The sequence below is a fragment of the Sceloporus undulatus genome, chromosome 8, assembly GCF_019175285.1.
Source record: "Sceloporus undulatus isolate JIND9_A2432 ecotype Alabama chromosome 8, SceUnd_v1.1, whole genome shotgun sequence".
Lineage (NCBI taxonomy): Eukaryota > Metazoa > Chordata > Lepidosauria > Squamata > Phrynosomatidae > Sceloporus > Sceloporus undulatus.
The window spans coordinates 9522115-9590576 of record NC_056529.1 but is presented as its reverse complement, the minus strand read 5'-3'; the positions used below and the strand labels follow the sequence as shown (position 1 = coordinate 9590576).

Sequence of the window (68462 nt, the reverse complement as noted above, 5' to 3'; positions counted from 1 at the left end):
ATAATAATAATAATAATAATAATAATAATAATAATAATAATAATAATAATATCCCGCCTCTTGAGGTCAATCGGTGTGGCTTGGATATCTTCTTGAAAATTCCTGAAAGTAAAAAGTGGCCAAAGCGGCCAAAATGTGCATCTTAATTCACAGGTTCAGTCCGGGATAATGGCGATGCCAGGAGACGTCATCTGAAAACAACCCCGCTGTTAGGAGATACTCCTGGATTTAACCCACATTTACCCTTGGGATTTGGGCACTTCCCTCCCATGCGATAAACTTCATACAGAAGTTAAAACCTGGCTAAACTATGAACAAAATGGTGCAACCTCACCCTGCTCTCATCCATGTCTGGTCTGTAGCGCATCAGTAAGGAACTACTCTTGGCTTGCTATGATCAAAAATGATAACTGAAAAGTATCCTTTCTTTCTTCTGCCATTCCATGAACTGTGCCACAAAAGATCCTGCAAGATCTTTGATTTAGATGCACTTTGCAGCCCAGTGCACAATGCCATGTTTACACATAAGATTTTGCTTTTAAGTGATCCTCTAAAAATGTGTGAAATTAATGTGTAAGACTGACTTTACCTATTGTACCCCCAGCTGAATATTAATTTGATGGTAAACCCAGGTTTTTGGCTGTGTAATGTCTAAAACAGATTAAATATTCTGAGCAGATTACTTGCCTATCCATCTGTGATGCACTTGGTAGAACAGCTCTACCATTTATTTACCAGCTTACTACCCCCATCTCTCTTTCCCTTTCCCCGTTTCTAGGCAATGGGAGGAATAGAAAACTGAATAGTGAAAAATGACAAATGAAATCATAACAGCGATCCTCATCCTAAGCATCACCTCAACCACAGTTGTACCTGGCATATTATGTCCTAGTTGTTATCCATTGAAATCTTAAAGTCCCATAAGATTTTTACTGCACCATTTCCAACAACTTTTTCAGTTCTGGGAAACACAAAACAACTGGCAGAAGAAAACAACTGTGGTTCCAGTGGGGACAAGTGCTCTGGGAGGAATGTCAAATGGGTTGGCCAAACATTTGAATGAAAATGCCATACACAGGCAATTGGAAAAAAGTTACACTAACTATTGAGACTAACTGAAAGAAAAACGTTAGCAGCATGAGCTTTTGTAGACTAAAGTCTACTTCCTCAGATGCACTCCACCAAATGCAACTGAGGAAGTAGACTGAAGTCTACAAAAGCTCATGCTGCCAACATCTTTCTTTCAGTTAGTCTGAAAGGTGCTACAAGAGATCTCTACATACTGATTTTACAGACTAGCACAGCTATATCTTTGAATTCTACCTATTTGGACTAAATTACATAACAATCATCACACAGATTGAGGTATAGCAATACATGGTGGATACTCGCACCATGTGTGGATGCGAGAGCTGGACAGTGAAGAAAGCGGATAAGAAGAAATTAAACGCATTTGAGATGTGGTGCTGGAGAACAGTGCTGAAGATAGCATGGGCAGCCAAAAAAGCAAACAAATGGGTCCTTGAACAGATCAAGCCTGAACTCTGCCTACAAACCAAGACAGTCAAACTGTGGCTGTCCTATTTTGACCACATCATGAGAAGACATGACTCACTGGAAAAAACAATACTCATGGAAAGGGTAGAAAGCAGTAGGAAGAAAGGAAGATCATAGGTCAGATGGATGGACTCCATGAGGGAAGTCAAAGGTCTGAATTTATAGGGCCTAAGCAGAGGAGTGGAGGACAGGGAGTCTTGAAGATGTCTTAGCCAGAGTCCCCATGAGTCAAGGACAACTCAAAGGCATTTAACAACAACAAGTAAGTTGGTTCACAGTTTTGACAGGCAATAACAATGAGGGAGCTCACAGGGATGAGTCTGCAGGCCTGAGCAAAGAAGCAGAGGACGGAGGGGGGCTTGGAGATGTCTCATCCACAGGGCTGCCATGAGTCGGAGTTGGCTCAAGGGCAGTTAACACCAAACTGTATGGGTTTCTAGGTGCTTGGATGGAATCCAAATCTTTGACAGTCTCACAGGGGTAGCTACAAGGTAGGAGGATGGCACTGTCCTCCCAAATAAGAACCCCCCCAAGGAAATTTTCCTTCGATCCACACATTTCTAGCACTGCAACCTAAAACTTCAGTGGTGCATTTAGGCATGCAGTTTAAAGAAATGAATAGTCAAAGTTGCCAAGGAATGCGAATGCAGTAAGTAGAAGAGTTGTAGGTGTCAATTCAGCGTCTTACTCTCTGCAATCCCAATCCAGAGTCTAAAGGAAATTTTCATTTTTTTTGGGGGGGGGCAGTTCTTTTTGTGGGTAATGCCCTCATTTTGTCCAATAGGGACAAACCCTGACGGTCCAAAATAATAATAACATCAATAATAATAATTATTATTATTAGGCCGCCTCTAAAAATACAATACAATACAATTCTAGTCAGTAACATCCATTAGATTTTAAAGTGGGAAAACGCTTCACTTAAAATATACCTCTCCCTCCCTCCCTCCTTCCCTCTCTCTCTCTGTCTTTCTTTTAGGCAGAGTTGTGTTTTGCCCTTGGAAGAAAAGGAAACAAACCAACCAACTTTCTGCCATGAATGAAAGTAGTTCATTCAAATCTGGGCTTGTATTAGCAAGGTTGCCATCCTCTTGCATCTCCCATTATTATTATTATTATTATTATCATCATCATCATCATCATCATCATCATCATCATCATCATCATTTATTTATATCACACCAGTACAAGGACTCAGGGACCCTTCCGGTTTAAAAAATAACCCAGATAGGAGATGATCATTGCATAACACTCACCAGTTGGCAACCCCCAATAAATGAAACTGCTGCCTGAGCACCTGAGCATCAGTTTGTGCCACACTGATAGTGTGATCATCTCCACAGTCAAGTATATGCATATATATATATATATATATATATATATAGACAGAGTAGGAGGAATATACACACACCCCTCCACATTTGTGGCTTTGGCTTTAGTGGATTTGATTATGTGTGGCTTTGATGCATACCTTCTCTCTAGGAATCTTTAGGTCCTCCAACGCAACTTTGCCAGAAATTGACCATAGAGAACCTAGAAGTTCCTAGAGAAACCCCTTCTCTGGGTATTTGGAGGTCTTCCAGAAGGATCCTAGGAGCAACTTCTGACAGATGTTGACCACAGAGTTGCACTGGGAGACCTGGAGGCTCCTAGAAGAGTGTTCTTTCAGGTCAGAAGAACAGTGTTGTGTTTTTGTTTCTATTAGAGGTTTCTCCTGTGCTGCCTCCTGCCTGAATGAAAACCAGTGCAAACTAATGCAAACTCCGAACGTCTTCATGAGAAGCAATACAGACAAATGCAAACTCCTAACGTCTGAAGGAACACTAACGCCAATGGATGCAAACTCTTCAGGCAGTACTGTAATAATGAAAACCAAGGCAAACGAAGGCAGGCTCCTAATTGATGAATGAAAACTAGTGCAAACTAATACAAATTCCATCTAGTGTCTGAATGGAAACCAACACAAAGTAATGCCAATTCCTGGCGACTTCATGAAAACCAAGGCAAACTCCTAACTGATGAATGGAAACGAATGCAAACTCCTGAGGTCTGAATGATACCAATTCCTAGGGCCCTGAATGAAGGCTAATAGTCCTCACTAATGTCCGAATGGAAACCAATGCCAACTTCTAGTGTCTTAATGCAACCTGATGCAGACTGAATGTTTGAAGGAAGCCTAATGCAAAGGAATGGGAGCTCCTGAAGTCTGCATGAAGACCCCCGACCCTCCAACCCCCCAATACCCCTGGGGAGGGCAGCCCTACCGACGATGATGGCGCAGGCGCTGAGCAGCCCGATCTCCTTCTTGAGGGCGACCCTCTCCTCCTCCTTGGCGACCCCTTTGGGGCCAGGGATGGCCAGAGGGGCCGGGCTCCTCTGGGGGGGATGCTGCTGCTGCTGTTGCTGCTGCTGCTGCTGGCTCTGCTGGGGATGCTGCTGAGCCGCGATGCTCTTGCGGAGGCTCTGCTGCTGGGTCTCCCCGGCCATGGCCAGCGCTCGCCTCCTCCTCCTCCTCCTCGGAGCTCCTGCTCCGCCGGAGAGCTGCCTCCTTCCTTCCTTCCCTGCCTCTCAGCCCTGCCCCCAGGAGACCCGACCAGCTGATCCTCCCCTGGCCTCCCCCCCTTTCCCCCTGGCAAGGGCTCCGATGCTCCACCATGCGTCCCCACTCCACCTCTAACCCGCTCCCACAGCGCTCTAACTGCCATTGGCTTCCTAAGTTGCATCCACACTGGAGATCTAACCCAGTTAGAAACCCCTTTAAATGCCATGCCCCCCTCTCCTCCCCCTCTTAGCTTCCTAAGTCTAGAGGTTGCGCATCCACACTGGAAAAATAACCGCTTTAGATGCTGTGTCCTACCCTCTCCTCCTCTCGGCTTCCTATGGCTGGAGGTTGCATCCACACTGGAGATCTAACCTGGTTTGACAACACTTTAACTGCCATGTCCCCCCCCCCCCTTCTCTTGACTTCCTAATCCTAGAGGCTGCATCCACACTGCAAGACTAACTCGCTTTGGCACTTGCTTTAACTGCCATGTTTCCTCCTCTTCCTGTGCTAGTGTTCTCTGAAGATGCCAGCCACTGCTGCTGGGGAAAGGTCCAGAACATGGCCTCAGAGCCCGAAAGCCCCACAAAAAGCCATACAAGCCAAACTGGGAAGGAGAGGCCAGGGACAGAACATGGCATGCGGTGGTTTGTGTTTCCTGGCCAGGACCAGGGTCCATCTCCTCTCCACTGCATTCCACTGGCTGCTCACTTGTCTTCCTTTTCTGGGTTGACTTGGCATCACTGCTGAAAGCAGCCTTCCAATCCAGATAGGTTACATTCCGTATCCGACCCCCCTGGCCATGTTGCCTAGGCATGACCTCCAGGTCGGGAAGCCTGGCCTAAAAGGAGAGGGCAAAGGGGAGTTGCTTCTCCTTCCAGTGATGGCTGGTGGTTTCCATGTCTGTGGGGCAATGCATCCCTTATGGATAGAGTTGGAAGAGATCCCAAGGGCTCTGATCCAGTCCAACCCCATTCTGCCATGCAGGAACTCTCAGTCAAAGCATCCCCTGTGACAGATGGCCATGCAGCCTCTGCTTTAAAGACCTCCAAAAAAAGGAGACTCCACCACCCTCTAAGGGAGTGTGTTCCACTGTGCAACAGCCCTTACCGGAGTTTATCAGACATGGGAAAATGGAAGTATTATCCAATGGCAATCCAAACACAGTCATGGGATTTAACGTTATTGTGTGATAGACCACCACACGCAAATTTGGGCAATGGCATACTATTTTGGGGCAATGGGAAGCCAGTTCGGACGCAATTCGCATTCATGTAAATTTGCTGAACTAGCGAATTCACATGAATGCGTTCTGGCCCCCACTTTCTTTTCATTCGAAATTAAGAGAAATTCCTCATGTGTGACAAACTCCACTGTCAGGAAGTTCCTCCTAATGTTGAGGTGGGATCTCTTTTCCTGGAGCTTGCATCCATTGCTCTGTGTCCTGTTCTCTGGAGCAGCAGAAAACAAGCTTGCTCCCTCCTCAACATGACATCCCTTCAAATATTTAAACAGGGCTATCATATCACCTCTTAACCTTCTCTTCTCCAGGCTAAACTGGATTAGGAGTTCTACTCCAAACTTGAAAGCTTTCCAACCTAACCCTACATAGGTTCAGCACATTGGATAGCTCCTGTAACTAAAACCCGGAATGGATTATCTATGATCCCACTGACATGGAAGCCACCAGCTGTCCCTGCCTCCTCCTCTTTTCTCTGGTTGCAGTTTATGGGAGATCATGTGAATAAGCGGGAAAGCAGGCAGAGAGGAAAAGAAAGAAGGCTAGGGTTGTTGGGGTGGCAGTGGACCTCCTGGGGGTCTATAAAATTGCTTAACTACCTGCTTACTTCTGATGCAAGGCCTGGCGCTGTCAAGGGTCCGATCAGAGAGAAGGGTTTTGGGGTTAAAATTCCTCTGTCTTTCATGGAAGAGAGCCACCTGCCCAGGAGAACTGGAAAAGTTAAGCCTAATCTCCCCTCCTGCACCCCTGGCTTCATGAATAGGCAGGGCCCCATGTGCCGTGCTTGCAGTAAATTCCTTTATTATTTGAAGAGAAATAAGCTTTTAAGGGGTTTAGCTCGATTACTAGGCAATGCCAGTAGCCCACCCCAAACAGGCTTGAATGTGGACTAGCAGTAGGTCACGCTAAAGAGGCGATTTAATATATTTCAGCGGGACTTTGCAGAGTTTTGAAATTGTTTAGGATTTAACTAGGGCGGCTGGGTGGCTGGGATTTGCTTTACTGTGCGGTTTTAATCCATTTTTCGCAGCCTTTAGATCAGCCTTTATTTAGTTTTCACCCGGGAGGAACCCTGGCAATCATTTCCAGGTCTCAGTAAACACCCGCCTAAAAAATTATTATTCAGTTGGTCCTCCATATCCACGGATTCTTTATCTTCAGGTCCAAGCATCCATGGCTTGAAAATGTTCAAAAATATCTACATTCCAAAAAGCAAACCTTGATTTTGCCATTTTATATAAGGGACACCATTTTACTATGCCACTGTATTGAATGGGACTTGAAGATCCACGGATTTTACTTAGTCTATAGTGCTTTTTTTACCCCTTCTTTTTTCCGCTTTTCTTCTTTATTAAAAAAAAAGCAGCATTCAAAAGGGACACACTCGTTCGGCAAGTAGCTCCCTGAAGTCAGCTCTCAGGAGCAACGACTTCCTTTGGGCAGTCAGCTCTGAACATACTGTGTTCCCCCTGAATGACGAAATGTTAGTAAGCAAAAAAGCCAAGCGTTCTTTGCAGCGAGGCGACTGCTTCGTAGCAACTGCACAGAGAAAGGAAGAGAGAGAGAGAGAGAGAGAGAGAGAGAGAGAGAACGCAGTGGCAATGCCCATGTGCTCCTTTGAGGGCCTGCTGCTGTCTCTGGCCTGGTTTTCTTTCATGCTTTCAAGTTAGCCTTGCCAGGTGAAATCAGGGACAGGGCACTTGTACATCGAGCGGCTGTGCAAAAGAAGGAATTTCGGCAGGTGTTGCTCGCATGATAATTCCAAAACAATTATTAAAGGCGTACCAGATGCAATGGTATGCACTGACCTTTATTGCTATGGCAATACCTGGCAGCCTTCTTGCAAGTATACAGAAATGTTAAAATATATAATAAATGTGAAGATGAAGGCTTTCACGACCGGCATCCATAGTTTTTTGTGGGATTTTCGGGCCATGTGGCCATGTTCTAGAAGAGTTTATTCCTGACGTTTCGCCAGCATCTGTGGCTGACATCTTCAGAGAATGCTCTGAATTCACTATCCTCTTTCCATATCTCCATTCCAGTTTGCTCTGTGTGCTGTGTTTGTTTGAATGACAGTCTTCAGCATGTGGTTGCACTCTGCATTCTTCTAAATAAAACCTTCTTAATTCACCCAAGACTTCCCCAGTGCCCACAGTCCAAAGGTTACCCAAGCCTCTTGCAAAAGCTAATTTCCCCGCCTCTGGTTCACACTTGCGCAAAATCGATTTATCCCAAAAGATGCGGGGAGGGGGGGGGAGAACAGCATCAAAAAGACACGGCTTAAATGGGCCTAGTGCATGGCTCCTCCTCTGTGAATCGCTTCAGCCATTTGGTTCAAGTGGGAACCAGGGTCATTTGAACAGGTTCAAACCAATTTGCGATCCGATTTAAAAGGTAGTGGGAATCAGGCCATAGAATCATAGAGTTGGAGGAGACCCCAAGGGCCATCCAGTCCAATCCCATTTTGCCGTGCAGGAACTCACAATAAAAGCACCCCTGATAGATGGCCATCCAGCCTCTGGTTAAAGACCTCCAAAGAAGGAGACTCCGTACTAAATGAATGTTTACCTTTAACATGCACATTTTGAAAAATGCACTGCATCTGGTACCCTCTGGAAGCGAAGAACTGATAATTTTCAGGATAACAGCAGTCATGGCAAGAGTGGAGGATTTAATCCTTTCCTCCTCTGCTACTCATCCTTATCAAACCCTACTGTTATACAGATTCATTCTGTTTGAAACCCGCATTGGATGTACTTAACAGTAGCTGATTGTTGAAACTGTTGTGTATCACAACCTGATGTTTGTCCTTTAAGAGCATGATTGTCACTTTTTCCCCCCACTTGCACTAATGCTGCTATCACTGACCTGTTTGCCCTGCCTCATGCATTATGATTAGTAACAACACAGTTATGATACAATACCATTGCAACCCACCCATCACTGGCCAAATCTCACATTGCAATCACACTCAGACTCAAAGGGTTTCATAGGTTTCACATATCACATATATAGAGAATACCATACTTTATACTTGGCATTATGGTGCCATCCTGTGGTAAAATGGAAGAAGTGTCACTATCTTTATCCCCAGAATAGGACAAAATAAGGTCAGTGTAGATGATAGATGTAGCTTTCTTCTTTATTGTCTTTTTGGATGTGTGTGTGTGCAGAAATGGGTCTCCAAGTGGTGAAAGATGTCTCTTTGTCGTAGCATATAGTTCATCTTACATACATATCTTATTTTATTATGCTTTGCTATTAGTCATTGGAAGGTAAACACAAGCTTAATTTTAAGAAAAACAGATTGCAGTGGTCCCTCCACATCCGCAAGGGTTAGGAGCAAAGGACCCCCGTGAATGTGGAAAAACTGCAAATAAAAAATCCACTATTCTTTTTACCTGAGAGAACACCTCTCTAGGAATCCCCATGTCCTCCAGTGCAACTGTATGGTCAACGCCTGCCAAAGGCTGACCATGCTGGAGGACCTACAAATGCTTAGAGAAGTGTTTTCTCTAGGAACGTCTAAGGTCTGTGGTGGTGAACCTATGGCACACGTGCCCTCTCTGGCATGTGAAGCCATTTCTGAGGGTATGTGGAGAGATGGGAAGGTGGGGAAAACATAGGAACAAGTGCACACCTGTTCCTCTCATCCCCCAACCCCTCCATGCCTTTAGCTGGAATCTATGCCCTATGAGGAGAGACTTGGGGAACTGGGTATGTTTAGCCTGAGGATTGATGGTTAAGAGGTGATATGATAGCTCTGTTTAAGTATTTGAAGGGGTGTCACATTGAGGATGGAGCAAGCTTGCTTTCTGCTGCTCCAGAGACTAGGACCCGGAGCAATGGATGCAAGCTCCAGGAAAAGAGATTCCACCTCAACATTAGGAGGAACTTCCTGACAGTAAGAGCTGTTTGATAGTGGCACGCATAATCTTGGAGTGTGGTGGAGTCTCCTTCTTTGGAGGTCTTTAAACAGAGGCTGGATGGCCATCTCTTTGGATTGCTTTGATTGAGACTTCCTGCATGGCAGAAGGGGGTTGGACTGGATAGCCCTTGGGGTGTCTTCCAGCTCTATCACTCTATGATTCTAAGCCTAGGTGGTGATGATGGAGATATAAATCTGGTCCTCCAGATGTTGACCATAGAGATGTGCTGGAGAACCTAGACGTTCCTAGAGAAAACAGCTCTCTGGGCCTTTGTAGGTCCTCCAGCATGAGTCTATGTTCAGCTTCTGGCAGATTATTGACCATAGAGTTGCACAGGAGGACCTGGAGATTCCTAGAGAGGTCTTCTCGTAGGTTGAAAAATAGTGTTTTTCTTTCCTTTGCAGCCCTTCCCTCCTAATCCCAGTGACTGTGGAGGGACCACTGGATTTGGCTGCAGAGGAAACCACCCCTGTCTGTGTGGCTGCAATGGTTGCTTCCTCCTCTTCCTGTTCCTGTGCCCCCCCCTCCAGAAGGCCAGATGGTACCTCCCTCCTCCTGCCCAGCCTTCATTGCTGAGCATTACACTCTCTCTCCCTTCTTGGGGGTTTGGAGAAGAGCAAGAGGCAGAGAGCTCCCCAAAGGCTGGCAGAAAGGACCCTCTGAGGCCTCCTCCTCCTTCCCTCCTGGTCCCCCTTGTTCCAGGGTGGCATGACCCTTTTTGGCAGCAGTGAAGGGTACTGGAGATGTGAGTAATGCCCAAACCCCATTGTGCATCATGGCTTTTGCATGCAGGGCTGGCAAAGGATGCTGTGCCTCCCCTCCCCAGGAGACAACAAGGGCAGAAGGACAGGGGCTCTCCCCCTTTTAACTGGGTTGGATCATGGATGGCAGGGGTCCTAGGAATCAGCAGGCTTGGCTCAGAAGGAAAGTTTGCTCTGGGGGGTGGTTTCTGTGGCATTCATGTTTGGTTTTGGCTTGTTGAGAAAGGCTTATTTATTAGATTAGATTATATACCTCTGTGTGTGTGTGTATATATATATATATATATATAAATATATTAATTCCTTGCTAGTTTCCATCACCACCCTGATCTAAAGATGGTTATTATGAGCACAAAAATATATGTATATATACATACATATGTATGTGTGTGTAATGTTAATTCCTTGCTGGTTTCCATCACTGCTTTGATCTAAACTTTCTTTAACTGATTTGGTTATTATCAGCACAAATATATATCTATATATCTGTGTGTGTGTGTGTGTGTGTGTGTGTGTGTACACAATATTAATTCCTTGCCAATTTCCCTCACCTCTCTGATCTAAACTTTTTTCCCCCAAGTTGGTTATTATAAGCACAAAAATCACACACACACACACACATACACACACACACACATTATTTTTGTGCTCATTATAACACACACACACACACACATAATTAATTCTTTGCCAGTTTCCATTACATCTCTGAGTTGAGAATTGTAGTTTTGTAAGGCACGTGGTGCCAGAGAGCTCTGGTATCACAACAAACCATCCACAGGGGGAAAGCTGTCCTCAAAGTCTAGTGAAGGGAGCTGACAGACCTGTCATAAATCTCATGCCTCATGACTTGGGGGACGGGCACAAGAAAAGAATGGGAAAAAAAATATTTTGGAAAAGCATGTTCATGCTGACCTAGGCTGCATCCACACTGCAGAAATAATCTGGTTTGATACGACATTAGCTGCCATGTCCCACTGGTATGGGAATGGCAGTTTGCTGTGGCACTAGACCTCAACAAACTCTGGTGCCACAACAAATGACCATTCCCAGAATTCCATAGCATTGAGCCATGGCAGTTAAAGTGGTGTCAAATTGGATCCTTTCTGCAGGGTGGATGCAGCCTGTTTTTTTTATCAGAGACAACTCCTCTCTACGAATCTCCAGGGCCTCCAGTGCAATTTTATGCTCAACATCTGCCAGAAGTTGATCACAGAATCATGCTGGACAATCTACAAAGTATTTTCTCTAGGAACCTCTATGTTCTCCAGCATAACTCTAAGGTCAATGTCCAGCAGAATTGTGCTGGAGGACTTCTTAGAGAGAACATATGAGCAAAACTGCAAATGTCAAAGCTGCAAATGTCGAAGGCCAACTGTACTTCTTTTGCTCAGCTTGCCCCTTGCTGCTTGGACTCTCATCTGCTCTGCACTTTCCCTCTCATTGTCACATCTTTCCCTTAATGTTTAGATCTGGACATGGCACGGGAACCAAAACTGAGCCATACAAGACCTGGTCAGAAGAGGCAACATAGTGGAAGCCTATATCCGTGAGTCTTTGCCATCACTTTCTCTCAGGCTGATGATCTCCCTGCTGATAATAGTTTTAGCAACCCTCGGTTGGATTTCCATTTGGGGCAATTGTGCTGTTGCGTAAACGGTTGTGTTCATGGGGCCAGATTGTCACTTGGCGGATGAAATTCCTATCCCCTGAAGGGGTTTGCCAACATAAAAACAAAGTAACCCATGGATTTTTGGGTTGATCCTCTTTAATTTATTTAGTAGTGCTCTGCAACTGATGTTAGCAAGACTGGAGAAGAGAGAAAGGTCTGTTCAGAATTAAGACAGATGGAGTGAGCTCAGGTACACCCTCCTGGATAGAAGATACCAGACCATGTGTATAATAGAGTCATATATGTTTGTATATGTGTGAATATGGGAGACAGGGGATGCTAATAGATTGCACAGGTGAGATAACTGGTCCAGTACAGGGCATCTAACTGCACTGCATTTTAAGCAACAAGGAAAGTTGTTTCAAGGAACTGTGAGTGCAGTATCTGCAGGAACAGTTACATTACTTTCATAACAGTCCTGGTTACAACTTGTGGAATCATGGGATATATAGTTTGACAAGGTACTTAGACCTCTCTGCTACATAGCTTTAGTGTATGCCTACAGAGAATTTAAGTACCTCACCACACCACAGAACCCAAGATACTATAGGATGTAGCCACGGCAGTTAAAGCAGAATGAGACAGATACATGAAACTACATTTTTATCTTTGTAATGTGGGTGCATGGGGCTGCTTGGTGGAACAGAGATGCTGGCACCCAAAAGAATCATTATGACATGAAAAGCAGTAGAAACATTTTTGAAGGGATATAATGTGGGGCTTAAGTAGAAATGTGTTTATTTCTATTTTACCTTCCTTCCAAAGTGCCCAAGGGAGCTTATAAGGTTCCTCCTTTTATTAAAATAAGCACCCATCAAGGTAAGTGAGGGAACCAATGAACTTTATGAATGAGTAGGGAGGGATTTGAACCTGGCTCTCTCTAGTCCTATTCCAACATCCTATTCACAGCACTTCATGGTATTCCCATGCCTAGTAAAAAAAAAAAAAAAAGGTCCTGACTCAAAAAGTTGTACTGTACTTGGTCTACTGTCGTGCACCAAATTTCTGGAGTTTTCTTTTGTTCAGAAGTACATTTCTCTGGTATGATTATAGTATTTTCTCAATTTACCGCTATTGGATTTTTTTCCCAGACCAAAAAAACTACACTGCTGTCATAACAATGGAAGAATGCACAACCAGACTTAATCTTTCCCCAGAATGCACAAGAGATAAGCAGATCCAGCCTTGCACTGCGCATCTGTTCAGGACTATTGTTTTTGCACTGCAGTTTGAAATATGAGAGATAGAGAGCAATGAGGCACTCAAAGGTTTACTGAGCTATTTCAGGGGATGGTGAAAATTTCAACTGTTAATTACCTTGTCAGCATTCAGCGTCATGGACTGCTTCTCTCAGGGCCAGCCGCAGCACACAGTACAATTGGAATATAGAGAACTGCCTTATACTGAATCAGGCCATGGCTTCATCTACTCCAGTGGTACTCATCCGTTGGTCCTTCAGATGTTTTGGACTTCAACTCCCAGATGTCTCAGCCAGTATGGTCAATGTTCAGGAATTGAGGCATCTGAAACCTCAAACTTCATCTAGACCATTGATCTAGCCTCATGTTGAGGGCTCTGAGTGGCAGCTGGTCTCCTGGTTTGCAGACTGATTGTTTCCTAGTTCTGCTTATTATTATCACAATATTGCACTGGCTCATTGGGAATCATCTGGTCCGTTCCAATTTTGTTGAAATTCATTTCCTAGCATTCCTCATATTTGGCTTTCGTGACTAGGGCTGATGGGACTTAGTCCAATAACATCTGGAGATCTGCATTTCTCCCCATCCTTGTACTGGGTGATGCTGGGAAAAGAAACACAGAAGCCATCTTGGTGGAGCATCTATGCAACATTAAATTTGTTTTTCAGATGACTACTGTAATATGAAAAAAAAGACAGGAAAATCTAGTTAGTCTGTTTGCCTTCTGACTTATGGTGACTGTAAGGTGAATTTACCATAGGGTTTTCTTGGCAAGATTTGTTCAGAAGAGGCTTGAGTCACCCAAGTTCACCCGGTCGGTTTCCCTGGCTATGTGGGGATTTGAACCCTGGTCTCCAGAATCTAAGTCCAACACCCAAATCACTACACCATGCTGTTAGTCTAGTTTGTCTCAAATGGGAATCGGTTATCTATGGTTAGGCTCCAGTGATTTTTTTCTGTTTCTACCATGTAAATCCATCCCGAGGAGAGTAATGGCCACTCTCTTCCCAAGTAAAATATTGGCCTGTCAGAAAGAATGGGGTCATCTTTGACAGTTGTTGTCCCATTTCTCTTGCTTTTGGTAACGGCGGTAGATAAAGGAACAGCCTCTGTTATCTTTTATTACTGTTGTACTTCTTCCTCTTTGACGCTCACATGGAGCTTGTTCTGCTGCCAAGAAAACTGTTCAGAACCATGGGTTTAAACAAGGATGGGTTTATTTATTTATTTGGCTGATAATGAAAATTATTTGGCTGCAGCTGTTTGAGCAGGAAAGCCATTATGTGTGCTGGGAGTGGGGAAGCAGGAGCTACAAAATGGTTTCTTTCCGCTTAGATTTGCTTGGCTCCTAGGAGTAATTAGCCAAGCATCATCCCAGTTGAATCTATCTGTTTCAAGGGCCAGCTATGTGTAGCACCGACAGCATTCCTGATTAGGGCAGAATCAGATCCAGAATCAAGGCAAGACAAGACAAGCTGCAGAAACTTTGAAGACTAAATGAACAGGCAAGCTCTGGAACAAAAATCTGAAGTGAGATTCAAGCTCCAGGAAGCCAGTGAGGAAGAGAGGCAGGCAAATATTGGTACCGTATATATATGTGTGTGTACAAGTTTACCTCATGTATAAGTCAAGGGAAGGTTTTAAGATGAAAATCATGGATTTTGATATGACCCGTGGATAAGTCAAGGATCTAAATGGGAAAACACCACTTCCCTCCCTCCTCCTCTTCTGGACTTCTCCTGACCACTTAGCAACTCTTTCCTGGTGCTGGAGGAGAATGCTTTAATATCAGATCTGGAAGGGAAAGAAGTGGATTTAAATGTGGAGTTTGGTGGGAGAGAAGGCTTTAACATTGGATCAGGAAGAGAACAAAGTGGATTTAAATGTGGGATTTGGTGGGGACAGAAAGCTTTAACATCAATTTGCGAAGAGAATAATCTCTTTCACACAGAGACACAAACACACTCCCTGCTGGCAGCTCTTTTAGAAATCACTGCTGAGATACATGGTGGTTCTTTTCTCAGGACCTTTCTAAGCACTGTTACTGTATTGACCAGTATCTAAGTCGACCCAGGATTTTAGGGTCAATTTTTGGGCATAAATTTCTCAACTTAATGTTGAATATATACGGTATATTTCCAATATTTTCACCAGTCCATCTCTTTTGCCTTTGCAGAGCAGCCTGGAATGCTGTAGAGATTTGAGTGAGAATGGTGCATGGGCTGTGCATTTTTGCATGTCATGTTTTACTTAAAGGCCTTTTTAAAAAGTTGGCAACTCTAGCCTGTTGATTCATTCATATCCTGCTCTGTCGGTCTCCTTAAGTGGAACGTGACGAGTCTGAACAGGAGCCTCTCCATACATAGGCTCTCTCCATGCAATTTGCATGTTGATTTTTTTCAAACGTGGAGAACCTCTATGTGTAGCAGAAGCTCTCCTTATAGTTCTCCATGTGAGGAAGACAACAGAGATGAAGGTTGAGAGGCGCAAGGCTAATCAATCAGATTTAATGAGAACTGGCATAGTTCAAAGTCATAGTTCAGTACTCAAAACTCTACACTATGCAGTTGCTCTATGCCTGATGAACATGTAAGCCATAGAACAGTGAATGCTAAAGCAGGGTTGAGGAATGCATGGCCTTCCAGATGCTGGTGCCATCATGATCTCTTACTGCTGGTTATGCTGGCTGGGGTGGATGGGAGCTGCAGTTGAGCGACTTCAGGAAGGCACCTGGTTCCTACCCCTGTGACAGAGTGTGCTAAAATAGGTCAGACAACATCCATGCTCAGATCTGTGGCCTTGTGAGAACTATTTCCCTCTGTAATTTGTAAGAATAAGAAACCAGTAGACAAGACTACCAATCTAACAGGGAAACAAAGGGACTGAATAAAAAGTCTCAAAATAACTTCTAGGAGCAAACAATGGCTGCACTATAACAGCTTTTCTGGAATTCCTGGCTCCAGCTATCCTTGTTGCTGCCAATGTGATGTTTCAGTGTGCCTTTAAAAGGAAGGGTGTTGCTATTGCTGGCCAGCACAAGCCACTCTTAAATCTCTGTGAAATACTGTAGTCCCCTTTGTCCTATAACCCAGGGTAACAAATCCTGGGAGTTAAATGCTACCCAGACTTCATGTCTCCTCCTCTTCCTCCTCCAGCACCATTTGGGCACTCTGAGGGTCTGGCATGTACTGGGTTAAGGAGCTCAGTCATTCCTAGGCACACACACAGTTTGTGAAAGAGGAGGGCCATTCTCTCCCACACACTTGAGTTTGAACAATTCACAAACACAGAAGCCTGCCTTGTCAGATGTTCCACTTCCATCACATAGGCTCTTGCCTGTGATTGCTCATGCCACCATAAATCATTTAGCCTCTAATGTGACACATATTTTCCTAGCCATTTTGCTGCTATTGACTAAACACAGCTGCTCATCCAGAAATAGCACTTGGACAATCTCCCAAGTGCTTCCACTTAACTTTCTAAAATTGACTGTTTGTCTTTAGATGGCTTATCTTCAAATGAACCTCTCATCATTTCATCTCTTTTATGCCGTTCTTCTGTGTACGGTTTCCACCATCTTTTTATTCTACTTGGTCATGTAATGTGTGCCTCTGCTATTTGTAGAGTGTCCCCACACTTGGTTTACTTTTCCCTTTGATTTCTCAGATCTTGTGGAAGAGGTCTTTTCTTCTTCCTTTTTTATTGTCACCTTCTGTTTCTCTGAGTTGATTATCATAGTAGTTCTTTTTGTCACTTACAATTAATTGAACAGTTGCATTCAGGGTTCTGACTTTATTTCTACCACCTTTTACTTTTGCCTCTTGCCTGTCCATAACTGCTTGAAGAGTTTCATCTGTCACCTGTTGAGGCTTCTCTTTCTTTTTGGCTGCAGACTGTGTCTTTTTGCATTTCTCTCTGACAGTTTCCCTGGCTTCAGTCCAGTTCTTCTGGCTCCTGTTTGACAGGATCATAGGTCCTGCTATGCTTGCTAAACATATACTTTGTATACTGGATGATGGGATATACTGCACTATTGGTGATGCTGGTTGGAAAGATTATCTTCTTTAATGAGCAGATGTGAGGGGGAGGTAATAATTGCTGTAAACTGTCAAGATTAGTTTGGTGGGAATGCTTGGTATGAGGAAAAAAGGGTAGCCCCAGGAAATACAGTATTCCCTCCATTCTCGCGGTCTTGAGATTCATCTATGCGCGAGGGACAAACGGAGGGGGAAACGATGGGGCACGTGTCCAAGGCGCATGTGCATGCATGCAGCCACATGCTTATATTCAAGTCCTGTGCTTTCCTCGCAATCGTAGGAAGGATTTTCAGACAAAATTGAGTAGATGCCATCACTAACCCATCCAAAAAGCGCGATTGACTGTGATCGCGCAAAAGACTTTGAGATGATGTTGCACAGATCCCGTCATTAACCTGTCATTAAAGCAACATTGGCTGGCATTTTGCATTAACAGAAGTTCATGTTATTGCAATGCCTCTTTAATGATAGGTTAATGATAAGATCGGGGCTATGATTTGAAAGCCTTTTGCGCTATCACAGTCACACTTACTATTACTACTATTATTATATTTATTTGTATTCCGCTCTTTCCCCAGAACTGGGACTCAGAGCGGTCAACAATATTAAAAGAACAATACAACTAAAAACATAGAAAAGAGGTGTGTTACAAAGGAATTAAATTACAAAATTAAAATATATTGCTATTAAAAGAATTAAATACATTTTTAAAAGATAAAATTGTTTAAAACACTTTAAAATGAATTCTGCATTCGGTCCCTATCTAGGGCTCCATTCGCACTACAGAAATAGTCCGGTTTGACACCATTTTAACAGCCACGGCTCAATGCTATGGAATTGTGGGAATGGTAGTGTGCAGTGGCACCAGGGTTTGTTGAGGTCTAGTGCCACAACAGACTACCTTTCCCACAATTCCAGTGGCAGTGAGACATGGCAGTGAAAGGAAATTATTTCTGCAATGTGGTTGCAGCCTAGGTTGGCACAAACAGGCTTTCGCAAATTATTATTTTCTTGTTCTCCAAACGCATGAGGCATGAGATTTATTACAGGCCTGTCAGCTCTCTTCACTATACTTCCTTGACAGCTTTCCCCCCCTTTTTTCTTCATTTGAATCTGAGGGCTAGACTGTTCCTGTTCAAAACCTACCAAGCGTGAAATTTAACATTAGAAATCTCTAACAGAAGACAGCAGAATGCTGAGGCATGCCAGCTCTGCAGCTGGAGTAAGAATCTAGTCTTCACTAAATAAGGTTTCTGGAAAAATAGGTATTGGTGCCCCCAAATCTAAATCTCAGAACTTCTATTAGGTATCACAGTTCACCTTATTATTATCTACCTTTGGCATTCACAGGTTACAGAAACCAGCCCCCCCCCCTTTTAAACCATTTCTCTTTATTCAAATGTACCATAAGAAACTATGCAGAGTATAATACAGAAGTTAAACTAGTAAGGTATGTATATTGTAGTCAACTGTGCTGAAGTTCCAACATGAACCACTTTTGGAGCAGAGAGGCAATACAGAAATAGAAAATCGGCATGATGTAGAGCTTAAGAGTATTTGACCAGAACTGAGGTTCAAACCACTGCAGATTGGAACTAAATGAGCATCCAACTTTTTCTTGGACTGTATGTCATGACTGCAGTTGGAATTGGGACGGAGGTAACCAGGGTTGGAAAAGTGGCAAGCAATTATGTGCAAGCAAAGCAAATCACAGAGTTATCATCCTCTCTTCTTTGCAGCTGTGACCTGGACTATGAGATCTATAAAGATGATTTGCCATACAGGTAAGATTGGTCTCCCTCCTTCACGAATTGTAACCCCCTCTTACTCATTAATGTAATAGGTGTCCTAAGTTTTTTTGGGTTTAGTTTTAAAAAGAAATCCCAAGACCACAGTGTGCCTCTCACTTGAATCTGGGATCATGTTTTAAGGGACTTCTGCTAATGAACCTTTCCTGTTCCTACAGGGTTTATGAATACCAAAAGATCCCTCCCCTCATCAGTCACATTCCTGTCAAAACCAGACGAAGCCACCTAGGGTCTGGGGGTAAGACCAGCCTGGGCCCAGGATTGCGAGGAAACAACTCCATGGCAGGCCGTACAAAACGTGAGTGTTTTGTGGTAGAGATCCTAAGAGGTATAGGCTGACCATATTTCCTTGAGACCAGAACGGGACATTGGGTTGGCAAAAACGGAACAGGGTTATGAAATACAGTGCGTAAGTGCCAACCGTGGACTTGCCATCCGTGGATTTGAGCGTCCGTAAATGGCAAACCCCGGCTTTTTCAGTGGGTGCATGTGCACACAGTGGTGTGTGCAGGTGCAAGCTTGTACACAGGTCCATTGAAAAGAACGGTACCCACGTTTTTGCTAGCCACAAGGGGGGACAGATCCCCCGTGGATATCAAGGGAAGACCATATTGTATATTTTATACTGTAGGCTGCCGTCATGTAGCTTGATCCATTCACAGTCTTTTTGTTCCAGTGAGAGCAGAAGAGTTACACTGTATTAAAGGAGAATTAAGCCAGATCAAGGTCCAGGTGGATAACTTGCTGGAGAGCCTGGATCGGATGGATCAGCGACGAGACCACAATGCAGGTGAGGGGTTACACTTCTGGCTTCCATGATCTATTAACTTTTGTTTACAAGGGCCCCCAACAACCACCCAAAGCCAGCCTAAGGTGCACAACAGTGGTATAGTAGATGGAAGTCCATACAGGTTAGGTATCCTTTATCTGGAATGCCAAAATTCAAGACTTCAAAATCCAAATTTGTTCACATGGGTAGCTGAGATAGTGACATCTTTGCTTTCTTATGATTCATTGTACACAAACTTTGTTTCATGCATAAAATTATTTAAAAATATTGTGTACAAAATTACCTTCAGGCTATGTGTATAAGGTGTATATAAAGAAAAATGAATTTCATATTTTTGGATGCCATTTCCAAAATATTTCGTTATGTATATGCAAATATTCCAATATCAGAGGGGGGGGGGAGAAACGCTGAAATTCAAAACACTTCTGGTTCCAAACATTTCAGATAAGGGGGACTCAGAGTGTATACCCTTTATGTGTAAAGAACAGGGGTATCTGAACAGCCCAGGAAACTGTTTTCAGTACCAGACCTAAGCTCAGTCCTTTTATATACAGTGGGTCCTTGTTATCTGCTGGGGTTTGGTTCCAGGATCCCCCTGGACAACAAAATCCATGGATGCTCAAGTCACATTGAATACAATGGCATAACAAAATGGTGTCCATATTAAGGTTTCCATAAGCCAGACATTACTTGAAGGCACACAACAATAGCCACTTAAAGAGAAGTGGACTTTTTGGCCACCAAATTGTTTTGTTGTTGTTGTTGATTTAAAAGCTGTTGCAGTCCTTTTGGCGTGCGGTGCAGTTCATATACAAGTTGGTTTCAAATGCATAGTCTGAAGGCACATCAGGACATGACTGTGCTAAAACTAAACAAGACAGAAGTCTGAAACAAGACTCAGTATTTGGACTGGAGACTTGCTTTTGCTGTCCTAGGTTCCCTGATGGAAGATTTAAGTATAGTAAAATTTAAATACCCTGAAGATCTGTGATTTCATCACTGGGTTGTCCCACCAATGTAGCAAAACACGACTATTCCATACCTTCTTTGCATTTGTAGTTGCTGTGACCAGTTGTATCACCTATAAACCAAGCTTCTGGTGACAAACCTCTCCTTCTCTAGCTAGCCTAATTCTCTAATGGCAGATACACAATATGTCCCCTTTGCCATACTGAAGCCTTACTAGCTTGATAGAACCTGTCAGTGCTTGCACTCCGCTGGCACAACTTTCGAATGTCCAGGGTTATGTCACTTCACAGTGAGGCAGCAGAAGGGCAGAAATAAAATAAAGGGACCAGCATGATTGTTTGACCCTCCTGGCACAAACTTCTCTGAATCCACAGGTTCCAAGGACAGCAAGAAGAAAACTCCAGCCAGTGGAGAGGCTTCATGCCCAGCAGGGGACCCAGTGCAAAGGACAGAAAATGATGGGCATGCTGCTCTACAGGATGTTGACAGTGCAGATGAGAGCACAGATACTGAAGAGGCGGTAGGTAGCCAGACTGACATCTATGCAGCCTTAGGAGTTTATTGCATGTGAGTTTATCGTTAGTTAATCCCATCAGTATCCTGGGGAAATCGTGCAATTGTGTCAAACAATTTCACACAACATCGCACAAAACCCACCATTAAAGTGGTCACAAAGAAGCATTAACACACATCTTTTTACTTTCAGGATTTCAGCAACAATGCATTTCCAATATACCTTTATTTGCACAATTGCGTGTGATAATCATTTGTGCAATTACTCGCCATTTATTTTTATTTATTTATTTTTGCTTTATGTGGGATGCTTTAAATGCACTTTAATGTCTCTTTAATGCTGAAATTAACCCCAATGTGATAAACTCCAAAGAAAAGTTGCAAAATGGAAAGTAACTGGGCAAGTTACAATTTCTCCTTTGTTGGAAATTCAATAATACTGGAGCTGATGTCCAGCAAGTTGTGTAGTGTGTAAAGTTTTATACATGAAGTCCACTGTCAACCCAGAGAGCACTATCACAGCCATTTACTGGCCAGGGCTGGGGAGGCAACCAACCAGGGCTCATCATGAATGCAGATCTGCAACTAGAAGAAGAATGAGCTTGTTTATCTCAGATTTCCAGTGAGTTGTTCACTGGGAGAAAGTCTTCATTCTTATTTCCCTTCTGCAGGCAAAACAAACAAATGAATAGATCACAGACAATGGTTTCTCTTCAGATTGTATAAATGTCTGCAGCCAAAACAGGCAGTGCCTGACTATGGCAACAGTCCTGGGGAAGAGAGTGGGATGGGGATGGACATTGCTCAAGGAGCTAGTGAATACCTCCTTGCAGAATGTTTTTTTAATAAAAGACATACATGCACATTAAGTCCAAGTTATACATGAATATGTCACCAACAGGATTTCAGCATGGACATTTTTGGATGGGGGGGGGGCACACAAAAAACTGGAAACCTCTCCAACTGAAGCAAAGCCAGCCCAAGTTTTACCCCTCAGGCATTCACATGTCTCATAAGAGGAAGCAATAAAATCCATGTACACTAGTGAATTTTTTAGTCTCTGATCACTACACCACAGTTACTCTAGTAAGCATACTTTACTATGCAAAGACAGTGCTCCCCTTATTGCTGTTCTGTATTTAACATGCCTGGAGCATCTATGACCTGTTTTATGTACAAAACATATTGCCTTGGGTCACCCCAATAATGTCCATGGCAAGAGCCCACAGGTCCTCCTTCCAAATTCTTTACAGAACCAGTAGGCAAGAACAATTATTTTGTAGTTAAGGCAGATCATTTCCTAACCCTTCTACCATCTGCTTGCCAGGTCCAATAACTTACAGGGCTCCTGTTCCCTTAGTAACAGTGTAGTAGAGAGAGTTTTAGCGAGCAACACCTGCTGAATTTCTTTATATCTTCTACACAACCATTTGTGAGCCAGTATAGTGCAGTGGTTTGACCATTGGATTTTTACCATGGAGACCACAGTTCAAATCTCGGTTCAGCCATGGAACCCACTGAATGACTTTGGGCAGGTCACAGTCTCAGCCCAAAGGATGACAACAATGGCATCTTTAATGTTGGTGTCATGCTGTGCGGGTGCCTGGCAACACTGTGCGTGTGTGCCACCCAACTGCCCAATTCTACCTGGCAACTGTAGCAGATAGTAAGTTATTAATCATTTAACATAATTAAATACCAAGAACATTAAACTATATGTATATGAAAGCATATGCAGAATTATGCTTCAAGGACTACGCGTATAAAGCATTTTGTTTCATTTCAGGCAAGGAATCACACACTGGATGCCAAAGGCAGCAACTGAATAGACCAGGAGTGCTCTGATCTCTTGCCCAGCGTTTCTTTTCCTATGTGTTGTATTTCTTTCAATGCCTCCAGCTGGATCTGACACCAGTTACCTGCAAATAGTGCTAGTGCAGAGGAGAAAAGATGTCCTTCACAATCTCATTAGCACCTTTATCTGGCCTGGCAGAGAGAGACTCCTGTGATGTGCTGCTGAGGGAAGAAAAAGCTTGGTGTTCTTTGTCGGTGAAAATTTTTAAAAACATGTCAGTTTGGGAAGGGGAGGGAAAACAGGCAACATGAGTTCACAATTGAACCCGTTCGCCACTGAGCAGAAATAAAGCTGTATCAATCTCTTACAGTTATAACTCATCGCTTTTGTATTACTGGCAAGGCAAAACTCTTGGTCTAGAAGTAATTGATTGAAAACAACAAATTACATGTACTTAATTTTTTCCCCAATAACCAAGGAATGACTAGGTCGCATTATAATTATAGCATAACAAGGGGAAACTGTGATGATTCTGTTTATGAGACTTGAGCATAGTTCGTGCCATAAGCCAACTGGTTTTAACATTCTGATGATGTTTTTAAAGTAGCTAAAAGCAACCTTTAGTTACTTTTGAATGAGACTTTCTGAAAAAATGAAAATATGGTTACTCTACAGAAAACAAATCTTGTTGAAAGAGTGCTTCCTTTTAATTTCATTATCTGATAGGTAGACCAGGAGGAGTAGGTCTTGCAAATATTTATCAATGAAAGGCAGAAACTTAAACCTGCCATCTTAGAATCATAGAATTGGAAAAGCACTCCCGATAGATGGTCATCCAGCCTCTGTTTAAAAAACAGTGGAAGCAATGTGTTCCACTGTCGAAAAGTTCTTGCCATCAGAAATATCTTCTTAATGTTTAGGTGGAATCTCTTTTCCTGTTGCTTGAATCCATTGCCCTGGGTCCAATTTTCTGGAGCAGCTTGCTGTATCCTCAATACAACACCCCTTCAAATACAGCATAGCTATCAGGTCACCCCTTAACCTCCTCTCCAGGCTTAACATACCCAGCTTCCTAAGCCACTCCTCACAGGGCATGCTTTCTAGACTTTTCACATCTTTGTCACCCTCTTCTGGACATGTACCAGCTTGTCCACATGCTTCTTGAAATGTATTGCCAAAACTGGACACTGTATTCCAGGCGAAGCCTGACCAAAGCAGAATGAAGTGGCATTATTATTTCCCTGGATCTAGACACTATACTTGTATTGATGCAGCCTAGAATTGCATTGGCTTTCTTAGCTGCCACATCACATAGCTGTGATCCACTAAGACTCCTAGAGTCAAGCCTTGGGTCACCCATCTTATATCTATGCATTTCATTTTTACTTTCCAAGTGTGGTATCCATTTCTCTCTGCTGAAATTCATTTTCTTAGTCCTGGCTCAGCTTTCCTATCTGTTAAGGTCATTTTGAATGATTTAGTGTCATCTGCAAATTTGATAAGCATGCCCTCTATTCCATCACACAAGTCACTGATAAAGATGTTGAACAGCACTGAGTCTAGGATTTGCTGGCTTTCTTTCTACCCCTCCATCTTCCAGAGGCCACAGCCCATCAGTTTCTTAGAGCAGCTGTTCTGCAAAGGACCTATTTGATTAAAGACTGCATCAATCTAAAATAAATGTTCCTGACAGCTTCCACAAAGAACACAGGGGACAGTATCCTGAAGGTAGTTGCTACATCTCAGAAATGTATAATGTACTTTAAAGTGTGTTTGATAATATTGAAGCTTTACTATCATTAAAGACATCCACAAACCATGATAAAACTATCCACCTTGACTAACTGTCCTGGCCTGCATTCACCACCTTTGCAGCAATACCAGTTTTAATTCTTATATCCAGTCAGGGCTGGCCCCAAAGGCATTTTTTTAAAGTATATATGTACCAGCCATTTAGGGCAATTAGAACAAGATGGAGGACAGGAAATAAAACCGATATAAATGTAGCCTATTTCCTAAAGGAAATAATGCTAGCTCTCCTGTGTTTGCAGGTGTGCAGTAACCAAAACAAACAAAAACTAGGCCCAAGCCAACGATCAGCACTTTCTGAGATGCTTGACCTCAACAGGAGCTCATTGCAGAGTGCAGAAACACAACCCAGTATGCACTATTTAGCAACAAAGCTCTGACCAACATAAAATAAGGTGCAGGCACAGTTGACTTCTTCCCAAGTCCTTGGAGGCTTTGATCTTCCTGTTGCAAAATACATTTACAACAGAAGCTCTGACTTCTGTCAACATACACTGTCTGCTACCTACAATCCACTTCTCCAACAAACACTCTACAAACCCTCCAAAACACCAACTCCTCTCTTCAACCCAGACCTGTCCTGGATTCCAGAGCCCTTATACACAGTGATGATACCATTAGGGTTGACACCTGGTGTTTCTTAACATTTACAGCCATCGAAGTTATTTTACCACTTCTTAAAGGGACATTTTGCCCAACTAATAATGGGTTTCTCTAAGATGCCAGCCGCAGGTGCTGGCGAATGTCAGAAAGAAACTCTTCTAGAACATGGCCACATAGATCAAAAACCCACAAAAGACTATGGATTCTGGCCATGAAAGCCTTTGACTTCACAAATAACGGAGGTATATATATATATAATTAAAATTGATATATATTAAAGAATGGAATTAAACCTAACAAATGCCACCAGGAAGAATTCAGAGTTTGCATTTAAAAACTACTGCTTCCCTCAGTGCAAAACCCACCGGTTTTCTCTGCCAAGTAGTTGTGAAGCCATCTCTAAGGGTCTATGTACATTTGCAAATGAATCAACACGTTTTCCAAGGGTAATCAATAAATTTTGGGAGAGAGATGGTGGCATCATTTTCTTAAGGCAGGGCCTCTGCTCAGACACAACACCAGCAACCAAAACTCCAGGCAGTAACAAAACTTTTATTTTCTTGTAACCTAGTTTGACATTAACTGTTCATAGCAAAATGGATACCAACTGTAGTTAAAAAGAAAAATCTTTCTAGCTGTTTTCTCCAACCTGGTGCCATTGGGTATTTTGGATTGTATCTCCTGATGGATAGGAACAACAGAGTTCTAGTCCAGCACATCTGAAGAGCACCAAGTTTGGGGAGACAGTGATAAATCAAAACATGAATAATGGCATCAGTCCATTATTTCACAGAAAGCAGTTTGAAAGTATCCCTGGGTTGGTCTATTGTTGGTGTGTGCTTCTCCTCAAGCCGTTCTGGTTGGACGTTGTGCCTTTGCCTTGCAGAAGTACCCAGTTCAAATTCTCCGGACTCCTCACACACGCTCAAGGCCAAAGGCCCATCTTCCGATGCAGATACTGCTGCTAGTCCTTGGAGAAAGGCATGCCTGGTTCCAGACACAAAGTGGGCAAGGAGGTGCATACAGCCTAGTCTTCCCTGGATGCAGTCCTTGGGGACCTAAAGCCAGGATGCTCACATTCACTCAACCTGGGAAAGACTTGTGGAAAGAGAGACTCCAAGGGCTGAAAAGGAGTGTAGTGGGATCCACACTCTTGAGCTGCACCCACACTGCAGCAATCTGATTTGACACCACGCTTTGGAATTCTGGGAAATGCAGTTTTTGGAGCCATTTAGTAGTTCTCACAATGGCATATCATGGAGCCATGGCGGTTCATGCAATCGGATAGTGTTAAAGGTAGCTTTTGGAACCATTTGGCAGTTCCTAGAATCACATAGCATGGAGCCATGGCAGTTCATGCTCTGGAATTCTGGGAAATGTAGTTTTTGGAGGCATGTAGCCATCCCCAGAATCCCATAGCATGGAGCCATGGCAATTCATGCGATCGGATTGTGTTAAAGGTAGTTTTTGGAGAAGTGTGATGGCATGGAGCCGTGTCAAACAGGGCTGTGGTGCGGACGCAGCAGATGCCGACTCTGCCTCTCAGAAGCCTCCAGTTTTGAACTCCCTGGAAGAGTCTGGAGGTGAAGCTGGAGCCCTGTCCTGTCCCTCGCCATCGTCCTCCTTGTCCTCGGGGCCCACCGTTGGCCCCTGGTCTTCCTTCTTTGGGCGCAGGGCGCGGAGGAGGCTCTGCCGGAGGAGCGGATAGAGGCGCTGGCAGCCGTCGAGGCCCAAGCGGAGGGCGGTGGCCCAGCTCTCGGCCTCTCCTCCTCCTCCTCCGCTGCCCAGGAGCCCGGCCACTTGGTTGAGGGAGGGCAGCAGGGCCAGAGTGAGGTGAGCTCCTCTTCTGCCGGCCAGGCGCTCCTCAGCCTCGCTGGGCTGCAGCAGCCACTCTCCTTGAGGCCCCGGTTTCCGGCAGAGAGCGCAGGCGGCCACCAGGTCATAGAGCTCCACTCCGGCGTCGGCTAAGGCCAGCCCCGCGGCGCAGAGAGCGGCGGCCAAGGCGGAGCCTCCGTCCTGCAGCAACAGGGCGCTGACTTCCAGCTGGGCCCGAGGGTAGCGCCCCAGGCGGACGCAGGGCTCCAGCGCCTCCTGCAGCGCCAGGCCCAGCTCCGGCTCCCGCTCCGCCGGGTGGCAACGGGCCCCGCGGCTGGAGAACGGCGCCCGACGGAACTCGCACAGCAGCCGGCCCCGGGGCTCCCCCGCCGGCGCTCCGGGGCCGCCGCCAGCCTCCCTGGGCCCGGCCACCGAGCAGAGCACCTTGGTGCCGGCCTCCAGCTCCACGTAAGCGGAGCCCTTGGCCTGGCTCAGCAGCCCCACGCGGGCGAACAGCGGCTGCAGGCGGGAAGGGTCACGGCCGGAAGTCCGTACTGCTTCCGCTTTGCCATCGCCGCCCGCCCTCACGAACAGCAGCGGAGACTGAGACTCCTCCGGCCCAGGAACGCGGCGGTGGTCCAGCGGCATGGCCTCCGCGCCAGGACCGGAAGTGAACCCAAGCGCCGCCGCTTCCGCTTCCCACGACCTTCCTGCCCCGCAGCGCCCCCTGCCGCCTCGGAGGGCTCCAACTGGGCTCTTAAGGCCTCGCGGACTCCAGCTCCCACAATCCCAGTCTATTAGCCAACATGGCTGAGGCTTCTGGGAGATGAAGTCCGAACGCTCTTAAAGGGCAGAGTTTAGGGACCGTTACTATTCAGTGGGCCGCAAACTGCTCTTTTAAGCCAATGATGACCGAGGCTTCTGGGAGATGAAGTCTAGGATCTCTTCAAGGGCACATTTGGGGACCATTGCCTGGAATAGCCCCCAGGGGCCACCCAGCCCAACCCCCTTCTGCCATGCAGGAACTCTCAGTCAAAGCTCCCCAAGAGATGGCCTTGCAGCCTCTGCTTTAAAAAACCTCCAAAGGAGGGAGACTCCACCACTCTCTGAGTGTCTTGCTTGACTCCCCTTATTGTGACCTGGCTTTGGATCTGCCATTGGTTCTATGTCCATATCCCTCCTGGGATTCATTAGTTGTCTTTAGGACACAGATTTGGGAGCACAGCCCTCAGAATCCCCCTTGCAGCAAGGCAGCCTTGGAGGACTATCTGGCCATAGGCAAGGCAAGGCTTTACTGCATTTTGATTCATAGAATCATGGAATTGGAAGAGACTGCAAGGGTCATCCAGTCCAAGCCCTTTATTCTGCCATGCAGGAACTCTCAGTCAAAGCATCCCCATTGACAGATGGCCATCCAGCCTCTGCTTAAAGACCTTCATGGAAGGAGACTCCACCACAACTTCCAAGGAAGGAGCGTGTTCCAGGAACAGCTGTCAGGAAGTTCCTCCTAATGTGGAAGTGGAATCCCTTTTCCTGTAGTTCGCATCCATTGCTCTGGGTCCCATTCTCTGGAGCAGCACAAAACATGCAGCCAGCCTCTCTTGTTACATCCTGCTGCCTGACTCTTTCCTCTTCTAGAAAGGCAACTGTGTTATGTGGCCCCATTATAAAACCTTGTACTTATAGCAGCCACTTTGGATTAGGATACCATTCACTTGTATTTGCATTATTTTGCAAACTAGTCAGTACAAAGTGCCTGGGATACTTTTTTGGTCTACATTTTGGGGAACTCTAAGCAAAAGTAGTTACTGCTAGATCAAGCTTCCAGAATGGCATCCTCCAAAAGGGATGTATATGATCTATCCTGGAGAGGAGTCAGTGGGGAGAAGACGTGTCTCTGCACCCCAAAAAAGCTTCCCTGCTTTGAAAGCTGAAGGCATATCCTAAGACATGCATACTAGTAAATGTTCCTATAGGTATTACAGTAATAATTTCCAGTCATGCCATGTGGTGTTCAGGGTAAATCTTTAGTAGTGCTCCACATTTGTTTGTTGTTGTGTGCCTTCAAGTTGTTTCTGACTTGTGGCAACTCCTAAGGCCAACCTTTCATGAGGTTTTCCTGGTGAGGGATTTGCTCAAAGGGGGGTTACCATTCATTTTAAAGCACAATTTACCACTCCAGTTAAGAGACAGTAACATATCCAAACTAGTATTTTTGGCTGTGCAGGAAGGGTATGTATTTATAAACCCGAGGCTTGCTGTAGTTCATTTCTGTTTCTGCACATCACATTAATGCATGGCTATACAAGAAGCATACATGTGGCCATTGTTTTGTTTCAGTAGCAACTCACTCACTTAAGTACATTGCATCTGTTTATTCAGCATGGAACCTAGTTAACCACAACTCTTCACACCAGGGCACAGTCTGGCTCAGGTTTTGCTACAACAGAGGTTAATACTATGAACAGAGGGAAAAGCTTCCACAGTTACAGACACAAGGGATGAGATGATAGCAGCTTTGATGCTCACTCCTGCACATGCTGAAAATCTCAAGTGCTTGAGCATGGATAGAATTTGTAGACAATGTCCCCCTTTAAAGTGTACAAAGATATTTAGTTTTAGAACGTCAGGAAGTAGTGACACACATGTGCAAAAAGGAGGACTATTATTTGACAGCAGGCACCCTAAGATGCCTCAATTATTAACACATCTAGATTAGAACTTGTGCAGTCATTGGGTCTCACATTCTGTGTTCAGGTTGCCTTACATAGCCACTTTGCTTGGTTACTGCCTGAGCCGATGAGTTTAGAAGGACAACAATGCGCAAGCTTTGTTTCCACAGAGACCACTAAACTTCTATCCTATGGACTGAAAAGGCTTCCCTTCTTGAATTTTCTCACTCAGACTGGATTCAGTTCTTCAGCTCACCCAGTTTGAGCTTGGCAAAGTCCGTGGCCACCTTCAGGGCGTCCATGAGGCAGTCAGTGTTTTTGCCTGTTGCCTGGGCTGAGAGGTCTTTCCCACCCCCTTTGCCATCCATCAGACCTGATACCTGTTGAACCCATTCACTAGCCTTTAGGCCTTTACCGACAACATCCTGAAAAAGATGGGAAGAGAGAGTATTAGACAATGGGCCTAAAACAGCCCAAGGACAGGAAGTCAAAAGTATGGTTATTATTAGCATATTATTAGCATTAGCAAAAACCCTGGAGTATAGAGATGATATGATGAGGGCAGTCTTCTGAGATCCTACAGAACGCAATACAGTTCCCCAACCATTGGTGACTGCCTGCCAATTTTTAAGTGTCAGTGCCACTTTTCCCACTATCACAGTGCAAAATGTTAGTGGCAAACTGAGCAGGTTTGCAAGGAGGGGAGCAATAAACTGAGTAGGGCCCTGCATGAAGACTCTGCAGCATCCACTCCATTCTATATATATTTACAAAGCTAATGATTCCAGGCTCCAACAACTATCAGTATCAACACTTTTACATCTACAGTCAATGTGGGGTCTACTCCTCCACTTATCCAAATTATTTCTATCATGACCATTGCTGCACCATGGATTAGCCAGTGCTGAAATCTCATCCCATGAATCCTGGATTTACCTGAGGAACTTGGCATAAACAGGTGATTTTGCCAGCTTCATTATCCACTGTGAAAAGCATGGCTGCTGTCTCAGGTGAATGGGTCTTCAAGAGCTTCAAGGATTCATTCAGTGCCTGCAAAATGGCATGTGTAAGGTTCAGAGAAAGCACAGGTCAGGTTTGCTCCTTGCTATGTGATCAGGAACTGATCTGGTCTCAGCGTCCAAACGAGACATTGAGAAGGCTGATTTCTCTCCTGTAGGTTAGCAGCAGAGATATGGTCTGCCATGGATGCTGTTTCAAGCATTCTTTATCTCTACAATTTTCATTTGAAGAAAGACTAATGCTTCCTATTATAGTTCTGGAAGTTTCACACTCAATCCCTGGCAAAAAGAATCAGGCAGCAGTTTTTTTTCATCACTTTCCTAATGTCTCTAAGACACCCCCAGCAGCCAATGGGACAATAAGAACAATACTGCCAACCTAAAACAAAACTGGTTTAGATGAACAAATTATCTAAATCACTGTAAAGTAGCTTGCTCCTATGTTCTACACAACTCTAGATGTTGCTGGGCTGCACTTCCTATCAGCCCTAGCCTGCACAGTCAAGGATGTGTCTTCAATGGCCCAAATGGCTGCCGTGGACCAGTGACATGTGTCTGATTCCCTATAAGCACAAGGACATGTCTAGCCGAGAGGGATCTCTGCCATTTCATATGACACTTTCTGCAGAGATCTGCTGCCACATGGGATCTGCTCCCATGTGTTTCTTAGACTGTGAAGACAGAATAATTACCCTGAACTGCAGTGGAATTAGACTCTGTGAAAACAACTGTTAAAGAAGAGTTGCTGTTGATGATGGTTTTATTCATTTTCCTCAGCTTGTATTTTTAACCTCTCTTGGTCTATTTAACATTTGTTTTGGGACTGCTACACATAGGACACTACAGAGGTTCGCTCTAGAGGTTAGAAACACTACTTTGTGGGATCACATATCCAATAAAGTAACTTTTTCCACATCTGAGTCTCTCCCCATCAATAGAACACATCTGCTTTATTAAAACAATTGGTGTCTGTGAAGGGATGTTACTACCATCCATGTGAATTACCTTTGCAGAGGCTCCACTCTCCATTTCCAAAATGACCAGTGGCTGGTTAGGATGAGCCTCAATAAGCTGTCTTGTCTTGTCAAGAACCTATGGGAACAGTGAAAGAGGAGACATTTTGGTTCATTAACTACCATGGAAATGCCAGTGACAGGAGGAAAGAATACAACAGATGCAGAGAGGCATTTTTAATATTACATTCTGACTTCTCACAGGATACAGATAACAGGAGTCCAAAACAAACAGTGCATCTGGGACAAAAAAGTTATACACACTGGGGCCAGGTTGGTAAAAATCAGAGTCCCATTTCCAAGACCTTCCTTCCTGAGGGGCTGCTGAAAGAAGTTGCAGGAAATGCAAACCCCAGCATATAATGGCAATAGTCACATGGTAAAAGAGAGAGCTACCACTTTGTTGAAAACGAAGGCATGGCCCTTTCATGTTCACCATTAGCACATGCTGCAAAGGGAAACACAGCAGTGTATACAGATGAATCCTTGCATATAATGATAAGTGCTCACTCGTTTCTGGATGTCAGCTTTGTAGGTACGATCTAGATCATCCATAATCTTCTTTAGTGCTTTGAGGGACTCTCTGAGTTCATCTTTCTGCCATTGGGGAATGACAGCAGTGGCCAGGGTCTGTAGATGGAAGAATTTCAAGTCACAACAGCCCAACTATAACAGAGAAAACCCAGTATGCTCCATTCCAATCATTACAAGCAGGGGTCTCATTTCCCCCCATTTCTATGATCACGGTGTACAAGGGCAGAATTTACTCTTTTAGAATCTTAGCTTTCATTAAACATATTTCTAGCTCTCAGGATTCCCTACAGGTAAACATGGCCAGCACCTGATTCAATCTCAGAAATGCACCAAAGACCTAAAGGGGTTGTTAATGTCTTGACCAAGGGACCAAGATTAGAATGGTCTGCTTCAGTCATTGCAAAATTCCCAGTTCTCCTTTCATGGATTGCAGTAATTGTTTGTGCCACAAATAAACAGGATAATGCAAAATAATTTTGTACAATTCATCAAAGTCTCAGAATGTGTACATCTTGTAAAGATAATTTTAAGATGCTTTGGTGAGGTACCTACAGCCCTACCTAGAAATCAATACAGCAAAGATAGAAGATTCCCGATCAGCTTTTAGCAAACTGGTGCTACCTTAGTTGGCACTTAGATGAACCATCTGACAAGAATTCTGAATAACATGCTGCAATCTCCTTTTCCTTCCCCACTCCCCATACCTCGCCAAGGTCTGCAATCTCACGCTGGACATCTTTGTTGGGAGCAGTCTGAATCTTCACCTTGACTTCCAGATCAGCAAGCAGCTTTTTAAGACTGTCCACTTTTCTCAGTGCCTTGGAGAGGGGAATGAAACAGTTCATAATTCCAATCAGCAATTAAAGAGGTGACGTTTACTCTTTGGCATGCCAAAACAACTAAAGATCAACCTAAGACATAGTAAAATATTGCTCACTCAAACAGGATCTGTGTGAAACACTACATTTCTACGTGCACATCCATGTACACATGCACAGACACACATGCTTGTCAGTTTCATCGACTTGACAGAGCTTGGAAAATTATCATTCTGGACTGCAGTTCCCAGAATGCCTGTTATGGTAGTTTGCTGATTCTAGAGGTTGCAGTCCAAAAAATTAACTTCTTCAAGCTCTGTAACTAAACTGTTCCCATACACCTGCCCATTCCCCTCCCACTCACCTTCTGGGCTTCTACTCCAGTCACTGCCACTATTCTCCGGATGCCCTTAGCAATGGCTTCCTCTGACACAATTACAAAGTGGCCAGCATGGCTGGAGTTCTGCAAATGCCTGTGGAAAATAGCAGTTTGTCACACAAAGTGCTGAGGCAGTTGTTACCTTCAGAGGTAACCTTGAGAGTTGCTTCAGAGACCAGACACTGACACTTTCTTTGGGACACACCAAGCAAGCCTGAGCCTTAAGACTCATAGTCTAAAGTATTAATTGCTCTGATCAATTATCTACATGTCAGTACTCCTGGGTGCTTTGTTATTTGTTGATTAGAGTATAATAAAAGATATAGCTCCTCCACCCAAAAAAGATTCAAAAACAATAATAAAATATTCAGTCTGCTCCTCTCTGTAAATTCTTTAAACTTGATGCAACACACACACATAGGTAAACAAGCAACAGGTACTGATTTACATGCTATGAAGTTGTGTGCAAAGCAGAAAGACAGCACTGAGCAACCTTTTCAGATCTCTGTTGCACATGGAACACAGCTCTCTTTCTATGGATTGGAGTCCCATTTTCTCCCCAGGCTCTCTGGTTGTACTCACGTCCCTCCACAGAACTCAACAGATGTGATTGCCCCTGCGGCACTAGAAGGATCAGCCAGCATGTCCTCAATGGGTATGCCAATTGAGACAACGCGGACAGGGTCAGGGTAAGTCTCATCAAATACTGCTCGTAAACCCTGGATGGCTTTGGCAGATGCCAGCGGGCAATCCTTGGCATATACCACCTGGGAAACATGAAGGGGAAAAAAAGGAAAGTTAATCCTGGTGAAGAACTATCAAAGCTTAGAAAAGTTATCCTTAAGATTAGTTTCCAGAACTCATCTAGGCCAGCATACCTGCAGATGACCAGGTCAGAGGCCAGACCTCACACAGGTAAACTACAGCCACTAATGCCAACTTCATTTTAAACTTCTTCATGCAGAAATCCTTAATCTCAGGTCTATAACAAAGGGAAATCTATGCTAGAATCAGTCTTCTCCACCCTGGCACCCTCAGCCATTTTGGATTACAGCTCTCATTTTAGAATCACAGAATCTTTACAGCTGGAAGGGACCACAAGCGCCAGTTAGTCCAGACCCCTGCCAAGCACTGGGTCACTGGTCATGCTCTCATAGGTTGGTGAAAGTTGCAATTCAAAACATACGGGTAGGTGGGGAAGAAAAGTGGCATCAGAGGTGGCATCTCTGAAGATGCCAGCCCAGATGCTGGTGAAACGTCAGGAATAAGCTCTTCTAGAACATGGCCACATAGCCCCAAAAACCCACAAAAATTATTTATTTCTGTCCTTATTCTGCCAGGCCTTGGTTTTTGTGCTGGCTGTGGAGAAAGGGTACTTGCTATCTCTTCTGTCAGCATGAAGTCCAAACAGGCTGGTCAAATAGGGCTGGAGCAGTATGTCCCTTTGCCAGTTGGCTCACTTGCCTGAAAGGAATTCCATGAACTTGCCTATGGCAATTAGGCGAGCTATTAAATTCAAGGCTGGCACACAGGAAGGTTGTGAACACCATATGGACTCACATAGCAATTATAATACAGCAGCACAAATGATATTCTCTCCCATCATACCTTTGCTTCCTGGATCATCTTATTGGCAATCTCTTCTGCTTTCTTGATTTGTTGAGTAGACATAGCTCCTTTGGCTGTGAAATCAAACCGAAGTCTGTCTGGAGCAACCAAGGACCCTCGCTGGTCAGCTTCCCCCAGCACACCACGTAAGGCAAAATTGAGGATGTGGGTGGCTGTGTGGTTGCTCATGACAGGCCTTCTCCTTGGCTGCAAGGCAAAGATGGATGAGAGTGAGGAGTGGTGTGAGACAGTGGAAGGATTCTTGTTATAAAGAATACAGTGAATCTTATGTTAATGTTGGAACAGTATTTGCTGCAGATAAAAACAAATGAATATGACTTCCCCAAAGGTGCTTAAAGCCAAGGAGTCAGCTGGTAGCCTGTTTGCTACCTTTTGCCCACAAAGCAATTTTAAGCATGCACTGGAAAAAGATGTCTTAGCATGCTGCCTGAAATTCACTAAACTGTCAAAGAATCCTTGTAACAGTATGCCAGAGGCAAAGTACTACCACAAAAATGAATCTGCCCAGGTCACCTCAACTGGCAGGGACAATGGGAGAAAAGAGAAGGGACCGATCACCTGGGAATGGGTCATGTGACAATTTCTCAAATTAATGTGTAAAAGTGTAGTCCCTGAGAATACAACTGTCAGCCATCTCAGCCACCAAATATTCTTCTGCAACTCCTAATACTATATGTTATAGCAGCATAATAGTTAAGAGTGTCACATGCCTAGGATTAATTTCTCACTTCACCATCAAACTCTCTGCATGACACTGGGATAACTACTCCTCGGCCTAACCAATCTCACAGGATTGTTAAGGTGAAAGTGTTGCAGTGCAGGGAAGAAACCAGGTAACATGCTTTAATCATATTTGAAGAAGACCAGCATGACAATGGAATGGAATGAATAAACATATCACAGGATGGAAAGGGAGCCTGTGGCTGACAAGCAGTGTGTAAATATTCTAAATAAATAAATAAATTTAAATTCAACATGCTTTGATCTTGGGTACAGAACAGAGTTTGTTCCTACATGAGTCACTTACTTCATCAATGTACAATCGTACAGTGTCTCCCACCTTCAAGCTCCCATAGATTGTGCCCACATGGAGAACATAACCTCCACGCACTTGTACATTTTTCACTGTAAATTCTGTCTTCTGCAGAAACCAAATAACAGGTGTTAGCTGACTCTCAACAAGGATAAGAACAGAATAAGAGCACAGCTCCTTCAATCAATTGCTGAACCAACATCTGCACCTGCAGCTGGAAATGCCAAACAACATCAGAGATTGATGTAACTTTACAGTTGGCCCTCCACATTTGTGGCTTTGACTTTTGCGGCTTTGATTATTTGCAGTTTTGATTTATATGTTCTTTCTAGGAATCTCTAGGTCCTCCTGTTCAATTCTGCCAGAAGTTGACCATAGAGTTGTGTCTCCTGCATGAGCCTATGATCAACATCTGGCAGAAGTTGACCACAGAGTTGCACTGGAGGATCTAGAGATTCCTATGGAGGTGTTATCTTAGGTAAAAAGAATAGTGTTGGGTTTTTTTTATTTGCAGCATTTCCACAGGGGTCCTTCATGCCTAAACCCAGCAAATGTGGAGGGACCACTGAAATTATTTATAAATGATATAATTTCTTTACTAGAAAGGAACATACAAAACTAAAATCAAGGATAATAACTGGATTTTAAAAGGTCAAAAAATTACAGCATGAAGCATAAAAACACATATACATAAAAATTACAATAGAAATGATCTCACTGATTAGCAAAATGGTAAGTAATACAACATCACAAGTAGTACCTTAACCATGAAAAGCCTAGGGGAATAAGACATTAAGTTGGTGCCTAAATAATGGTGGAAAATGGTGTGTGTGTGTGTGTAATAAATGACCAAAACAACCTCTAACATGAAATGCTGAGCACCAAGAATTGACATTAATCCTGCTCCTTAAGTGCTATGGACTGAACCTGAATCTCTGGGCGTGCTAAACATGCACCCTATCACTTGCTTAAAACATCTCCAACTTACATCTTCACTGCTTTCGTCCTCCTTAACAAGATAGCCTTCATCATAGATCTGTCCTCCCTGCTCAGCATAAAAGCATGTCCGGTCCAGCACAACCCCACATTCTTGGCCTGTAGACACCTCATCCACAAACATCTTCTCCCGACGAAGGGCTTTCACGGTGGCCACAGGGCTGTCAAACTCTATACATTGGGGGAAAACAGTGAGATTCGGGACAGAAAAGGCTCTTTGCTTTACTAGGAAACAGCCAAACAAACAGAAAGAGTACTGTAACTGGCAAAATCAATGTGATGCTGGAATAACATAACTTTCTAATATATGCTGGGGCACATAGCTCATAACCAAAGTGTCTCCACCTGCTTTTAAAAAACCCTTGAAGAGAAAGCGTGGTCAAAACATTGATACAAGCATACCATAGTTAACAAAGCCTCTGACACTGAAGCTCTTTTTTCAAAGGCTCTTTAGGCCTGCCAGCCCCTACTTTCCCCATGAACCACTGTCTAGCTTGAGGTTTTTTTAGTGGCACTGACAAAGAAAGGATGGGAAGGAGTAATGGAAAAAGATTTTTGGTGTTAGGTTGCAACAATGTGTCTACAGTAAACAATTCAACAAAGCTTGACCTAGGAAAGAACAGGATTTTATCCTAGCCAATCCTACTGTAGCTGTGTGTGCCTGCCTATAACAAGCAAGGTAAGCAGCAGCTGCCTCCAGAATCTCTTACTAAGCATGCATAAACAATGAAACAGACAGAGAAGGTAAAAGCAGATAAGCCCACCTCACCACACACCCCCCCAACATGTTAAAAAAGGAGAACTCTGTGTGAGTTTGGCAACCACATGGAAATCAAAAGAAAAATTGAGATTGGTGAAAGAAAAGAAGTCATCCCTGGATATATTTGGGATGAAGCTTGCAAGGAGGGTCAATATTTTTTGTTTGTTTGTTTATGACCAAGGCAAATCAGTGGGTTTGCACATTTGAGTAGGGATTCAAGCCCTAGTCCCTGAAGTCATGGTCAAATCACTGTATCAGGCTGGTTTGGGATGGGTCCAGATACAAAAAGAACCCGGGGGGGGGTACATACAGACCCAGGGCTGCACTCTGCTTACCCCTCTGCCTTAAACACAGACAAAATCAAGCATTTAAAAAGCCTCTGACAATTTTTCAACAAAAATCACCTAAACCAAATTTGGTTATTTTTAAAAAAACCCAGTCTATAAACTCAGGATTCAGCTGTTTAGTTCACATGGCTCTATTATCCATTAGACACACAACTTTCCAGAAAAAAAAAAACCCAAAGTATAAAAGCTGCTACACTTGACCTGTTGAAGCCAGGCAAGCATCTCTCACAATGTGAGAGAAGAGATGGCATTATAGGAAACAGTCGGGAACCTACCATAGGTGCCACTGGGATCAGATGAGTAGTTGTATTTCAGAGAGTCATCTGTGGCTTCCTGCCCCTTGGAGCGGAGTTCCTCAATAGCATAGATGTCCAACATGATGAGATCTTCATCACCTCCTCCCTTGCCCTGGGACTTCAGCTGTGAATATAACAAGACAAGATGTAAAAGAAAGCCCTCAGTATGACATGGATTTCTATTTTGTTAACTGACAGAAGACAGAAAAGGGGAAGCAGGGGCAGGCTGATCAATGAAGCTCAGGTGGGATGCAAAACAGATGTTCAGAATGCAACAGTGTGATGCGGCAGCTAAAAAGGCCAATGCTATTTTAGGCTGCATCAATAGAAGTATAGTGTCTAGATCAAGAGAAGTAATAGTGCCACTGTATTCTGCTCTGGTCAGGCCCCACCTAGAATATTGTGTCCAGTTCTGGGCACCACAATTCAGAAAGGACATTGAGAAACTGGAGCGTGTCCAAAGGAGGGCGACAAAAATGGTGAAGGGTCTGGAAACCATGCCCTATGAGGAACGACTTAGGGAGCTGGGGATGTTTAGCCTGGAGAAAAGAAGGTTAAGAGGTGATATGATAGCCCTGTTTAAATATTTGAAAGGAAGTCATATTGAGGAGGGAGCAAGCTTGTTTTCTGCTGCTCCAGAAAACAGGACCCGGAACAATGGATGCAAGCTCCAGGAAAAGAGATTCCACCTGACCATTAGGAGGAACTTCCTGACAGTAAGGGCTGTTCGACAGTGGAATGCACTCCCTCGGAGGGTGATAGAGTCTCCTTCCTTGGAGGTCTTTAAACAGAGGCTGGATGGCCATCTGTCAGGGATGCTTTGATTTGGATTTCCTGCATGGCAGGGGGTTGGACTGGATGGCCCTAGTGGTCTCTTCCAACTCTATGATTCTATGATTCTATGATTCTATGCCCATTTCTGCCTTCAATCAATTCTCAATAGACTAAGGCCAGTACTACCAAATCCAACGCAATTGGAAAGTTGGCTAAGAAAACAATGGAATAAAGGATATAGAAAAGGCAGCAGCAAGCCCAAACATAGGTCCTGAAGATTACCAGGGACTGGTGTTAGCAAAACACATTTTTCTAAGACCAAACAGTATCTGAAACTTTGCAAGCCCTTATCATCAAACAGCTTTCTCTAATGTGGCACCCTCCAGATGTTTTTGTTGACTATTCCCATCAGCCCCAGCCAGAATGGCCATCCATCAGAGAATATAGGAGTTACAGTCCAAAACTTCTGGAGGGCACCACATTAGAGGAGGGCTGCCACAGAGATGCGGCTGACTGGTTCTTCTCTACATATGGACTTTCATTGTGTTGACTGGTTAATAATCTATTTTGGCGATGATTTTTTTTCCTATGCACATGTACGTCAGTAAGTATCAGTGTTGCATTTTGCTTTACTTTCACTTTGTGTCTTCTCTATCATAAACCTAGATAGTGCATTTTAATTAAATGAGGCAAATAAATTAAGGGGTGATTACTCTTTACCCCAACAACCTCACATTATAGTAATATATTTTAGCTGACATGCTAGGACTCTTTACATGAGGGATGTGCAACTGAACTATTTCAACTGAGCTATTTCAAGCTATATACACTTAATATTTAGATTTTCTTTTGTATTTTAAACAAATGTTCAGTCCTTGGGGCAAGACATTCAAGCCTACAAATATATTACTCTTCTGATATGCCCTGTAGAGCAGAAAACTGTCTTCTAAGCTGGTGATGAGCCAAGACCCACCTGTGCAGTCTTCCTCTCCTCTTCAAAACCCTCCATGTCAACCTTGAGGCCCTTCTCTTCTGCAATGAGCCCGGTCAGATCCACAGGGAAACCATAGGTATCATAAAGCAACCAGGCAGTATCTCCTAGAGAGAAATGAGAAAGGAAAACAGTCAGATTACTGGCATACGACACAACTAGCCTACATTCTCCCTTGCGAGATTTCTACTGGGTTTATAACTGTGATCTTGGCCTACTAGCCAGGTTTCTGTTTGTCCTCGCTACTAATTCCTCAAGACTTCCATCAAGCAAAGAAGCCTGAAGGGAGAATCTTGTCTTAATTTGAGAAGAAAAGAAAAATCAGGAGAAAAGCCTGCTGTTTCTCTCCTTTCCCAAAACTCTCTGAAGTGAAAGATTTAATTTCTCCCTTCAGCCTAGGGTTATCGAATGCAAGTTTGAAAAAAGTATGGATTATCCTTCATTTGTGTCCAAATAGAAAGAACAGTAAAACCATCTACTATCCCTTTTTTGTTTACAAAGAGAAACCTAAGTTGGAGGATCCTGTGAGATCTTCTCATCAGAAAGCAAGACACACAAACACCCCCGGTGAGCAGATGAATGGAACAGTGGATAGCATGAATGTGTGGTTTAAAAAGACAAGAAGGAATGTCTGCTCAAATCCCACGAGAAGAGGTATAGGCAAAATACAAATGAACAAGAACTGCCACGATGAGGCACACTCATGGAGGTTAAGATGGCTTATGCAAATAGTTGCTTATTATCATTCATATCTCTCCTATTTACAGCCCCATTGTCTACAGGAATGTTCTTAAAGTTCAAGTGTTCATAATATTTTACATCAGGAAACAGGAATCCTTTATAGCATCACATAAACACTTGCACAGCTGGGATACTGAGGATGGAGCACTGCTTTGAAAAAGCATGCAGTTTGGCCCAATTTCCTTAAGATACATAAACAAGTGTTGCACATAACAGCATTCATTTTCTCACCAGGAATAATTTTGTTATTCCCCAAGCTCTGAATTTTCCTATCAAGTATGCGTCGGCCTCTATTGAGTGTCTTCAAGAACTGAACCTCCTCTTCATTGATAATATCTTTCACCATCTCTGGGTCTTTTTTCAGTTCAGGAAAAGCACCACCCTGAAAGAAGTAAGAGTTGTTAGGCCAAACCAAGTAGCACTCCTTCCCTCCCTGCCCCATTTAAGCCCCAAAAGCAATTGAGAGAGAACAGGCTTAAAAGCTTACCAGGGATTCTACTACTACATCAACCAATGTGGCAAAGAAACCTTTGGGTGCATTGAGTTTCTCATGGGCATACCGCACTGCACGGCGAAGAATGCGCCTCAGAACATACCTGCACAAGGGAAAGAAAAGGCAGGCAGAAGTTAGTCTTTGCATTTAATGCAAAAATCCCAGAGCTTCTAATCTCTGGCACTGCGGGACATGCACACACATGGGTTTCCCTTATGTATGCATATATTATTTCTGGGGTGCTGCAAAAGTATTTCATATCAGGTCTTCTACAGAAGCTTCACACAACTGGCATGAAGAAAAAAAATCACATGCACCCTTACCCCCTCCCAGTGTTGTCAGGCCTTCCACCATCTGAAAGGGCCACAGTGATGGTCCGGGCATGGTCAGCAAGTACACGATACGCCATGTCTATGCCATCTACATCATCCTCACCAACCTGCCCACTGTATGGTCTGCAGCCAGTGCCCTATGATGAAAAAGAAATAAGAGTGATGCTGAAGAAACAGAAAGATCAAGCTTATTGCATGTGAGCATGTTTACATAACAGATTTTCTTCTGAGACCCTTTGGACTATTCATACCCACCCCACCCAATGCACAACAGTTGTTCCCAACGTTTGGTCCTCCATATGTTTTGGACTTCAACTCCCAGAAGCCCCCGCCATCATGGTCAATGGCAATTCTGAAGGATGAAGTGTATGGTGGGGAAAAGGTTGAAAACCACAGAAATAAGCAGCCTCATTTTATGTGTGTAGAAGCAGCCATATGACACAAGCTGCGCTCTGCCTTTTCTCTCCTCCAGGCCCCACACCTGCGGCATGAGGCTGCTGTCTCATGCCATCTAATACTGTGAGCATTGCTGGCCCATATCATGCAAAGACTAACACTGTTAACCACAAGAAAAGAGATACTATCTAAATGTTAGAAATAACTTCTTTTTAACTGTAAGAGCTATTTGACAATGGAATAGACTGCCTTGGACAATTGTACTCTCCATTTTTGGAGGACTTTAAACAGGATGGACATCTTTCAGGAGGGTTTAGTTGTGTATTCTTGCATGGCACACGGTTGGATTAGATGATCCTTGTGACCTTGTCTCTTCCAACTCTATGATTCTATGATCCTGTGTTCCAGCTGGTGAGACTAACTCAGGAGATGCAAAGACCGATTTAATAGCCAAGCAGATCTAGGCATGCAGCCTTCTCTTAAGGGAAGCTAGAGACACAGAAACTAGAGCCTGTACATATGTTAACACAGTCACCCACAACACATCTGAACAGGTACCTTTTGGATAGCCTCAAAGTAAGGCACAAAGAGATCTGTATCATAGTTGGACATCTTGTTCTGTAACACAGACACCAGCCTCTCTAGGCCCATGCCAGTATCAATGCTTTTCTTGGGAAGAGGTTTCAGGGTCCCATCAGCCTCTCTTGCACAGAAAAGAGAAATACATCATTATTACACTCTCAGCCTCAGGAGAAAGCAATGTCAAGAACAAATCCTGGGATTTGTAGGTTGGTGAGGCACCAGAACTCATCAGACAGAGAATTGTAAATGCCCCTTCCTAGACTCCAATTTGCAGGATTCCATAGGATGGTATCAAAGTGTTATAATTGTATAATCTGCAATAAAGCTTTCCTTGCTACCCGAGCAACCCATCATGTCCTAAACTGAAAATAACAAAACACTGCTTTACCCAACTGGCATAAATTTGTCCTTCATTATTGAATAGCAAGTCTTATATATTCTGTCTTCTGAAATGCTCTGTTAATATTTTCTTCCCATCTAACAATTCTCCCTTTATCATTTCTAATATTGTCCACATTGATCAAGATAATGCTTTGATGTTGTTTTAAATGTTGTTATTGTGTGCCTTAAAGCCCTTTCTGACTTATGGCAACCCAAAGGTCACTAAAAGTAATTCTTGCGCCACCTGTTGAATTGTATGAACACCAGGTTCCATATCTCCAGAACATTAGGATCATCTTGATTGACAAGGTGTGAAGCATCTCGGTCCCCAATCCTGTCATAGTGCATCTCACTGCAAGGTCCACATGGTCCTGTATCTCCCATTTCCCAGAAGTTATCCTTCATGCTGCCTGGAAGAATCCTGCTCTCTGGAAGACTGAAAGAAATACCCAGTGAATTACTAAGGCCTGTTACAGACAGCCAAAATAAAGCTGCTTCGAGTCACAATGGAGGTATGGTGTTTCAATGATGCATGCGTCCTATGAATCCAGAAGCCACACCAAAGCTGCACTCCAGTCCTTAGGGCTGGAGCGTGGCTTTGGTGCGACTTCTGGACTCTTCGGACGCATGCATCATTGAAACACCATACCTCCACTGTGACTCGAAGCAGCTTTATTTTGGCTGTCTGTAACAGGCCCACGACTGTTTTTTTAAAGTCAATAATGGTTAAACATATGCCAAAACCCACTCAGCTGATTCCATGTCTTTTAAAGGAACATTTTTATCACACTGACAAATGTAAAATAATACTTTTATGCATGACACCAAATCATTCTTTACATGTACCAGGATAAAGGTACTTCCGTTTGCATGCAAAGGGATCTTGTAGACCTTTGAAACTAACTTAGTGAAAGAAGTTGTAGCGTATGATTTAGTAGACATAGGCTGCATCCACCTGCAGAAATAATCCAGTTCGACACCATTTTAACTGCCATGGCTCAATGCTACTGAATTCTGGGAAATGTAGTTTTGTGAGACATTTAGCCTTCTCTATCAGAGAGCTTTGATGCTACAACTACAATTCCCAGGATTCCACAGCATTGAGCCATGGCAGTTAGCATAGTGTCAAATTGGATTATTTCTTCAGTGTAGATGCACTCTCAGTCTACTTCCTCAAATACATGGAGCCCATCTAAGGAAGTATACTAAGCCTCCAAAAGTTTACACTACCACTTCTTTCACTCAATTAGTCTCAAAGATACTACAAGGTCCCTTTGCATATCAGTATTCTAGTCTTAACACAGCTATGTCTCTGAATTTATTTTTTGTGGAAGACAGAGCGATCATAGAGATTACCCTTCTCTAGCCACTTAGAGGCCTTCCCCAACCTAGTATGTGCCAGATGCTTTGGATTACAGCTGCCACAGTACTTTATCTTTAGTCATGTTAGCTGGGTCCAAAGGGAATTTTTATCCAACATATCCAGAGGGAGCCAAGTTGCAGAAAATTAGCATTTATCATGTAGCATTTATCAAGCATAGGCTGGGAATTAGGAAAGGCTAGTTCCTGGTCACCTAGGCCCAAAGGTGGCTCAGTCTACATCCTAGGAATTTCCCAGACAACTCACCCTAAATCCAGCCAGATTTGTTTGCAATCTAAATCTGGCTGCAGACCAGCTGCCTCGTTCCCACCAAAGTATGTGACGTACAGCCTCTCAATAGGGATGCCAAACTCTTTGGTGAGCAGGTCCAGGGCAAATTTGCAGGCCAATTCCTGAATGGAAAAAGAAAATAAACCCTGAGGTCTTGGCATTTAGAATGATTCTGAAGGAAACTGAAATAGACCTGCAGTTGTCACCACCACCAGAACAGGCAAATGGGCAGACTGTTGTGTATTGGGGAGAGGAATTGCTAAACCCAGAGGCATAACCTGTTTTTGGGGTCCCCAATCAAGCCTACAGAGGTTCTCCCATTGCCTCACCCCCTCAAGGTGGGAGACAGGGCACAAACACTCCCTGTGGAAGGCAAGCAGGGAGAAAAGCATAGTCAGCAGGTGCTTTTGGAGCTTGCAGGGTCCCAACCTTAGGATGCACCCAATAAGGCTCCACATCCTCCTTACTCTGTTATTCCCAATTTTTAATCACAATAGTCCAAATGCTGCACTAAACAAAAACACTGCAACCAGATTAACCTATCCATGTGCATATAATTTCAGCAGAACTGGAATTTCTTTGACATTAAACACAACCAGGTTGCATTCATCATTTGGACTCATCTTAGCCAGCTAATTACTTTAAATTTTGGGCAAAAGCTGCTGGCAGAGTCTCTATCATACCTTGAAGTAATCTCCAAAAGACCAGGAGCCCAGCATCTCAAAGAAAGTGTGGTGATAGACGTCTTTGCCAACATCATCCAAGTCATTGTGCTTCCCACCAGCACGAATACACTTCTGAGTGTTGGCCGCTCGCGTTAGTTTTGCCATGGGGTGAGTGGGGTCAATAGTGTTGAGGAAGATGGGTTTGAACTAGATGGGAATAAGAACAGTTTTCAGTTCAAGGACACCCTACAAACATAGAAAAAATATAAATTCCAAAAAGCAAACTTTGATTTTGCCATTTTATATAAGGTACACCATGTTACTATGACATTGTATTTAATGAGAATTGAGCATCCACAGATTTTGGTATCAACAGGGAGTCCTGGAACAAACCCCAGCAGACAAAGGGCCCACTGTACTCACTTGTCATAGTCAAGTTTTATAGTCAAGTATTGCTTTTCACCATCTAGTCTTCATTTCAATAATTTTTTAACTTTGCTTTACTTTTGAGTGTGCTGTTGGTTCAAATCATTCTACCTGCTACATATCAAGGGTGGTATAGAAAAAGAACCCAGAATTTTCATGATTCTTCACAAATTTGTTTAACATCCTTTCAGAAATGCATCACCACATCCTGTAGCACTCAATTCCAAAATTTAATTATACATTTTTATGTGAAATGGTACTTCTCTATATGTTCTTATGTGTTCCTTATCAGTACTTCCAGAGCACATCAACATCACTGATCCTGCAATCACAAAACTGTCGGCTCTTCCTATCTGTTGGCTTGCCATCTGCAGATTGGAGCATCTTGTGGATGGCCCTGCCCTGTTCTTCTCAATGCCAGGATGTGCACATGGGTGAGCCAATAGTTGCACACACATTGCACTGCCATTGAGGAGAATGGTACTTGAGGTCCCACAGAATTTGCCATCTGCAGTGGCGAATCGGGAACAGAACCTCCGCAGATACAAAGGGACGATTATACCTAATTCTAGAGTTATAAGAAAGGAAAGGAAACTCTCTCTTTACCTATTTTGTCCACTTTGTTTAGAATTTTACATCATGTCTCACCTGATTCATGCCCGCATTGGCAAAGAGTAAAGTTGGGTCATCCAGGGGGATGGTGGCAGAAGAGTGGACATAGGTATGGTGGTTCTCCACAAAGAAATTGATAAATCGTTGACGGATTTCTCTGGCTGTTAAAGTTGTCGCCATCTTGGAATTGCCACTCAATGCTGATAAGAAGAAGGGGGAAGGAGGGAGAAAGCAAGGATTTGAATGACACATTGAAAATTCAATGGAAGGACAACTTTCAGCAACTGAATTGCAGCCATTGTCGGTGATAGCATCTGGCACTGAGCCCCACTGCATCTACTCAGACACTGTAAGCCCCACATAATTCAAAACATAAGGACTATCAGTCTTCAAACAGCTTAATCTTTGCATACCAAGGATTATAGGCAATGAGGAGATTCCCATTTATGATGTCAAGTAAAATATATTAAAAGCACTTTTTAAAGTGAGGTGCAGGTAGATCTAAAGCAACATGGCCAAGTACAAATAGTGTCTCGGAGTGAAGTAGCAAACCCAATTAAACCTACAAGCCATATATGCAGGATGACCTGCCTGTGTAAATATAAGCCTATAACTGATTTGCTATGATCAGGAATTTTAGCCCCCAAATTTGGACAGAGGGTTGTTTCTATGGTTATAACTCTGAGGGTCAGAAACATTGGATAGTCTAGTTATACAAACATTACTATACTACCCTTGTAACACCTATTAGCTACCATATATACTTGTGTACAAGTCAACCACTTAATACTACTTCCCAGGTGCTGGAGAAGTTTTAACATCAGGTTATAGGGGTGTTTCTTTGATGGGAAGAGAAGGCTTTCAGATCAGATTGGGAAGGGGCAGAAGTGGAGCTAAAAGGGGAGTTTCTTTGATGGGAAGAGAAGGCAGAAACACATTCCACACTCACTGTCCTCTTTGCAAAAACAGAGAAAGGAAAGAACACCTTGGGCCTAGGAAACAAGCACAGGACAGCCATATTGCAGCAACCGTTAAGACCCTTGACCAGCCATCTCTGGTCAAATAGTCCTGGCTGTCCTTCGCTTGTTCTCTTGCCAAACACACAACACTACAGCCAACACCTGACTGTTGTGCAGTATAGAGTCAGTAAGATGTGTCTGAAACAACGCAGAGCAGTTAAAAAGGTCTCAAACTGGGTTATTTCTGCAGTGTGTTTTGGACCCAGGTGGTGTAGAGTGCATCTGCACTGCAGAAATAATCCAGGCTGATACCGCTTTAACTGCCCTGGCTCAGTGCAAGGGAATCCTGGGATTTATAGTTTGTTCTGCAGCTCTCTGAGGGAGAAGGCTAAATGGCTCACAAAACGACAAACCCCAGAATCTGACAGCATTGAGCCAGGGCAGTTAAAGCGGCGTCAAACTGGGTTATTCCTGCAGTGTGTTTTGGACCAAAGCGGCACAGGCTGCATCCGCACTGCAGAAATAATCTGACATCCTCAGAAGTATGGAATGCTGGGATTTGTAGTTTGCAGTGGCACCAGAGCTCTCTGAAGAAGGCGAAATGTCTCCCAGGTTCCCATAGCACTAAGTCTTGGGAGTTAAAGCGGTGTCAAAGTGGGTTATTGTAGCAGTGCGGATGCAGCTGGAATGCTGGAGTATGAAGCTTGCACACACCCATTTGTTTGTCTGCTTTGACCTACTCCACAGGGTTGTTGTGAGCACCATGTACTCCACCTTGAGTGCCTTTGGAGAAACAGGGGACCGATTAAACACACACACATATATATATATATATACACACATATATTATATGTACTCACACACACACACATATATATACACACATATAACATATAGACATAATATATATATACATATATACATATTATATATGTGTGTGTGTGTGTGTATATATATATATATATATACACACATATTATATACACACACATATACATAAATATATAGAGGAGCATAGAAGCTCTTTCCTTGTCAACCCCTTTCTCTCTCTCTCTCCATACCTGTCTCTTTCCTCTCAGCAGCTGCAGACCAGCATGCAATCCTTTCGCCTCACACCCAACCTTGCTGCAGATATCTTTTAGCCCGCCCACTCCCTCAGCGCCTAATCGCGATTGGTGGCAAGAGCTGCTCATCAGCGTCAGCCCGCCCACTCCGTCGGCGCCAGATCGATGTACTAAATGACCATTGGTGATAACGGCTGCTCGTCAGCTTCCATCCCGCCCCAGTCTTGTTAACGTCATAGGCCCCTTCATGCGGCTGATGCAACGGCCCTGAAACAAAGTCACGTGGTCTCCCCGGAAAAGGGCTGAAGGCGGCTTGGAGGCAGCCATTACGGGAAGAACATTTTGGTCCTCCAAGGGTTTTGGACTTCAGTTCCCAGAAGCCTTAGCCCTTTGAGCCAACCATCAGGAATGATGGGAGTTGAAGTCCAAAATAACATGAAAGCCTAACGTTTAAGAGAAGATACTGTTTTTTATTTTGTTTTGACCAATGACCACTGGTCTGTTAATAGCAAAAAAAAGAAAGACTGAGTCCACATTACAGGAATAACCCAATCTGACACCGTTTTAACTGCCCTGGCTCAAGGCTATGGAATCCTGGGATTTGTAGTTTTCTGAGCCATTCAGCCTTCTCTGCCACGAGCTCTGATGTCACAACAAACTCCACTTCCCAGGATTCCATAGCTTAAAGCACAGCAATCTTCAGGTTTCAAAGCTCATGGAAACCCCTTTAGATGGAGAGGGGTTGATTCTATGCCCCCCCAAGAGTTCCCTGCAAAGCATTTGGGGGTCAGAGCCTTGCAGTTATATTGCTTTCATTGCTCCATCCCAAAACAGAAGCACTCTTCAGAAAGTGAAGGTGCTTTAAAAGAGAAAGAGCGGACCACTGTTGTTGAAAATGAAGTGTGCCAATCAAACATTTATGGTACTATGAACTAAACAGCTGCTCTGAAGGTCTTCCCATTAAATGCAACAGGAGCATGGAATCCAGGATTCAAAATCCAAATCCCAATGGAGCATGTCTGTGTATGCGCCTTCACGTTGCCTGCCGACTTATGGCGACCCCATGAGTCTCACGGGATTTTTTTCCAGCTGTTGCTAACATTTTATAACTTTACAGTGCTAAGCTATTTAAACGATCCTCACGGCCAATATATCACTTTAAAAAATAAAATTAAAAAATTGCTCAGCTAAAATAAAGAAATAAAAATTCAATTTAAACCGAATCCCCCACAGACATAACCCGCACCGGCAATTTTTAACACTGCTTTCGCTTTATTTTATTTGCAGATTGTTGCAACCCACGCAGAAGCTCAAAAATAAAATGGTCTTGTTTGTTTAAAAAAAAAGTTTAATGAAAATAATAATAAATATCTTTAATGCACAAACAATAATCTTGTGGTGATCTTTTTCTAGATGGATTCCTTTATTTATTTATTTATTTATTTATTTATTGCAGTCTGTCAGAGAGAGGAGCTCTGGGGCCCCAACCTACTACAATTCCCAGGATTCCCTAGCACTGAGCCAGGGTGGTTAAAGCGGTCTCAAAATCTGGACTCATATCCAAAACGCACTGCAGATGTCCGGTTGGGCCCTCTCTGCTGCCTTTCCACTGATATGTAATGGGGCAGGGGACAGTACTCTGCAATTGGCTTCTGAAACAGTTTGTAGTAGTTATGAACATATGATGCTGAACTGGTCCGCTGAGCATAGAACCAGCACTAACTCTCCAAGGACTCAGGCGGAGGCTTCTCCCAGCCCTGCTACCCAAGATCTGTTACGCAGAAATACCAAGAAGCGAACCAGTTATATAAAGAGTGCTCCACATCTGAGCAACAGTCCTTCCCTGTCTCAGTCAGTTTAAGTAATCTTTGGTCAAACTGAAAAGATCACCACAAGTAAGTCTCAACAATGGAAATACACACTCAGCAAACCCCTGAATAGAGCACTCTGAATCCTCTGTTGTATATTTTGATTCTAAGTGATATATTCACGTGAAAACTAGGAAAGAACCAAGAGTCAAGAGCAGAATGAATTGCCATACCATCCAAGAGTTTAAAAAGATGACTTAGGTCAACAGGCTAGTAGTCCAGTACTCCTTAATCAGACTGACAGCTAACTTCTAAGGGCTTTCCCAGCCCAGAAAACCTAGATATTTTAGCAAGAGTTGCCAGCATGCAAAGCATGCAAAAGCAGCTGCTGGAGTACTGAACTGATGTCTACCATTTTGTGACCTCTTTTTGCATAATTTCATATCCTTCAGGAATATGAATGTCAGCATGCAATACATGCAAATGCAGGTGCTGGAGTACTGAACTGATGCCTACCATTCCATGACCTCTCTTTGCACAATTTCATATCCTTCAGGAACACTTATTCAGTTCAGATACACCTAAATAGTTAACCAAGGCGTGCTCTTTCCTGGATGAGACATAGGTATAATAGCCCCAGGCAGGTGAACAGAGAAGGCCAAAGGTAAGTGTATCTCTTGCTCAGCAGCACTGATCTGTATTTACCAATTCAATGAACAAAGTCCAGCTACTAAAAGAGTGAGAGTGAAGGGCCAGGATGGCTCCACTGGCTCGCAGCGTTCTTGTGACAGGCTCCAACCGGGGAATTGGGCTGGAATTGGTGCGACAGCTTGCAGAGATGACAGATCCGCCAGAACACATCTTCGCCACGTGCCGAAACCCTGAAGGACCCAAGGGAAAGGTTTGCTGACAGGTTGTTTCAAAATGTGTGTGGTGTTGAAGGGTTTTCCGGGGAATGACTTTCCTGTAAGTTGATTATGGTACAAGTTGCCCCAGAACTCTGGTTACCGTAATTCTATTCAGACATTGCTGACCTGAAGACATAAATATGGCATAACCTGTCAAGTGAGGTATAAATTTTTAAAATAATTGTTAAATGCCTGGAAGAATAAGAAGATAGCCTCTGGGGAAGGCACTGGCAAACCTTCCCTGAACAAATCTTGCCAGGAAAACGCCTTATGGTTGCCATAAGTCAAGAAATGACTTGAAGGCACACAACACACACGTTGCTCACAGCAGTATTCATGATATCTGAGGCCATTTCCAGATGGGAGAGAGGCTCCCAAAAAGTCTCTGGAAGTGCCAGGTTTTGTTTCTGCACAGAAGGATTTTATTTTGGCAACCCCTATGATGTTTTCCTCATACCAAAGCATTTTCTGGGAAAGTTGGGCATTATCAAAAACTTTTTTATTCCCATTCCCCAGGTTGGTTTAAATTAACCCAGCACTTTCTAAAATGAAATGGATTGGTTGCTCGCTGTGTATTTCTGGGTCTTCACGCCCAATAAAGCAAGCAGCTAGTTAAATCCAGCTGTTTCCTAGACAAAGATTCAACAGAGATCAAGTGAGAAGAAAAGGAATGTTAGCACTAAAATAAAATGCTAATGCTTAACTAGTATAATATTCCCAAAGCGCTTTATCATTTTGGGCACAACGCCTTAATATTTTTTTTCTTTTAAAAAAAAGTTATTTGGAAATGGATGAAAGTCGGTCTCTGAAATGTTGCATGAGACTGGATGTGACATGCAAAAAGTCAGAAGGGGAAGGACACAAGGAAGGAAGGGAAACCCAGGGATATTTCAAGAGGGGAGTAGATAAAGGAACAAGAAAACCTATGAATCTACAGATACAATTAAAAGAAAAAGAACCGAAAATTCTCAGTATCTTGACAGAGTCTGGTTTTGCCCTGAGACTCCTTGGCAAGAGCTTTCCTGGGAGAGAGATCCTGGAGAGAATCCCAGGTCACTTTAAGCTTTGATCATCCAAGCTGAACATGCCCTCTCTCTGGCCACTTGGTTTACTGCTGGCAATGGAGATGATCTGAATGAAAGCAGAGGAGATGCAGAGGCAAACCAAGGCAAGGCTGCCTTGGGGGAAAGAGCAAATTGTACCTCTTTTTCCTTGCAGTCAAAGTAAATTGTTCCTCCAGTCGAGGGATAGGAAAGTGCAGCCACATGTGGTCTGCCAGACCCATAAGAGTTCCCCCCACCTCAAGCCTCTGGAGACCCATATCCAGATGATTCAGAGGCCCTAGAGCCCTCAGTAAAGCTTGTTGCAGCTGAGAGATCAATTAGCCCATAATCACCCACTGAGTTTCATGGTTCAGTTGGAATAAACTTTGGATCTTCTGTATTCCAGTTCACAGTCTATTAGCGTCGCCAGGTTTCCAAAAGAGCAATAAGAGACAAATGAAATTCATGACAAGCAAAGCTGACAAGGAAGTAGCTATTAACTAGTTTGAGATCTAACCAAAGGCGAGATGAAAGTTCTGATTTCAGTTAGTCTCAACATGTATTCCTCTGTAAAATTAAAATTTTCTTCAGCTTCATAAATTAAATAATGCACACATCTTTGTCTTTATGGAGGGCCCAGACACTCAAAATGCTGGATTTTTTGGTGGCCTGTTATGTCTATGTAAAAAGACAAGCTTTTCAACCCTCAAATGTGGGACATCCCTCATAATAAGGGATGTCTGTTAGTCCTATAAAAGATAAACTTTTCAGCCCTCACATATGGCTGGCTCTTGACTATGGATTTTATCACACAGGAAAAATCGGGGATTTAAACGGCAAAAATCTAGTGAAAATTGCACAACTGCAATTAATCATTTCACACCACATTGCGCTTAAAGTGCCATTATCCCAGGAATAAACATTCATGGGGAAATCATTCATGGGGAAATCCTGTGAATGATTTGTTGATGGTTTATTGCCTGTTTATTCCCGAGATAATGGCTCTTTAATCGCAATGTGTGTGAAAATGTTAATCATGATTGCAGGATTTTCACACGATTTTCACTGTTTAAACCCCCGATTTTCCCCATGTGATAAAGTCCTAAGAAAGTAAATAATAATATTCCAAACTATTTACCTCCCCCCTGCAGTTCTCTTCTCACAACTATTTTTCTGTCTCCAATTTCAGGCCCTGCATGATCTGGCTGACAAACACCCCAACATTCATGTGATTCAGCTAGGTACGAAATTTATCTATTGCAGTCATGGCGAACCTTTTAGAGACCAAATGCCCAAACTCAGTGGCGTTACTGTATCAAGTGTCACCCGATGCCAGGGAGCAGGGACTTCTAGGGGCAGGATCTCTGGGGGTGCTGGCTCTGGCACACATGCCATGGGTTCTCCATGGCTGATCTATTGCCTCACTGTCTCCTTCTGTCAGTGAGGAAACCTCTCTATTTAAATGAATATGCACTATGCACAATTTGACAGTTCTGCCTGTATGTTTTGTCATTTAAATTTTTATACCTGAGTTTAAAGTGTATTGAAGTGTTCATCAAATGATTAATCCATTAATGGAAATCTGATGTACATTGGCTGCTCACACGCATCAACCCAACCATCTAAGATAGACAAGAGTAAAAGCTGGAGATACCTCATGTACGTTTGATAATTGTACAGAAGAGAGATTTTAGTGGGTGATGCTTGTTACCTGGTTGCATGACAAACACAACTGCTAAAACTCCTTCTTCTATACAACTATTAAATGTTCAGCAGCTATCTTCACTTTTCAGTCTGGCAACCCTAAGCAGCTCTGCAAAACACAAACGGTTACATTTTCAGTCTGATGCCTGCCTCATTTGCTGTCATTTCTGCATGGAAGAAGTGGAGAGCCAGTCCAGTGTGGAGTCTGCCGTGCCAGCGGTGGAATCTCATCTGAAGGGCAAGGGCCTGAATCTGCTCATCAACAACGCAGGTGTGAACTCCTATGCCACACTGCAAACTGTGGAGCGGCAAGAAATGTTGTCTGCATTCAATACTAATGTCGTGGGGCCCATCTTTGTGGTTAAGGTAAGTTCAGAGTATGGAAAATTATTTTAAAAAGTAAATAATTGATTTTACTTGATATACTGTTAATCTATACTAAAATGCATACTATTTATACTCTTAGGGAAACAAACACTTCTAAAATCCCCTTAAAATAACAAAAGCAACTAGAAGCAAGGAACGGAATAATAATCTCTATGCAAGGAATAAATAGGTTTCTGAAGAGAGCCCTCATTTCTGTGGTGCTTATTGTATATTTCAGGAATTCGTGCCTCTGCTCAGGAGGGCAGCTAATGAGATGGGGACAGAAGAAATGAGCTGCAGCAAGGCAGCCATCATCAATGTAACCTCCAAACTGGCTTCCATCGAGCGGGGATTTGAGGTTTTTCATGGGCCAATGTATCCATACCGAGCAAGCAAGGCAAGTGTTTTTAAGGGGCCAAATATTTTTTCATTCTGAATAGTAGCACGATGGGAGCCCAAAACATACCCAGCTCTTTAATCTGCCAGTTTTTGGCAACAACATTCTTCAATGTTGAAGAATGTTGTTGCCAAATTGTCAAACATTCTTCAATGTTGAAGAATGTACCCTGGCTTGGGCCCAGGGTACTTGGAGGACCGCCTCTCTCCATACAATCCGCCCCGCACACTCAGATCTGCCGGGAAGCAATTGTTAAGGGTTCCAGAGGCTAGATATGTCACCACCATGCAGAGGGCCTTTTCTACCTCGGCCCCCAAGCTCTGGAACTCGCTTCCCGGCGAGCTCTGCTCGGCCGCCTCGCTGGAACAATTTAAAAAGGGGCTAAAAACACACCTATTCCAACAGGCATATCCCTGACCCCTGATGACCCCTGATGTACCCCCCCCCCTTTTCTTCTCCCTCTTAGCAGCATTGTTGAGCTAGCATGAGATTGTTTACTGTTTGATTTGTTATTATGATGTTTTTAATGGTTTCTATTGTTGATATGTGCTATGTTGTGAAACCGCCTTGATCCCTGGAAAGGCGGTATATAAATAAAATTATTATTATTATTATTATTATTATTATTATTAAGTGAGTTTAAAGCTTCCTTTGGATGCAGCTTGAAGTTGAAGTAGGGGGATCAATAGATCAAAGCTGAATCCAAGAGCACCCAAGCCAGCATGACCTATGGAGACAGGTTGTTATTTAATATGTTCACATTGACTGCAACTCATGGCAAACCTTTCATAAGGTTTTCTTGACAAGGTTTCTTCAGAGGAGTTTGCCATTACTTTCCTGTAAGGCAGAGAGAGCATGACTTGCCCCAATCACCCAGTGGGTTTCCATGGCTAACCCTGATCTCTTAGGCTGCATCTGCATTGTTTAATTGCCACAGGCTTTATTCTATGGGATCCTAGGATTTGTAGTTTCTTGTGGCACCAGAGCTATCTGACAGAGAAGGATAAATATCTCCAAAATCTACAACTCCTGGAATCCCATAGCATTGAGTTAAAGTGGTGTCAAACTGCATTGCAAATGCAGCCTTAGATTCCTAGTACTATGCCATGAAAGCTCACAAGAGAGGATGGGTGCTGCTCAGAAAAATGTGAACAGTAGCATCACTAGGGGATGCAAGGGGTGCAGACCAAACCGGGTGACACCACAGAAGGTGGTGACACCCGGTGAAAGCCCCCACTTTAGAGTAAAGCCACATAGGATAGGGAGAGGGCCCAGCGCCCCTTGTCCCTGCCCCGCATGGCTTTACTCTCAAGTAATAGATTTGTATGTTTGTTTTGTAGGTTGCTTTGAACATGGTCACTGTATGCCTTGCCATGGAAATGAAAGCAGATGGGATCTTGTGCACTCTGATCCATCCTGGCTGGGTGAAAACAGACATGGGAACAGACCAGGTATTTTCTATACAGTCTGTTAGAAGATGATCCACATTTTCAGAAGGCCATTTCAGCCAAATTGTGCTGAATGTGTGAGCTTTGGTTCTTATAAACATCCCAGTAATGTGACAGAACACACCACTTTCGGTCTAATGATGTAGGCTAGTTGATGGGTTACTCATTGAGGGAAAATACCAAGAAAACTGAAATGTCACATGGGGCCTAGAACTACCAGTTTTAAAAAATTGTGCAAGAATTGCATTCCTGCCTGCAAAATGCTGTCTGCGTGTATAGAAAGAAGAAAGAAGGAAGAGCCAGGGGAAAACACAGGTTATAGATAGAAGATACATGGAATACAAAGAGAAATCATTGCCTTTACTCTTATGTGTTGGAATCTGTCTTTGAAGTCTTTTGTTGTTGGATCTTCCACTTTGGCAAAGACAGTATGTTCTGAGAGAATGAATTAAAAAAACCCATATTATTCAATGGCAATGCATGCTCGCTGACATATTGATGTAGATCTGCACACATTGTGATCCACTGAATAATATAGGGCTTGAGCATGGTCTCAGTACATGTGTTAATCAGGTAATAACTGCTAGAATTCTCAGTTAATTACCATTGTTAAAGTAATTAGCATTGCATTCATTTTATTTTTTTGCTTTTCAATTCCCTCTGACGTACTAATTCCATACCCATGACTCAAACATCTGTCTAGTCTCTGCCAGTGGTGCCACTAGAGTTGCTCTTAGCTTGGTATTGGAACTGAGGACGAAACATAATGTGTTGAATTTGCAGAATGCAAATCAATAATAGCCATAATTATAGTAATTTGCATATTATGCAACTTTGAGCATACTGACAGGTAAGATTCATGCATGAACAAAAACAAAAAAAAAACGGGTGAGAGGGGAAAGAAAGAGAGAGAGAGAGAGAGATTCTACTTTTCTAGGGTGGCCATATTCTAGTCCCTCATATCCAGGCCTCTAATTTGCTCTTCTCATCTCTTTCAGGCACCCATGACTGTTCAAGACAGTGTGCAAAGCATCCTCAAAGTGCTTCCCACATTATCATCATCATCAACCGGAGCCTTTCTGGACTGGGAAGGGAAAAGACTTCCTTGGTGAGGAGACTTCTCACCTGAACTGACTTAGCCAACTTCAAGGCAGAATTAAAGACATTTTTGTTTAGGAAAGTGTTCCAATCTATAATCTGATGTGGTGCTTTAATGTGCTTATTTGCTTACTGTCTAGTTGTATTTTAAGATACGTTTTAATTCTATGACTCCTGATTACTTTTTGATTGTATGCCGCCGGCAGGTTCTTATTTGTACTTGGAATTAAAGAATTTAATGAATGGTTCCTTCTTTTTTACAAATGGATCAGATGGTTTTTCTCCAATATTGGTGGATAGTTTATCAATTTCTGCCAATCTGTAACATTTTTAATATCCATTGGTCTTTAGCTGGTATTTCTAAGCTTTTCCATTTCTTTGCATATGTTGTAGCTTGCTTTTTCAAAATCTCAGAAGCATTTGACTACTTCTGGGATTTATAAAGCAATTATTGACATCCAATACAGGATCTAAAGGTCCATGGGAATCTGAGCTTAGAGTACCAATAGCCTAAAATAAAAGGGATAGAATTTGGAGATTTGTTTTATTATTTTGCTGTCTGCAATGGTAAAGGAGTCTACTCACCAGCCACTAATATTCAAGCCTCTCTTTTGGGAGGCTTATTGCTTCTTTGCACTAATCTGGAAAAGGCAACAACAACTGACAAAAATCAAGGAAGGAACTACATCCTGAGAAGTCACACTTTAGATGAGTCTAGTTGCGTGTGACAGTAAAATCCATTTCATGATCCCTGTCACAATACAGATTATTGCTAGGAACGTTCACCAGGATGTGGTTTCTGTGGATATTTTGTGGCTTAATACATCTGTTCCACCTGAATGACCATTATCTGGCCAGCTGTAGTGGGTAAATTTGGTTGCTTTTCCTTGCTCAGTAGTTGAAATTCTGGGCTATTTTCCTGCCCCTACAAAATACTTTATTAACTGCAGCATAGTTTGGATGGACTCGTTATGGCTCATTATAATTATTCTAGTCATTGTGTGTGACTGGCGAATTTGATTGGTCTGCCTAATTCAGAAACTGGAATTCCAAAACAAAATATGGTCTAAATGCATACCAGAATGTGGTTTGGTGGAAATTTTAGGACTTAACATTGCATCACTGGATGCAAGCTACAAAAAAAGACATTCTACCTAAACATTCGGAGGAACTTCCTGACAGTAAGAGCTTTCGACAGCGGAACACACTTCCTCAGAGAGTGATTTGAGACTCCCTCTTTGGAGGTTTTTAAACAGAGACTGGATGGCCATCTATCAGGAGTGCTTTGATTGTGAGTTCCTGCATGGCAGGAGGTTGGACTGGATGGCCCTTGGGGGTCTCTTCCAACTCTATGATTCTATGATCACTTGCTTCCAGTCAAGTGTAACTTGTGAATTGGGTTGGGTTGGTTTGCTCAGAATTTGACACTTCAGCCACTCCTTTCTGTTTCAGATGTTTTCTGGCCATTATGAGGTTAATAAAATTGTATTGGAAAGGTTTCAGTTCTAACATAATTGCTCTCTATCGATCTCTTGACTTCTCCCCCCTTCTTTTTAAAATAAAATGGCTCTACCGGCCCACTCCAGGTTTTACAGTGTTTCCTGATTGGGTGCCAAAAGTAGACTCAAAAGTGACACAAGAGCCAAGCAGCTTATGCAAGCCTAGGCAGCAGAGACGCAGGAGAGTAGCGTTTAGCTGAGTCTCAGCTGTCCAAGGGTTTTAGCAGTTGTAACCAGGAGCGTAAGAAATATGCCAGAGCTGAACGTGCACAGTGTCCTAGTGACTGGTTCCAATAGGGGTATCGGCTTGGAACTGGTCAGGCAGCTGGCTGGGAAAACCAACTGTCCAGAATGGATCTTTGCCACCTGCCGGGACCCAGAAGGACCAGGTGCCCAGGTGAGCTCAAAGAAGGGGACATCTCTGTCTTGGGATGGGTATCAAAACAAGAGCACTTCCCTAAGGCCAAACAGATTGTATCTAGGGCTGAAGGGGGTTGGAAGCATGATTTTTTAAACTTCCAGTTCCTAGGATTCTTTTGCAGCAACAATGCAAGAGATCTCTCTCCAGGAGAGAATGGTAACCAGATGCAATTTTATTCCGCCCTTCTCTTTCTTTCTTGAATAATCTTGAACAATCCACTCACATTCTAAACATCTGCTTTTGTTATGTTTCAGGCCTTGAAGAATTTGGCTGCCGAGCATCAGGGAATAGAGATCATCCCACTAGGTATGTGGCTCCCTTTCCCCAATTCTTCCTTTCTATACTAATGAAGACGGGAGCTGCAGTTCTTGGCAATTCAACAGGAGTATCACATAGGGCATGTAGTTCTGTGACTGGGGCATCACTGCGTCTCAGCAAAAAATATTATCTTGTCTCTCAGAAAGTAGTGCATTTTTCTGGATAGGGTCCCATGTCTACTACTGTACTAACCTTCATTAGGAATTGCACTCAGGGTTGTCCAGGAGATAAAATCTGAATTCTATCAGCAATGCAGAAAGGTTTCATATCATTTGCAGTGCATTTTTTCTGTATTGTTCTGCCTGATGTTGATTACTAACTCTCATTAAGAATTGTGTGAATCCCATCTTCTTTACTTTGGCCCTTAGTTCATATTTCTTGACATGAGGGTTGTTTTAAATAACGTAAGATATGCCTGTTTCCCCTTTTAATTCTTCCTCCTCCCGTTTTCTGCAAAACAGTCCTTGTTGCACAGTTCCCTCTGAAAGTTCCTTACAATTGTCAGGCATAGAAATGTGAAAAACAAGCTGAGTATATTTAGTATCCAGGACAAGGCACCGATTCTTTGCTGTCTGAGCAAATAATGTTCCAGGCTTCAAACTCAATAACTGAAATACAAAAGGGCAGCCAAGTTCTTTTTGGTAAATGAAGTGGAACATCACACAAGTGCCTTTCTGTTTCTGTGAACAATCTTTTTTTTTAAAAAAAGAAAACCCACCAGTGGCTTTGCTTTTCCAACACTCAAAATCTGGACGTTGTCATCCAAAACATTTTCAGCTACAATTCAAGGTGTAATACAATTTGAAAGATGGAGGCGCTATTTCAGTCTTTTTCAGCAAAGCCAACAAAGAATTTACTTGTACCTCAACAACTCCCAAGTTTTATTTGGCATACACTTTCATGAACTGCAGCCTCATTTCTCCTCTGATGAAGGGATCTAGAGTCCATTAAAGTTTATGCCAAATGAAACTTGTCAATCTTAAAGGTCCCTCATATTCAAAGCAAAATAATGAATGCATAAGCAAGGGAAGCCTGAATGAAAGGGAGGTTAAGGAATCGAGGAAATTAAGGAGGTTATCGCACACGAATATCATCGATGGGATAGATGTGTGTTTAACCATCAATGAAGGACCTTTCCACAGTGGGAAAATCCAGTTCTTGAAGAGCCATGGGATAAGCCTGGGTTGCATATGGGCTGCATACGGGCTGCATACAGGCTGCGAACAGCCCAACCATGGGACAGTGCTGTAAGATTGATGGTTAAATGCATGTCTATCCCATTGGGGATATTCATGTACGATAATCTCCTTTAAAAGTTAAAGAGAAAAGGAAAGAGAAAGCAGGATTAGATAGTCTTAGCTCAGCCTTTTTGTTCTGGTCTATGACCGTAATAAAGATGAACTAGGAACTAGCTCAGCCTTTTAGCCTAACCGTCTTCACAGAAATGTTGTAAGGACAAAACAGTGGGGATGAAGGTGGGAGAACAATGTACCTCAAGTTCATTGGAAGAAAGGTGGAATATACAGCTAATAAGTCAAATCAAAGAGAATTACTATTTATGGTACAATTAGGAATTACTATTTATGGTACAATTAGGAATTACTCCTGGAAGCCTGCAAGGCTAGACCTCAGGTGGGCTATACCTTGTTGGAAGTGCAACAGTACTTAGCACTAAAGAGTTCTTAACGCCTCAGAGAGGGTAGTAGTAATAGGGTTAGATAGTTTGAGACATCCAAAGTATTCCCCCCCTTAACTACCTATCCTGATTTTTGAACCTTTTGTGATATAAAGGGATAACACTTCTTTTCTTCCCCCAATTCTTCTCTCTGCTCTTTCGCTTAGCATCCTAAGTGACGTTCCTATCTTAGAATGAAGATTCTGTAATATATATAATTCATGCTTCTTAGTCATGCTCAGAATGGAGGGCATTTTGGAATTCCTCCTGAACAGATAGAAAGCTAAAATGTAAGATATGTCCTGGAAAAGGAGGATATCTGGTCACTCTGGTAATAAAGCTTTCGGTTTGTTTCTCCAAGCCGTTGGTGTCTTTGCTCCTAATGAAGGGTCTCCAATTGCTGCCCATGCTCTCTATAATCTCTTGCTTTATATCTCCTCTTGGCTGCTGCAGACACTTCTGAGGCATTTAGTGTCAAGACTGCCGCAGCCATAGTCACTGAGCGGCTGAAAGGGGCTAGCTTGAATTTACTGATCAATAATGCGGGAATTGTAAACCAAAGTACTCTGGAAACTGCAACACCAGAAGACATGTTGAAGGTCTACAACACCAATGTGAATGGGCCCATGATGGTGACACAGGTAAGATGATCCTGTGTTATCTTGCTCATAGTAGTGTTTCTTTGTGATAGAAAAGCCCTAAGGTTTGCAGTTGCAATGTATGTGGAATGACACTGTTTTTTTCATAGTGATAGGGACACTGGTCTGTTAAATTCACTCCCTATCCCCATGGTAGGAAACTATGGGCACATACAGACAGGCCAAAATAAAGCTGCTTTGAGTCACTTTGGAAGTGTGCTGTTTAAATGGTGCATGCATACTAAGAGTCTGGAAGTTGCGCTAAAGGTGCACTCCACTCCTTAGGACTGGATCATGGCTTTGGCATGGCTTCCGGACTCTTAGTACGCATGCATCATTTAAACAGCATACCTCCAAAGTGACCCGAAGCAGCTTTATTTTGGCCTGTCTATGATGTTTATCACACTATGCTCTTAAAGAGGTACTATTCCAGTGTGACTCCTCTAGCAGCCTCCTGTTGCATGCTGGGATTGGCAGTTTTAAGGAGTTGAACTTCTCTGCCTGAGAATTCTAAATACCCCTCCTTAAAACTGCCAATCCCAGCATGCAACAGGAGGCAGCTAGAGGAGTCACACTGGAATAGTACCTCTTTAAGAGCTCGTCTGATAAACACCTGTGTGGGGCCTATATCACTCCTTTAATAGCAGCACAGAGCTTGCAAAAATTACTCTTTTCGAATACAACTCCCAGAATCCCCTTTGCTCTTTGAGCATACACTACCAGCCCTTTGATTTCATATCAGGTTTTCATCATTAATATGTAGCACAGTCATGAGACCTGATACATATTTTGTGGATCACAGTGACTCATGGAAGCTAACATGTGTTTTGAGTTCACAGTAAAATGGTATGATAATATAGCTAGCCACTCAGATCTTACATTCACTCTCTCAAATGGTCTCCCTTCCCCACAGATACTAATTCACATACATTCTCTAACTCTTTGACATGCTAATTTTCTCACACAAATTACATTGTCACACTTTCTCTCTCACAGTCACACATAGATTAATTTTCTCATTCATCCTCCCTCAGTGCTTTTGTTTACACTTGAGTGTCATACACAAATTTAATCCCTTGCTCTCACACATTCTGTCACACTTACCATCCCTTTCTTACATCCCCGCATATGCATGTGCATACTCACATATACACAAGAGAACTAATCTTTTTGTGTGGCTGTGTGTGAAAGAGTAACTATGGAACTATTCTTGAATATGTGTTTTGTTTCTTATGGCCTTAGCATTATAATTTCCCAACCCTGAGAGACCAATAAAAACCAATTACTATTTGTGTAGAAATCCAAGAGAGCAAACTTTTGAATGAGACAACAATAACAACAACAGCTTGGAACTGTAAGATTTGTTAGCTGTTTAGCACTCTTGTTTAATTAATTAATAACATATTAATCATTCTGGAACTGAAATACAACTTAAGTATATTACATTGCCTCTTTTCATTTTTAAAACTACTGATATAATCAATAATAAATTAATTGATTTAAATTCATTAGTTCCTGCCACTGTGTGAAATGATACCAAGTATGGTCTGCATAGTGTTTGGATACCTCTCATTCTTTCCTCTTCTTCTGCAGGAATTCCTGCCCTTGCTGAAGAAGGCAGCCCAAGAAAGTCCCCAGAAAGGGATGAGCTGCAGCAAAGCTGCTATTGTCAATGTAACAAGTGAATGCGGTTCTATTACAAACCTCTTAGGGTGGGAACTTGCACATATCCTCAGTTATCGTTGCAGTAAGGTATGCTGATATCAGTGGTGCAATGGTAACATACTGTTAATATTATGTTGTCCTCACCCTGCTGTTCTCCAGATGGTAGAGTCTCCAAGAGTAGAAGCATTAACCAGGGTTGTCCCTTCTTGTGGAATGAAAATACTGGAGGCTTATGTTTTTTTTGCGAGAGATGGTTTATTTACAAAATCCATATGAGTTAAGAATAAATGGAAGCTCTCAGAACCTTAACACCACAACAGATGCTGTTGCACGCTCTGAGCCCACAACTAACTCCAACTCCTAGAATTCCATAGCCTTGAGTCAGGGCAGCTAAAGTACTGCCAAACCGGGTTATTTATCCAGTTTGGATGCAGTCCAAGAATAACCAGTCACGCTTTGCTCTGTGTTTTCCTCCTAGGCTGCTCTGAACATGCTTACTAAGTGTCAGTCCCTGGGTTATGCAAAAGATGAGATCCTGTGCATTATGTTACACCCTGGGTGGCTACAAACGGACATGGGAAACCAAGCGGTAAGTGATTTGTGGATCAAATCTCATTGCCAGAAACCATTAAATATTTGGGCCTCCATCCAAGTGGGAGACAGAGGAGAGAATAGGTTAATCAGTTTTTGTATTTAGATTAAGTCCTACTCAGTTACCTCATTGGAGTGCGGAGGGGACTCTGAGTTCTCAAAGTAATCAGAATAGTCAACCAGTCCAAGAGTCCAGGGTTTCAACAAGCAGAATCATCAGTCCAAGAGTCCAATCAAGGAAATCAGGCAACAAGAGAGTCTCCAACAAGGATGCTTTTGCCAGGGAAGTTAGTTAACCTCTGACAAAGGTTCTGACATTCTTCCCAGGCTTTTATCTCCAGTTCCCACTGGTGCAGCTGTTCCCTGATTACTTGGCGTTTGTTATAAATTCTTTGTGAGTGACACCAAGCCTCTCTTTTAGATCTTTGTTGGCTGAAGGGAGGCACAGGTAAGTCTGCCTCCTCCTTCTTCCCAGTGCCCAAGCTAGCAGGAACCTCTGCTGCGTTGGTGTTGGGTTCCTGCCTGTCCTCACTGGCAGCAGTCTCTCTCTGCTGGCACAGGCACTGAAGGACCAGAGCCAGGCTCAAGGCTGAGTCCCTCTGCTTCCCCGTCTGAATTTCCAGCTTTCTCACAGGGCATGACACCAGTGCTTTTAAGATAATCAGGGGAAAGCTTTATCTCGGTCCTGCCACCATCACAGGTTCACTTGGTGTGGACACAAGAAAGAGCCTTCCCAGGGGATGCTCCCACCCTTTGGAACTCCCTTCCATGGGAGATTAGGCTGGTCTCCTCCCTGCTTTTCCTTTCACCAGCCAGCAAAAATGTTTTTTACTTAAGCAAGCTTTAATTAAGCAGGGAAGGTCCTTAATATAGATGCATATTTTATCTGGTTTTAAATTTGTATGATTTTAATAGTGATTTTTAACTTTTTGTGAACATTTTAAACTGGTCGTTGTGGAAGCTGACTTGGGCCCCAGCCTGGGAGAAAGGTGACATATAAATAATGCAATCGAGTAAATAAATAAATGTTATGCTCTCTGCAGTATGTTTTGCATCTACAAGTCCTTGAGTCACTCACCCGCTCTCTGTTTCCAGATGCTGGCCCCCATGACAGTGGATGAGGGTGTGCGGAAGATCCTGGATACGCTTGCTAATCTCTCTGAGAAAGATACAGGCACTTTTGTGGACTTGGATGGGAAAACTCTTCCCTGGTGAAATGTTCCTGCACTGCTACAGGCAAAGAGGAACACATTCCTATAGTGAAGGAGAATGCCTGACAACCTCGGCCATCAATCAACACATATTCTACTGCAGGGTTCTTCCATCTAGCTTTCCTATGTCCTAAGCATCCTTCCAGTTGGATACTGTGTGAGCCTCCTCCTCCATTTTTTTTCTTTTGTATTCTGCAATTCCTATGTCACTGTTCTCCCTTTCAGGCCCCAGAGGTGCAAATCAAGATTACTGGATTAAAAGTTAAAGATGGGAGGTGTAATGGATAGTTGACTTGGCCATGGAATGAGAAATAATGGGATGAAGATTGGCACAATAAATCATTTGCTTGTCTCTTATTTGCTTCCAGTATCTGCCACAAGAAGGATGACATGTTATTATTTGGGATGCTTAACACACACTCACACACACATACACACACACATATTCAGCCTAGGGGAATGGGCAGTGAAATTTATCATAGGCAAATGGAAAGTGATGCATATTGGGGCAAAAAATCCAGGCTTCACATATACACTGCTGGTGTCTGAGCCAGCAGTCATTAACCGAAAAAACAGAATTGGTGGGAGTTATTCCTGGGTTTTAGTGTTCTGATTGCAGATATAAACTACACATGGTTAAAATGTGGCAATAGTGGGCAATTTTCATATGTCCGTGTGGCAATTTCCAACCACTGGAACACAGATCACAACCCCACTAGTCATCCTGATGCCAAATTTTAGGATTAAACTGTAGGGGGGAAAATCTCTTTGATCATACAAGTTAAATCTGCATATCTTTCTCCAGAAGTTTCCAGTATATCACACAAGACCTCAGCATCTTGCACTAGCATCTTCCTCCTCAGTATAGTCCCCGTCTTGAAGTCTGAGATAATAATGGCTACCAAAAAAAATGACTTCTCAATGTTTTCAATAAGAATGTACTCATTACCTTAACACCTTCACAATCCGAATGTGTCTCTCTAGACATCCACAATCTAAATGCCAGCCCTCTTCTCCACACAATCCATTTTGTTTTCTTCAATGGAGATGAAAGTGGTGTGGTTTGAGCACTAGACTATGACTCTGGAGACCAGGGTTCGAATCCCTGCTTGGTCATGAAAACTTAGTGGGTGAACTTGGGCAAGTTACAATCTTTCAGCCTCAGAGGATGTTAATGGCAAACCTCCTCTGATGAAACTTGCCAAGAAAATCCAATGTTAGGGTTGCCATATGTCAGAAATGACTTGAAGGCACACGCCACACAATGGTATCTCTTTACTGTCTGTCAAGCTACTCTGTTTTTTTCCTTTACAAAATCATTTGTGGTCTCCAGTCTGGTTAAGGTGAGTAGTTATTTTTAATCTGTGATTGCTTCCACAGAGACAATTTCTTCAGCCTGTTCAACAAGCACCATCTTTTGTCAGATAGATCCACTTTGTGCCTTCAGATCTACCATTGTCCCCATAGTTTTCTCCTCAGAGAAAGCTTCCTCAATCTGCACAAAATACACACTCTTGGGAGATTATCTCACAGGAGGGGAAATGGGGAAAGAAAAGGCAAAATGGCACATTTGTGCGGAAGATTTTCAGATGACGTCCCACTCAGTCGAGACTTCTCCTGGAAATAAGGAGGGCCAACCTCCTTGATGACAGGCACTCCTGGCCTTTCTTCCCCAGGTCACAGTCCAGGTGAACGTTTCTGTGTCTTAGGCCCTATACAGATGGGCAGGAAGGGGCAGCGAGACACTACCCCTTTCTGTCCCCGATCGGTGCCGCAGCAAACACATGCCACAGCACCAATCTGGCCTCTAGAGCACAAAAGGAACCAGTTTTTCTGGCTCCTTTTTGTACCTGCGAAGCAGCGCCATAGCCACAGCCGGCCAGCTTGATCACCTCCCTTTGGCACAGCGCTGTTTGGATGCTACGCCATATGGACATCAGCATAGCGTGTGCTTTCTGAACATGTGTGTGCAAAGATGGCACCTGGGCAGCTCAGGGAGGACTGTGAGCGTGGAGATGCTCAGCCCTCACCCCGCCCGCAGGATGGCGCTTTTTGCCTGTCTGTATCAGGCCTTAGAGATATATCCTAGACACAGGAACATTCAGCTGGATTGTGATGCAGGGAAAGAAAGGCCAGAAGAGCTGTTACCAAGGAGACTGGAAGGTTGGAGGACAGGACTGGACTCTTAAGAAAGGGAAAGGTTCAGAGCTAACAAGGGGAAAGGGAGAAAGAAAGGATATCTGGGATGCTTCAAAGCGGAGTAATAGAGGAGGGAGCTGCAATGTCACCAGCACTTTGCCCTAGTGCAGGGGTAGGCACTCTGCATCCATTAGAAAAGAATGGCTTTTATATATATATATATAGCTGAGGAGAGGATTCAGCAGAATGTGTGGGGAAAGAACTATGTATATAGGTGTAAGATGGGGGAGTTTCCTATATATCTTGGTTCTGCACTGAGGCTTTGTACAGACTGGCACTTTGTGCCAGCCTGGGGCTCGGTTGGCCTTGGTGTCCACATGCGCCCAGCCCTACATTCAGTGCCTGTGCGCCATATTACCACACCCTCGTCCACACGGGGGGGGGGGGGGGGAGCAACAATGATGCATGGGTGTCCAAGCGCCCAAACGGTGCTCACCGGAAGTGTCGGCATCATGATGCACGAGCACCATTATGACGCCCCTAAAAAGAAGCTGCCTAGAGTGGCTCCTTTTTAGGGAGCGCGCCCATGTCATGCCGTGCTATGCCAGTAGTGCAGCGCTGACGAGGGGCAAAAATGGACGGTCATCTGTATCCCCCCTGAGTTTCTTTTTTAATATAATCTTTATTAACTATATAAAACACATTAAAATTTACATGTAAAAATAATATATGACAACTCCAAACAACAATACAAAAAGAAAAGAAAAGAAAAGAAAGGAGAGAAAAACATACAAAATAAAAATAACATGTAGAAATGACTGGAAAGAGCATATCATCACTCATACATAGACAGTGTCTTCCTGTCTTTTCACATTCTTCTGATACATAACTCTATATTTTTATCTCCATTTAATTCCATATCAACTAA

The 68462-nt window shown here is 43.3% G+C and overlaps 7 protein-coding genes across 7 annotated transcripts in view; 4 read left to right on the top strand and 3 right to left on the bottom strand.

The window, feature by feature from the left end:
* SLC7A10 (solute carrier family 7 member 10) overlaps positions 1-4080 on the bottom strand; it is a 33043-nt gene extending 28963 nt beyond the window's left edge. Inside the window, exon 1 of the mRNA XM_042437806.1 lies at positions 3822-4080. Within this exon, the coding sequence (XP_042293740.1) occupies positions 3822-4044 (223 nt within the window). The 5' untranslated portion in view covers positions 4045-4080. The remainder of the gene's footprint in view (positions 1-3821) is intronic.
* A 5723-nt stretch (positions 4081-9803) lies between these two features.
* On the top strand, positions 9804-23184 carry LOC121914519 (RNA-binding Raly-like protein). The gene is made up of 7 exons (XM_042438001.1): positions 9804-10016; positions 11503-11581; positions 18680-18724; positions 18907-19046; positions 19425-19538; positions 20882-21027; positions 22807-23184. Exons 1-7 carry the CDS (start codon positions 9980-9982, stop codon positions 22843-22845), a joined length of 600 nt encoding a protein of 199 aa, XP_042293935.1. The 5' UTR covers positions 9804-9979; the 3' UTR covers positions 22846-23184.
* A 2575-nt stretch (positions 23185-25759) lies between these two features.
* On the bottom strand, positions 25760-27718 carry EXOSC6 (exosome component 6). The gene has a single exon (XM_042438000.1). It carries the CDS (start codon positions 27688-27690, stop codon positions 26770-26772), a length of 921 nt encoding a protein of 306 aa, XP_042293934.1. The 5' UTR covers positions 27691-27718; the 3' UTR covers positions 25760-26769.
* Positions 27719-29371: 1653 nt separating this feature from the next.
* On the bottom strand, positions 29372-48687 carry AARS1 (alanyl-tRNA synthetase 1). Its single transcript, XM_042437347.1, has 21 exons — positions 48603-48687; positions 46619-46782; positions 45563-45751; positions 44856-45001; positions 43473-43664; positions 42824-42968; positions 41861-42006; positions 41532-41640; positions 41276-41426; positions 40286-40410; positions 38518-38662; positions 37128-37306; positions 36134-36247; positions 35086-35292; positions 34060-34244; positions 33463-33571; positions 32985-33098; positions 32257-32376; positions 31739-31825; positions 30651-30764; positions 29372-30139 (listed from the first exon to the last, which is right to left on the bottom strand). Exons 2-21 carry the CDS (start codon positions 46760-46762, stop codon positions 29954-29956), a joined length of 2907 nt encoding a protein of 968 aa, XP_042293281.1. The 5' UTR covers positions 46763-46782; positions 48603-48687; the 3' UTR covers positions 29372-29953.
* Positions 48688-51097: 2410 nt separating this feature from the next.
* Positions 51098-57620, top strand: LOC121914178 (C-factor-like). Its single transcript, XM_042437349.1, has 6 exons — positions 51098-51314; positions 53554-53605; positions 54247-54434; positions 54673-54831; positions 56172-56282; positions 57278-57620. Exons 1-6 carry the CDS (start codon positions 51171-51173, stop codon positions 57389-57391), a joined length of 768 nt encoding a protein of 255 aa, XP_042293283.1. The 5' UTR covers positions 51098-51170; the 3' UTR covers positions 57392-57620.
* Positions 57621-58654: 1034 nt separating this feature from the next.
* Positions 58655-65752, top strand: LOC121914177 (C-factor-like). The gene is made up of 6 exons (XM_042437348.1): positions 58655-59273; positions 59552-59603; positions 61744-61931; positions 63522-63680; positions 64072-64182; positions 65280-65752. The coding sequence occupies exons 1-6, from the start codon at positions 59127-59129 to the stop codon at positions 65397-65399; spliced, it is 777 nt and encodes a 258-aa protein (XP_042293282.1). The 5' UTR covers positions 58655-59126; the 3' UTR covers positions 65400-65752.
* Positions 65753-66627: 875 nt separating this feature from the next.
* Positions 66628-68462, top strand: part of LOC121914310 (C-factor-like) — a 6077-nt gene continuing 4242 nt past the window's right edge. Inside the window, exon 1 of the mRNA XM_042437646.1 lies at positions 66628-67706. The gene's annotated coding sequence lies outside the window, so the exon portion shown is untranslated. The remainder of the gene's footprint in view (positions 67707-68462) is intronic.

Excerpts from the sequence above, each read along its gene's own strand:
- LOC121914519 (XM_042438001.1), top strand. The coding sequence starts at position 9,980 with ATGACCCTTTTTGGCAGCAGTGAAGGGTACTGGAGAT. Across the intron at positions 10,017-11,502 it reads CAGTGAAGGGTACTGGAGAT|ATCTGGACATGGCACGGGAA; the intron begins GTGAGTAATGCC and ends CTTAATGTTTAG. Across the intron at positions 18,725-18,906 it reads AAAGATGATTTGCCATACAG|GGTTTATGAATACCAAAAGA; the intron begins GTAAGATTGGTC and ends CTGTTCCTACAG.
- EXOSC6 (XM_042438000.1), bottom strand. The coding sequence starts at position 27,690 with ATGCCGCTGGACCACCGCCGCGTTCCTGGGCCGGAGGAGTCTCAGTCT.
- AARS1 (XM_042437347.1), bottom strand. The coding sequence starts at position 46,762 with ATGGCGACAACTTTAACAGCCAGAGAAATCCGTCAACGATTTATCAAT. Across the intron at positions 42,969-43,472 it reads GTGTTCATACAATTCAACAG|AGAGGCTGATGGGACCCTGA; the intron begins GTGGCGCAAGAA and ends TTTCTGTGCAAG. Across the intron at positions 32,377-32,984 it reads AGATTGCAGACCTTGGCGAG|ACCCTGGCCACTGCTGTCAT; the intron begins GTATGGGGAGTG and ends TTCCATCTACAG.
- LOC121914178 (XM_042437349.1), top strand. The coding sequence starts at position 51,171 with ATGGCTCCACTGGCTCGCAGCGTTCTTGTGACAGGCTCCAACCGGGGA. Across the intron at positions 54,832-56,171 it reads ATCCATACCGAGCAAGCAAG|GTTGCTTTGAACATGGTCAC; the intron begins GCAAGTGTTTTT and ends TTTGTTTTGTAG. Across the intron at positions 56,283-57,277 it reads CAGACATGGGAACAGACCAG|GCACCCATGACTGTTCAAGA; the intron begins GTATTTTCTATA and ends CATCTCTTTCAG.
- LOC121914177 (XM_042437348.1), top strand. The coding sequence starts at position 59,127 with ATGCCAGAGCTGAACGTGCACAGTGTCCTAGTGACTGGTTCCAATAGG. Across the intron at positions 61,932-63,521 it reads GGCCCATGATGGTGACACAG|GAATTCCTGCCCTTGCTGAA; the intron begins GTAAGATGATCC and ends CTTCTTCTGCAG. Across the intron at positions 64,183-65,279 it reads CGGACATGGGAAACCAAGCG|ATGCTGGCCCCCATGACAGT; the intron begins GTAAGTGATTTG and ends CTCTGTTTCCAG.